A 72,089-nucleotide genomic window follows, 5' to 3' on the forward strand; every position below is an offset into this window, starting at 1 on the left:
GTAAGTATTATACATAAACTACATGACCAAAAGTATGTGGAAACCTGCTCTTTGAACATCTCATTTCAAAATCATGGGCATTAATATGGAGTTGGTCCCCCCTTTTTGCTACGATAACAGCCTCCACTCTTCTGGAAAGGCGTTCCACTAGATGTTGGAATAGAGAATTTGTCAGTAAGTCTAACCGGCCTCACACACCAATCACATGCCAATTGTACTTTTTGTGCATATGGAACATTTCTGGGATGTTTTATTTCAGCTCATGAAACATGGGACCAACACTTTACGTGTTGTGTTCATATTTTTGTCCAGTGTAAATACTGCATTGCACAAGTAATGTGAGGGTATGGAAACTCGTATCTGACAGAGCCTTGTAAACAGAGTCCTGATTGTCTTTGTGTTGCCTGCCTCTGCTTTCCGGTACTCTGTGTGAGGAATGTAGGCTGCAGCAGCACAGACAGGCGATCTGCCTTCCTTCCCCAGCTAGCAGCAGGATGAGTCATTGTTTACAGGCCCTTCCATTCTGCCATGCTATCAAACGACGGTGACGCCACTTTTCCATTGAATCACAACCTTTGCATGTCGCTACACGACACAAAGCTGGGCCTACGTTTCCTCTATAAAATGAGACACTCTCTCTCTCACCGGCCTCTTGACCATCCTGTTTGTCCGCTGAGAATCGGTCATTGGTATTTTTTACAAGCTGCTGTACAATACTGTAGAAATATGGCAATAGCATGGGAACATGCCAAGCACTTTAGAAGGTGAAGAAGAATATCAACAACAGGTCTTTCTAGACCAAACATTTGTACCACTTCAGAATGCACCAAGTAAATACAAACAAATACCTCACTGGAACGTTAAATGGAATCGCAGGCTGCAGGGTAATGTTCCCAGAGCATGTTGGCAACACCCCTGGAAAAAGTTGCTGTTGAATTAGCCTTCTGTGTCACTGCCGGCCGCAGAGAATACACTTCTACCTCGGAAAAATGCAATCCAACCAGGAACTGTATGGCTTGCTAATGTATATCAGGTTTTGATAAAACCACTACAACAGTGCAATATCAAGAACCTCAAGCACTGCATAGAACACGAAGCTTTTGTTATAAAAAAAAAAACAGCACAGGCATTTAAGAAAAGATGCCCAAGAATCACACCTAGGCAAGAACCAAGAGAGATAAGGCATGAACTGTACTTTGTTTCCCCCCTGCTACAGTAGGCCTCCCCTTCGGAGAGGCACCGGTAAGTATCCTTTCCGTCATACAGGTATTAAAAAGCTTAACCGGAGATAGTTTTCAAGTAAATTAGAGAAAACAAAATCTCCTGATTAGCAAATTAAGTGGCACATTAGCCAGGGAGTTAATTAAAAGATAGGGCCATAGTCTTTCAGGATACGTCGCTAAGGCAAGAGGAGTGTTTGAACAACTGGTGCTTATTAAAACACACATCTTGCACATAGAGCTACACAAACAGATTGTCACACGGTGCCAGTCCTTGGATTCCACTATGTAAATCTTTGGGATGGGAGAAAGCGAGGAGATGGAGAAGAGAAGTGCCATGCTTCACACCATGCTGGCACGTCAGCTTAGTTTGGCTGCCACAGCAACCGAGGAGGAAAAACACACAGTTCTTACTGTTCACTACGCCGTTAATTCTTCTAATTGCTGAAATTAACGGTTTTTTTTTACGTTAGACATAACACATCTCTGGACTGGCGACAAATCTCAGCCACAGATGCTTAACCCCAGAAGTGTCTTGTTTCGCATGAAGGTTTAGCTTGTGCATAAACAAGGCTGTGGGATGCTGTGTTTGTAAGCAGACGCAATCATTCAGAAGAACATTCAGCGAAAGGGGAGTGTTACACCTTCAGAATGAAACAAGAAAAAGAAAAACTCCTTGAGCAAAAGTCAGGAGTTGAGGCAGAGAGACCCCAAAGAGTTATCAGTAAGGTAAAACATCCCAATTCAGTGGGTGTGTGTGAGCGCGCGCATGTCTCTCAGACTGAGCCCTGAGAGTTAGGTACACTAAAACATCACAGTTCACTGCACTGTGTTGCCGCCTCAGCATCACGTTCAATCCGGAACAATGCGACAGCTGACAGCTCACGTCAAGGAGCATCACGCTAAAACTGAATTATTTCTGCCACGTGTTCATTTATTAACAACCTATGCATGCTCTAATGTAGGCACATTTGCATATACATTTTTAACCTGGAAGCTGAATCATGAATATTCTTGCCAGGCAGGCATGAGGAATATTTCTCTTTGTTGCGTGCATTTGAATTTTGAAGGATGGGGTGAGGGAAGAAATAGGAGAAAGACAAATGTGTGTGAATGTCTGCAGGCCACTTCTTTAAGGGCAGATATCAACACTTCATCGCCTAGAACATATGAGCTATGGCAATACGATCTGAATGCTCCTCCGCCCCACAATCCTCTCTCTGCAGCTGCAGCTGTTTGTCTAAAAGAAGCAGGCACATACAGAAACAGGTTTTAAACTAACTGGTTTGAAGTGTCAAGGTCTTTATATGGTTGAAGTCAGAAGTTTACATACACCTTAGCCAAATACATCTAAACTCGGTTTTTCACAATTCCTGACATTTAATCAGAGTAAATATTCCATGTTTTAGGTCAGTTCGGATCACCTCTTTATTTTAAGAATGTGACATATCAGAATAATAGTAATAATAATTTATTTCAGCTTTTATATCTTTCATCAAAATCCCAGTGGGTCAGAAGTTTACATGCACTCTATTAGTATTTGGTAGCATTGCCTTTAACTTGTTTAACTTGGGTCAAACGTTTTGGGTAGCTGTCCACAAGCTTCCCACAATAAGTTGGGTGAATTTTGGCCCATTCCTCCTGACAGAGCTGGTGTAACTGAGTCAGGTATGTTATCCTCCTTGCTCGCACACGTTTTTTCAGTTGTGCCCACACATTTTCTATAGGATTGAGGTCAGGGCTTTGTGAAGGCCACTCCAATACATTGACTTTGTTGTTCTTAAGCCATTTTGTCACAACTTTGGAAGTATGTTTGGGGTCATTGTCCATTTGGAAGACCCATTTGCCACCAAGTATTAACTTCCTGACTGATGTCTTGAGATATTTCTTCAATATATACACACAATTTGCCTTCCTCATTACGCCATCTATTTTGTGAAGTGCACCAGTCCATCCTGCAGCAAAGCACCCCCACAATATGATGCTGCCACCCCCGTGCTTCACGGTTGGGATGGTGTTCTTCGGCTTGCAAGGCACCCCCTTTCTCCTCCAAACATAAGAATTGTCATTATGGCCAAATAGTTATATTTTTGTTTCATCAGACCAGAGAATATTTGTCTGATCTTTGTCCCCATGTGCAGTTGCAAACCGTAGTCTGGCTTTTTTACGACGGTTTTGGGCAGTGGCTTCTTCCTTGCTGAGCGGCCTTTCAGGTTATATCGATATAGGACTTGTTTTACTGTGGATATAGATACTTTTGTACCGGTTTTCTCCAGCATCTTCACAGCGTCCTCTGCGGTTGTTCTGGGATTGATTTGCACTTTTCGCACCAAAATACGTTAATCTCTAGGAGACAGAGTGCATCTCCTTCCTGAGCGGTATGACGACTGCGTGGTCCCATGGTGTTTATACTAGCGTACTATTGTTTGTACAGATGAACGTGGTACCTTCAGGCGTTTGGAAATTGCTCGCAAGGATGAACCAGAGTTGTGGAAGTCTACTATTTTTTTCTGAGGTCTTGGCTGATTTTGGGGGATTTCCCATGATGTCAAGCAAAGAGGCACTGAGTTTGAAGGTAGGCTTTGAAATACATCCACAGGTACACCTCCAATTTCTCAAATGATGTCAATTAGCCTATCTGAAGCTTCTAAAGCATTGACATCATTTTCTGGAATTTTCCAAGCTGTTTTAAGGCACAGTCAACTTAGTGTGTGTAAACTTCTGACACACTGGAATTGTGATACAGTGAATTATAAGTGAAATAATCTGTCTGTAAACAATTGTTGGAAAAATTACTTGCACAAAGTCCTCACCGACTTAAGTGTACGTAAACGTCCGACTTCAACTGTAGCAAACATATAGAAGACTTATCCATGAAGTAAAGAATGAAAAAACACACCCTAAAGATGAGGTACTGATTAACGGATGATAAAATATATGATAAAATATACAATTGAAAAAGACGAGATAACAGTGTGAAAGACAACTAAATACATTAAGTATCTTACCGTAGAAACTAGTTAACACCTACAGAGCACTGACAAACAATCAAGTAAGAGGCTGGGTCACAGAGTTCACATGAACATAATTGTAACACAGTACTACTAATGGGGCCATAAAATACTTGATATTTTCATCGAGTACGTCGAGACAAAGAGGTCTGTCCCAAGTGTGAAGACAGGTGTTTCAATGCACATTCACCTGCAAAGTTTCTCACATATTATTATTCCCCTAGGTTACACATGTGCGAAACCTGCAGATTCCTTCTTTATGTTATGGTGCTGACATCACAATCACAAACAAAGCCCTTGTGTGTAACAGTGACAGGTTGTTAACGAACGGTTGGTAAACAAGGATGTAAACAGAGACGTATTTGTTGACTTTGGATGAGACGATTAAGGGGTTGACATGTGAACAAACACACCAAGGCGAAGCGTCTGAGTTGAGAGTCTCAGGTGTAGATGTGTGCCTACGGTGGGTGGTATCTCTGTTACAGTGAGATTGAAAGACTAGAAATGCATTGTTAAAAGTGCTATATGAAACGACTCAATAGGTATACGGCGATTGATCAATTATTACATTTCATCTAAAACCATAGTAGGCATTTATTCATCTCTGTACTGCCTTTCTGAATGTGCAGCCACATTGCTGTGTGTGTGTGTGTGTGTGTGTGTGTGTGTGTGTGTGTGTGTGTGTGTGTGTGTGTGTGTGTGTGTGTGTGTGTGTGTGTGTGTGTGTGTGTGTGTGTGTGTGTGTGTGTGTGTGTTTGCCTCTGTGTATATGAGACTTCACTTGTCAGTCATGTTAACGCAATGTGAAGAGGGCTGCTCCAAGCAGAAATTTGAGTCCTATAGCAGCACAGGGCTGGTAGTATTAAGACCTTCCATCCATCCGCCTATGTTTTTTTCTGCATGGGAGGAGGTAAACTACGCTCTCTTAACTACCAGCCTGTGTATAGTCACTCTGCTGGGCTTATTATTACACACCATTAGATATGATGTTCTATCTCCTGTCAGGATTCTAAAAGCCTGATAGCATTGTTGCATAGTGATAGTTTTAAAACGGAAGGCATTCTACAATGAAGAATCTACAGAGTAACATGAATGTTAATTATGCTAATTATTTATACATTCCGTCTATTTACTATTGAATAAAAATGGGAGCAAAGTAATGATTGATCTGAAAATAGGATACGTAATAAAGCGAAGAACAATTTTAAGAACAATCTTGAAAAATAAACCATTGTCTGTGTCTAGTTTATTAGGATCCCCATTAGCTACTGCACATGCAGCAGCTACTCTTCCTTGTGTCCACATAAAACATACAAATACATGACAAAGTACAGAACAGTTATAGACAAGAGAAAACCTCTTAAGGATCGGACCCTTTTATTCAACTTCCACCTAAAATGACATACCCAATCTAACTGCCTGTAGCTCAGGACTAGAAGCAAGGACATGCATATTCTTTATTTCATTTGAAAGGAAACACTTTGAAGTTTGTGGAAATGTGAAATTAATGTAGGAGAATAACACATTAGATCTGGTAAAAGATAATACAAACAAAAAAACATGTTGTTTTCTATTTTTTGTTGTTGTTCCATCATCTTTGAGATGCAAGAGACAGGCCATAATATAATATTGGCATTTAGGTACAATTTAGATTTTGTCCACTAGATGGCAGCAGTGTATTTGGAAAGTTCAGACTGATCCAGTGAAGTATTGCAATACTACACAACATGTTGTATCAAGTCTGCCCGAATTGGTCAAATGATACATTTTCAAGTACATAAAAAATGATATGGTAATAACAAAGTTTACACACTCTCAAAGAGGTCATATATGATTGAAAATTAGCTTCCCTACAGAAAAGACACTAATCTACACACATCTAGATGGCCGGTCGGGGTGGGTGTGGGGCCAGAAACAGCAGGGTTTCAAACTTTAGAACCCAGTTCCTATATTTGAATATAAAAATGGATTTTATCAAACAAAGCTATGCTACATTTTACCTCTGGGATCCTCAAGATGACAAATCAGAGCAAGATTACTGAATGTAAGTACATTGTTTACCTTCAGAGGTGAATGTATCAAACCAAGTTCTGTGATAAACGTTGTTGTTCTGCACTCTTCTCAAATAATTGCATGGTATTCTTTCACTGTAATAGCTACTGTAAATTGGACAATGCAGTTAGATTAACAACAATTTAAGCTTTCCACACATATGACATGTCTATGTCCTGGAAAGTCGGATGTTACTTACAACGTCATTATCGTCACATTAGCAACAACCTTCCCAGTGTAGGGACACTGATCCCGAAGAGGTTTAAATTCAAAATGAAAAATTTAATTTGAGCTATATTTTGTCAAAAATACTCTACACAATATGCATATACTACATGACCAAAGGTATGTTGACACCTGCTCTTCGAACATCTCATTTCATTTCAAAATCATGGGCATTAATATGGAGCTGGTGCCCCTTTGCTGCTATACCAGCCTCCACTCTTCTGGGAAGGCTTTCCACTAGATAAGGAACATTGCTGCGGGGACATGCTTCCGTTCAGCCACAAGAGCATTAGTGAGGACGGGCACTGATGTTGGGTGATTAGGCCTGGCTTGCTGTCCGCGTTTCAATTAATCCAAAAGGTGTTCGAAGTCAGGACTCTGTGTAGGCCAGTCAAGCTCTTCCACACCTCTCGACAAACCATTTTTGGATGGACCTCGCGTTGTGCACAGGGGCATTGTCATGCTGAAACAAGAAAAGGGCCTTCCCCAAACTGTTAAAACAAAGTTGGTAGCACAGAATTGTCTAGAATGTCATTGTATGCTGTAGCATTAAAATTTCGCTTCACAGGAACTAAGGAGCCTAGCCCAAAACAAGAAAAACAGCCCCAGACCATTATTCGTCCACAATTCCTTCACAATAACACTTCAAGTTGACCGGGGCAGCTCCAGCAGGGCAGAAATTTGATGAACTGACTTGTTGGAAAGGTGGTATACAGTGCCTTCGGAAAGTATTCAGACCCCTTGACTTTCTCCACATTGTTTTATGTTACAGCCTTATTCTTAGATTAAATAAATAAAAATCCACTGCAATCTACACACAATACCCCATAAGGACAAAGCGAAACCAGAAATACCTTATTGACATAAGTATTCAGACCCTTTGCTATGAGACTCGAAATTGAGCTCAGATGCATCCTGTTTACATTTATCATCCTTGAGATGTTTCTACAACTTGATTGGAATCCAACTGTGGTAAATTCAATTGATTGGACATGATTTGGAAAGGCACACACGTTTCTATATAAAATATCCCACAGTTGACAGTGCATGTGAGAGCAAAAACCAAGCCATGAGGAGGCACAGATCTGGGGAAGGGTACCCAAACATTTCTTCTGCATTGAAGCTCCCCAAGAACACAGTGGCCTCCATCATTCTTAAACGGAATAAGATTGGAACCTTCAAGACTATTCCTAGAGCTGGCCGCATGGCCAAACTGAGCAATCGGGGGAGAAGGGCCTTGGTCAGAGAGGTGACCAAGAACCCGATGGTCACTCTGACAGAGCTCACGAGTTCCTCTGTAGAGATGGGAGAACCATCCAGAAGGACAACCATCTCTGTAGCACTCCACAAATCAGGCCTTTATTGTAGTGGCCAGACGGAAGCCACTCCTCAGTAAAAAGGCACGACAGCCCGCTTGGAGTTTACCAAAAGGTTATTTATTTACAAGTTTGCAAAAAAGTTCAGAAGTTCAGCTTCTTCAACATGTTCAATGGTAACACTCTTTACGTACAACCCCAGTTGAGGTTTAGGTCTAAGAGAATGTTTTGAACCAAATACAACTCTTTATGTTTCAGAACAGTTTATTCTTAATTACCCATTCTGACACTGACTGTAACTCCTTGCTAAGATTCTCAATGACTTAACTGGCTGTAGTTGCTGATGTGTAGAGTGTGAAATCAGCACATTAATTAATAGCCCAGGTGTTTATTTCCTTAAATCACTGAACACAACAGGCACTTAGAGCCATGCTTCTATTTCCTTAATGCACATAATTTTGGCTCATTTGCATAGTTCATTGTTTAATTCCAACATTTACATTTGTTTTACCAGGTAAATTGGACTGAGAACACATTCGCATTTACAGCAACAACCTGGTGAATAGTTACAGCGGGGGGGGAGAGATTAGAGCCAATTGGAAGCCATGAGACACCCGCTTAACATTCCATCCGAAAGATTGCACCTTACACAGGACAATGTCCCTAATCACATTGTCCTGGGGTATTGGGATATTATTATTATTATTATTGACCAGAGGAAAGAGTGCCTCCTACTGGCCTGCCAACTCCACTTCCTGCAGCATCTGGTCTCCCATCCAGGAACCGACCAGGACCAACCCTGCTTAGCTTCAGAGGTAAGCCAGCAGTGGGATGCAGGGTGGTATGCTGCTCAACTGATGACTAACTGTGCATTTAACAGTTCTTACTTTCGCCACTAGAGGGTGATCAGACGATTTCTAGGGGTCTGTAAGTAGTTGAATTTTTATGCTTGCCAATTAGCTGGCAGTTCTCAGCTGTTAGCAGCCAATTACTAGCAGTTTCTCACTGGTGATAAAAACAGATTTTTGATGTCATTACTGAATTATTTAATGTAACAAATCTGACAAATCTCAATCAATTCATGGTAACATCTTAAACAATTCATTTAAACCCAGCATTTATTTGAAACAGGCATTTATTAGCTTAAATGTGGGCCAATACCGGCCTATTAGAAAGGGGGTGGCTATTTGAGACTGCATTTAATTTATGTTTTACATTAATAATTTGTAAAAATAGAAGAGTAACGGCCCAAGGCAACTGCCCTGAGGGATACCGCACTGTACATATCTGATATTAGTTTGCATTAGTTAGTTACATACCTTTGACAAGCATGGCAGCATTACCTGGTTGTAAATACCCTGAGTATAATGAAGCAAGCACTCAGCATTCCAAACAAACTGTCAATCCTAACGAGATGACTGGAGGCCACTTGGAGCCGTTCATTTAAGTGATGTTAAGATCAAACAATCAAACCAGCGACCCGGGGAGAAAATACAACACATCCACATCAGTAAATGACGGGTAACAATGGTGACATCTAATTTATAGTTCAAGGACCGTGCACAAGCAAACAAACAGGCATTTCTGTTCCACACGTCCTTCTCAATTTGCCTCTCCCACGGTCCATTGCCTTTGGAAGGAAAAAAAAGTTGAAAGTGCACAACTTTAGTCTGATGTCTCACTTGCAGTGCAGAGGCCTGAGCCTGCAGCGCACCAGTCTTAAACTACCCCCCCACCCAAACAAAGGAAACAAGCTGACAGGCCTTGACACAAATGGTCCATTTACATGCACGCTTACTTACAGATACAACCCAGAGGGTGGGGTGGGGGGCTAGAAGGCTGTAATGGGTGGGGGTGCACTTTGTGCAATCGAGCGGAAATGATTTGAAAACATCTCAATGTGTCTACCCTATTTCCTTCCATCCCTCCTTGCCTTCTTTCTTTCCTTCATTTCTTCCTTTCATTCTCTCAGGCAGGTGTTGTCAGTCCCCACTTCACAGAGTCAAGTGGCAGAAACTTTGAACCTCTGCGCCCCATTCATCTGGCAGGTTTTGGGCTCAGCTCGTGATCTTTATAAGCGCCTGGCTCTTGCTGTCTTTACATGTTGTCAGCAGCGCCTCCAGGTAACAGAGAGATTAAGCACAGTGAGATGCCCTCGTACATCAGCAAAGCTTTAGTGAAGGGGGTCTTTAAATATTTAGGGTATGAGTAGAATGACAAGTTGCTGCGCAAAATAAAAAAAATAATACAAATCTAACCATTTACATTTAATTCCTGGATGTCTGTTTTGTAGGTAACTATAGTTTAGAAAAACTGCAAAAAAAATATTTTTGTATAAGATAATACATTTGTTTGTATGACAGTGATATCCTATGTGAGGTGATGGCGGAATATTTCATGTTAAATATAAAAGCGTTCATACATCATTAAATGCACATACATCAAATCAGCATTTTAAAAATACATCTATAAAGGCTCAGATATCTAGACATTTCTATAAATAATCATCCATCAAAATGATTTTTTTAAAGATCAAACTTTCTCTCAAAAATCCCTTTTACGTGACTTCCACTATCTTTTCATCTTAATCCATCAATATCATTTTCATGTGTGCAGACTCTAGCCACATTCTCAAGCATTTTCAAAACAAGCAAATAAACATCACGTGATTTCACCGTTCTGGCCCTGTGTCAGACTCAATTAACTTCTCCAGGTAATGACCCTATTTGCATAGTAAACCGGGCCCGCGTGTGTGAACCCTAATGGGGCCACTACCTGAGGAGATTAATTGAGAGTGACATGAATTGAACTCAGTTCTTTTTTCCGCCCCTCTTTCTTGCTTACCCCCTCCGCAAAGATCTGTCTCATTTTATTTTCTACCGCGCTACAAGCCTAAATAGCAGGAGTCCTTCAAACTTTGACACGGGGCTCTGAGAAGAAAGGATGTTGCTTGCATTATGCATCATTACATGTGATGTTCGGAGCAGGTGCAACACCGGGCTTGCATGGTGTTCCTAGCCATGGCAGAGAATAAAATAAATACCCCAGCTTCATAAGTGAAACGGAACATGAGATGTGCCTTATTACCAAACATGCTGCGTCTCTGTTCTAATGACCAGGTAACGAGGTTTAAATTTGCACAGGCTGAAAAGGACAGCAGTACAAAAGCACACAAAAACAGCCAAATCCCACTGTAATGCTAAACATAAGAGTACTAGCTGGAGCCATTTGGAAGATAGACCTCTCCGGCAAATTGCCATGTAACGCACCCATCCTAGTTTCCTATCAAATGACTTGTAATCGATATAATTACCGGTGTGGTTAATCTTATCAACATGTGAATGAAGTCCACCTCTAATGTGAAACTGAGGCAACTAAAAACACCATTAAAACCCTGTCCCTTTAAACCCCCGTCCCTTTATGCAATAAAAAGTGACAGAATAAATTTGTTCTCATGGCTAAGGGCAGCAGACATTCATTTTCTAAGTGACAATTCCATCCCAACCAGAAAGGAGAGGAAGGAAGTGAGAGAGAAAGAGCGTGCGCGCGAGAGAGCGAGGAAGAGAAAGAGGGGTGGCAAGGCACTCTGACTTATTTAATATTGTAAGAGCGATGACCCCAGGTCCATGAAGCCCCAACTTTTAAGACTGAAAACAGAAACAATGGATTCGTCTTAATTGTGACATTACAGGCACTCGCACAGCCAGGAACAGAGGGGGACTGATTAAAAGGACGGGAAAGGTGGGGGACTTTGTGAAAAGGTCATCGCACACTTACACACCTGGGGTTTTCACGTATTTTCCTCTCAAAAAAAAGAGAAGGAGAAAAAAAAAGAACAAACTCCTATGTGATAAAAAGAGTAAGGAAAGGCGTTTCGGGTGCCGGGGATGATATTTTACAATGCATTAGTGAAATAAGATGGTAATTTCGTGGGCAGTGTGTATCCGGGCAGAAAATTACAAAAGGGAATGATCCTCCCTGTCTCTGTTAGCTTTCAGCGAGTTCGCCTGCCATCACCCAGGTGGGCTAGGAGTGGGGGTTAATTGAGAGGTTAACAGGAGGTTGTGTCAGTCAAAGGTCAGTGCTGTGCTCTACCCGGCAGGGGGCCCCGTGGTCTCCATGGTCCCTGCTAACCTCGCCGAGTGTTGGTGGCCGTGTTTCTGTGTTCCTCCACTGCGTCTATGCGAGAGGCTTTCTAATAGAGAGTAGAGCAGAGGGGAGCCACACTGAGCCGTACTACAGACTACCTATTGTCTCAGTGATGAATAGTGGGAAAGATGAAAAAGGACAGTAGCGCAACAGAGTATCATAGGGTCTCTGGTCAGTGCCGTAGTCATACTACTGACCTCCCACATGACACACCGGTGTCATTTGATGTTACAATATAGTTGGATAAAAAAAATATATACTATAATACTATAAATTGCATAATATTGTAACTAACTGCCAATGCATAAGTATTTTGGAAAGCAGACAGTATAATTACAGAACACCAGCTAATAGAGTTGGTCAAAGTAGAAAGCACACAGACCTGACTTGGAGACCACCACACATTGACTGCTGCCAACCAATTAAGGATGTACAGTACATATGACATTCAGTGCATTCGAAAGTATTCAGACCCCTTGACTTTTTCCACATTGTTACAATTTAATCCATTTTTTGAATAACGCTGTATTTTTTCCCACAATCTACACACAATAACAAAACAAACAAAAACACTTTTGCTTTAAGGACAAAATTTTACACCATATTTACATAACCCTTTACTCAGTACTTTGTTGATGCACATTTGGCAGCGATTACAGCCTCGAGTCTTCTTGGGTATGACGCTACAAGCTTGGTGCACCTGTATTTTGGGATTTTCCCATTCTTCTCTGCAGATCCTCTCAAGCTCGGTCAGGTTGGATGGGTAGCGTCTAACCAGCCCCATAGCATGATGATGCCACCACCATGCTTCACGGTAGGGATGGTGCCAGGTTCCCTCCAGATGTGATGCTTGGCATTCAGGCCAAAGAGTTCAATCTTAGTTTCATCAAACCAGAGAACATTGTTTCTCATGGTCCGAGAGTCCTTTAGGTGCCTTTTGGCAAACTCCATGTAGGCTGTCATGTGTCTTTTATTGAGGCTTCCTTCTGGCTACTATACCATGATTACCTAATTGGTGGAGTGTTGCAGATATGGTTGTTCTTCTGGGAGGTTCACCCATCTCCACAGAGGAACTCTGGAGCTCTGTCAGTGACCATCGGGATCTTGGTCACCTCCCTGACCAAGGGCCTTCTCTCCCGATTGCTCAGTTTGGCCAGGCGGTCAGCTCTAGAAAGAGTCTTGGTGGTTCCAAACTTCTTCTATTTAATAATGGAGGCCAACATAGTCTTGGAGACCTTCAATGCTGCAGACTTTTTTTGGTACGCTTCCCCAGATCTGTGCCTTGACACAATCCTGTCTCGGAGCTCTACGGACAATTCCTTCGACCTCGTGGCTTGGTTTTTGCTCTGATATGCACTGTCAACTGTGGGACCGTATATAGACCGGTGTGTGCCCTTCCAAATCATGTCCAACCAATTGAATTGACCATTGGTGATGTAGAAAAATCAAGGATGATAAATGAAAACAGGATGCACCTGAGCTCAATTGAGTCTTCGAGTAAATAACGTATCGTTTAAAAAAAAAAAAGGTTATACATTTGTAAAAATCTAAACAAATCTGTTTTTGCTTTGTCTTTGTGGTATTGTGTGTAGATTGATGAGGAAAAACATTATCCATTTTAGAATAAGGCTGTAATGTAAACAAAAAGTGAAAAAAATGTGAAGGTGTCTGAATACCTTCCAAATGCACTTCATGTGCTTTAGCCATGTGTTCATCCTGTTAATCTCATGCCAATGCTAGGTACGGCATGACAAGAGTGACAAAACAGTTGGCTAAAGTGCCAACAGATCTGCTTCCATGCCAGGAAAGTGTTACACAACGGCTCATAGCAACTCTGAAGACAAGTAATAAAAGTACATTTACAACATTCACACTTATTTTTAAATGTTTTATTTCAGACATGATTCTGAATTCATGTATAACAGCCTACAAAGTGTGTAGTATGCTAAATGCAGTGAAAAGAGGTCTTCTAGAAGATAGAAACGGTGAAGACGGTACAGTATATCACATACACATCAACTCATGGACAGAATATAAAAACATACGAGTTTGAAAAAAAAAGATAAATACATGTAAATACTATGTCTTCACATTATCTATGGTGTTGTTCCTGTTAATAGGCCTGCATATCCAGAGGAAGACTGTGGTTAGTTTGTCATACGAACGTTAAGAGGTCTGCGGCTTCGTTTCATACAGAGTGCGACGGAACGCTATCGGCTGCGGAGGTGTCCTCCCAACTCCTTTAAACATAATAACAATCCACCATTAGAGAAGCAAGCCTAAGATTTGACAGCACATTATCTTTTGATGGTGTGAAGAGGAGGAACATTACCATTTAGAATAGCTACACACTAATGAGTCCCCGTGTTAAGTATCACTAAAACAAGATCAAAGCAAATCTTTTCTTCGAGGCCGAGGGAAATGATTCACCACAAACTCAACTTGATACACAGAATTAAGACGAGAAAAAAAATCTGCTGGGGAAGAAAAAAATAATAATGTTGCGCATTAGTTTAGGATTCTCTTCTCCTCCGACTGACAGTCCAGAATATTTCCTTATTGTGTTGCGAGTCATTCACTTGTAATCCAAAAGCCGCTTATGGCAAACAGGGTCAGCCATGTCATAATTCCTTATCACTTTCGGTTTCTAAAGAGTGCAGTTGAAGTGGTAATACTGGAGGCAGTATCCCAAATACATGCTAAATAACATCACAGAAGTAACCGTCGTACCGTACAGTATGTAATCAAAGTGGAGTGTAAGACTGAGCAAATAATTGGTCGTGGTCAATGTAAAAACATTGTTTCCTACAATGTGAAAATGTTGTGCAATTCACCAGTCGGACAAATTTCTTAGCCCTTGTATATTCCAGGTAGCCAGTATTTCCAATGTATATCCAGTATATTCCCGTCTTGAAAGACTGACAGGTGAAAACCATGGTGAGAGTCTTCAGGATAGACTAAAACCACTATTTCCAACAATATGGCTTTAACATTGCGTAAGGGCACACGCTACAGCATAACTCAAATGTTAATTAAATCATTAGTTATATCAGGCCAACAATCAGGAACAATCTGACAAGACTAATACTACGCATATCTGGAGTGAACTGCTGACGGTAGGCCTAAATCAAAATCTCCTCTGATCTAATAACAGCAATGGCAGCATACTCCAAAGCCTGACAACCCAGATGTCCTTTAACTCAATGTTAACCCTGTAGTTAACCCTGCCTGTGATCCATCACTCCTTCTCGAAGAGATTTGTTGACACAGGAGGAAGATATTTTGCTATTAGAGACTACATAGCAAAAATGGTATCGTAACATCTGTCAAAAGACACTGGGATGGGACAACTAACAAGCGGTGGAGATTTTAGTTCTAGGTTTCCGAGATTAGCATTGGTTATACGTAATGGAGCTTAATTTGTAAGTAATTCAAGCACACTTGAACCCGAAAGACAACTAAAATGTGTCCATTTACATTTACATCATGTAAATGGCACAGAACAAAAAGTGATTAAATACATTATTAACAGAAAAGGTATACATTAATCTACCGGATTTAGTGCTGATCTTCAAACTTTCTTTACATGAAGCTTTTCAATACGTATAGGTTTTGCAAACTACAGTAGATATGGACTAGAACTACGGCTGTTCTGATCGGTTGACGCATATTGTTCATGAATGTGTGTCATGAAGGTGTATTAATATGAGTAGGAAAAACACATCCCAGAAACATCAACATTATTACAGTGTCATACAGTACTGACTAAACACTAGAGGTCGACCGATTAATCGGAATGGCCGATTAATTAGGGCCGATTCCAAGTTTTCATAACAATCGAAAATCTGTATTTTTGGACGAACGATTTTGCAGATTTATTATTATTTTTTACACCTTTATTTAACTAGGCAAGTCAGTTAAGAACACATTCTTATTTTCAATGACGGCCTAAGAACGGTGGGTTAACTGCCTTTGTTCAGGGGCAGAACGACAGATTTTGACCTTGTCAGCTCAGGGATTCAATCTTGCAACCTTACAGTTAACTAGTCCAACGCCTGCCTCATGAGGAGCCTGCCTGTTATGCGAATGCAGTAAGAAGCCAAGGTAAGTTGCTAGCTAGCATTAAACTTATCTTATAAGAAACAATCAATCAATCATAATCACTAGTTATAACTACACATGGTTGATGATATTACTAGTTTATCTAGCGTGCCCTGAGTTGCATATAATCGATGCGGTGCGCATTCGCGAAAAAGGACTGTCGTTGCTCCAACGTGTACCTAACCATAAACATCAATGCCTTTCTTAAAATCAATACACAGAAGAATATATTTTTACACCTGCATATTTAGCTAAAATGAATCCAGGTTAGCAGACAATATTAACCAGGTGAAATTGTGTCACTTCTCTTGCGTTCATTGCACGCAGAGTCAGGGTATATGCAACAGTTTGGGCCGCCTGGTTCATTGCAAACTAATTTGCCAGTTTTACGTAATTATGACATAACATTGAAGGTTGTGCAATGTAACAGCAATATTTAGACTTAGGGATGCCACCCGTTCGATAAAATACGGAATGGTTCCGTATTTCACTGAAAGAATAAACGTTTTGTTTTCAAAATGATAGTTTCCGGATTCGACCATATTAATGACCTAAGGCTCGTATTTCTGTGTGTTATTATGTTATAATTAAGTCTATGATTTGATAGAGCAGTCTGACTGAGCGATGGCAGGCACCAGCATGCTCGTAAGCATTCATTCAAACAGCACTTTCGTGCATTTTGCCAGCAGCCCTTTACTGTGCTTCAAGCATTGCGCTGTTTATGACTTCAAGCCTATCAACTCCCGAGATTAGGCTGGTGTAACCAATGTGAAATGGCTAGCTAGTTAGCGGGGTGCGTGCTAACAAGTAGCGTTTCAAACGTCACTCGCTCTGAGACTTGGAGTAGTTGTTCCCCTTGCCCTGCATGGGTAACGCTGCTTCGAGGAAGGCTGTTGTCGATGTGTTCCTGGTTCGAGCCCAGGTAGGAGCGAGGAGAGGGACGGAAGCTATACTGTTACATTGGCAATACTAAAGTGCCTATAAGAATATCCATTAGTCAAAGGTATATGAAATACAAATCGTATAGAGAGAAATAGTCCTATAATTCCTATAATAACTACAACCTAAAACTTCTTAACTGGTAATATTGAAGACTCATGTAAAAAGGAACCACTCATGTTCTCATGTTCTGAGCAAGGAACTTAAAAGTTAGCTTTCTTACATGGCACATATTGCACTTTTACTTTCTTTTCCAACACTTTGTTTTTGCATTATTTAAACCAAATTGAACATGTTTCATTATTTATTTGAGGCTAAATGGATTTTATTGATGTATTATATTAAGTTAAAATAAGTGTTCATTCAGTATTGTTGTAATTGTCATTATTACAAATAACTAAAAATTGGCCGATTAATCGGTATCGGCTTTTTTTGGTCCTCCAATAATCGTTATCAGTATTGGAAAATCATAAATCGGTCAACCTCTACTAAACACACTAAAGGGCTGATAAATATTAAAGTAAAATATGTATTCCTTTGATTTTGCGTCAGGAATTGACAGTTTGGTCGAGAAAAAGAAGAACACTTTTAAATGCAAATATGTCAGTCGGATAGGATTCCTGAAATGATAAGAGATCTTCCTATCCAATAAGGCATCTAAAGTAATACTGTTTAAAGAGCTGATTAACATATTTGTCAACAGTAAACACACTTTGGTTAATTAAAACATGTTTATACTTGTGGTATGTAACAAAAGCATTTCTAAACTATTTTTGGCCCCTGCTTGGCCATGTTGGCAGAGAGGCCCAGTGTAGATTAACAGATCTCTCTGTGTAGGCTTATATCGAAGGCACGCACTTGTACACACGCACATATGCTAACTCACCCCCCCCCATTAACCCACACACACTTTCCCCCTCTCCCTCCCTCTGCTGGAGTGTAAAGTACAGGTTACAGTAGCAATACGGCCATCATTCCCAATCCCATCATGGCCCTTCCTATGTGGGGAAGCAGATGCCGCAGCACTCCATGCAGATCTCCAGGCAGTCGGAGGACTCGCAGCAGGCGTCCATGATGCCACAGTCCATGTCGTCGCAGGGGCAGTTGCAGTCGTCTCCCATGTCCTCAGCGCAGCAGCAGCAGCAGACCTCCGACGTGCAGGTGCCACAGCTAGCCTGGGCCACCACCATGTTGCACAGGGTCAGGAACTCACAGAACAGACAGGCCAGGATGCAGTGGACACAGCAGTCTGGGTCCAACACACACCATGTCCATAGAGACGGGTGGAGGATGATGAAAAAGGATGAAGGATGCATGAAAAAAAAACACAAAACATGATCAAATACAAAGAAAACAAACAGAAAACAAGAACTAAAGCCTATTAAAAGCCAGTGGGAAAAATCTGATTAAAACCCCTGTCTGAAACAGAGCGAGTTAATCCCTGGGTCCTTCGTAATCAGAAGCCTTGAGCAGGGCTCAGGCAGTTATACAGTCACAAATCAGACTGGCCAATTACTCAGACACATACAGTATGATAATGTCCTAACAGTAAAATAGGGCAAGATAACAGACTATCACTATTAACTGACAAAATAATTTGCAAAACAGACAAAACCACAGATTGAAATGGAACAACAGTAGAATAGTCAATAGTAGAATATTGTCTCTATGGATGTCTTGTGTGGGCGTGAACCTGTGTGTGTGTGTGTGTGTGTGTGTGTGTGTGTGTGTGTGTGTGTGTGTGTGTGTGTGTGTGTGTGTGTGTGTGTGTGTGTGTGTGTGTGTGTGTGTGTGTGTGTGTGTGTGTGTGTGTGTGTGTGTGTGTGTGTGTGTGTGTGCATTCAGGTGCATAAGAGAGAGTGTAAACTGAGTAGAAGGTGCAGACTAAGCAGGGAGGAGGAAGGGGGGCCAAATGGAATCAGGGAAAATTCCAAAACGGACTGAATTCCACTTTTGAGTTTTGATTAGCAGCTTTCTAAATAATTGGGGCATTATCATGCAAATGCAGACATGATTACGTAAAGCTGATTAGCAAAGTCCGAACTCTTCTCCCTGGCAAATTGTTGTGCCAATGCTGCAGTTTTCCTCATCACTGATTAACATTCAACCTCTTCTTCGACCTTTTACGTGGCTGGGGAGCACGACGCCAAATCACTGTCCTCTTCCAATGAACGGATGGAAAGCCCTCTCTGCTTCACCAATGAGACAGCTGTCGTTTTATTTCATGGAATTTATTACCCCGGTTTTTGTTCAAAATGTAAGTGATGTCATGCACTAATGGCCGTTACATGAAAATCAGGTGGAACACAGTAAAAACATTTTTTTTTTTACGGACAACAGATTTAGACAAAACGATAAGCAAAGAACATGTAGATTTTAAAAAAAATCAAAGCACATGCAAGCATTTTAAACAATGTTAGCTGAAATGAATAAACAGCTTTGTACTAAGTCCTGTGTCCTACGTCACAGATCTCCTCTGCCGGGCTGTTTTCTGTACCATGCAAGGAGCTGAGAAGGCTCTCCCAGCAGAGCCAGCCCAGCAGAGGAGCTGAGAAGGCTCTCCCAGCAGAGCCAGCCCAGCAGAGCTTTGGAGCTGCAAGATATGGATATGGATATGGATGCAGAAAAATGCCAGTACAAACAGAGTGCACTTTCAGAACTTTCATCAGACCCTCCTCAACCTGTCAGAAAGACAGGGCTCCTTTCTGACTGGGTTTGAGGAAGAGAATGAAGGAGAAGGAAAAGAGGAGAGGATGGGACGGGCTGAGGAATGCTCATGTTTGAGCAATCAAAGTTGTTTTTTTCCCCCTGTTCCCTCACACAGGCAAAGCTTGACCAGTGGCGCTGTATCAGATACAAACCAGATAGAATGCCAACATGGAACGATACAATTGTGTTCCCAAAGATGTTTGAAAGCAGCTAAATCATAGGCAAACTACCACGGAGACACTTTCGAAGAAACGCTTCATTTGTCAGCATTTGAAACGATGGCATTAAGTTACTGAAAAATCATGAATTCATGATACTGTGCCTATACATATTGTGCGCCGTATTCTAGAACTGAAAGCGCCTGTGTACTACTGGAGAAAGTGGAATGAGCAGAACTTTGCCAATGTCAAATGATGAAACCTCAAAGCCTCTCAAACCTTGAAAGACGCCTGGCAATAATTAAGCTAGTACCAGAACAGTACACGGTTCTGATACAAAATGATCTAAATACTGGCCATAGCGTCAAGCAGTTAGGGCATCTTAGTTAGCTATTCACTTGGATGTATGATTCAACAGCAGCGATTAGTGAAAAACCTTACAGAAGGGGGCTGGGTCATGTACACAAGAACGCCAGACATCTCTCCTACCACAAAGAAAAATACGGCGGAAATTGACACCGCCTCAGCGAGAGATCGTTCATGTTTAATGTCAGGCCGCGGCGAAGATGCCCAGATTCTGGAGGGCCAAAAACAGCGGCGAGCGCATCAGAGGAAATTGTTTGAGACATCTGGAGAAAGAAAAAAACTCCAAAGGCTCACATCAAAAAGAGGAGCAGCATGACATAAAACAAGCTGGAATGGGTGCACACCATCGAGCCAAAACGAAAACATTCAAAATGAAGAGAGACTGTTGGATGGAGGGCCAGGATACTGCCTAGCTGCCTGCCAAAAGCACAGGGAGGGAGAGAGGGAGGGTGAGGGAGAGCGATTGAGAGGAGAGGCCCACCCCATGCAGTAGCCTTTACAGTGCAAGTCCATAACGCATGAGTGAGGGTCAAACTTGTGGCTTTGGGGAATATACAGACAAACCAAGGTGTGACGACAGAGCATGCAGACTACAGAGCAAAGAAAGCATTCCAAATTAGTCACAACAAAGCTCTTAAAAAGTACTGAATGGGACTTAAGGAGCTCAAATCATTTTTAAATTTTTTTTTTTAATTTAAACACAAAAAAAGGCCCCAACCGACCCCCAGCCTGACTAAAAGACGAGTGGTAAACAACTCTTCAGTCAGTAGGAACTTATCACAGCTTTATTTCAGTGCTAGAGATCATGTGCCAAGAATGCTCTGTTGTAGAATCCCCTGAGCTAGGTCCTCTTCCAGAGGAGCTGTTTGGTAGCTCATTTCACAGGCAAACAGATTATGGTAATCCATGTAAACATTAAAACACAACAGCTTGCTGTTTTCCTCCGGGAAATAAAGACTTGAGTGTGAACATATTGACTTTAGAAAACACAAGTCGGGAAAATAAGCAACACAAAAGCTGTAATGAGACAGACTTATTGAACTGTTGCTGCTATTTGAGTTTTGCCAATTAAGACGTGGAAGAAAACATGACACTGGTGGAATACATCATTGGAGAATATTTAACTTGTATCATACCTTATATTTATAGGGAACTCTATCACCTGTTAGTCTTAGCCCTACCGCCAATCTGCTGCATATTTCAAATAGCGTAACCTTGGTGAAGACAATCTCAAATTCCCCAATCCTTATAAAAAACACACAGTGAGCTCCAAAAGTACTTTGTTTTGGCTCTGTACTCCAGCACTTTGGATTTGAAATTATACAATGACTATGAGGTTAAAGTGCAGACTGTTAAGCTTTCATTTGAGGGTGTCATTCAGGACTACCCATAATCATGGTAGCATCCACATGAATGAAGGTGTGTTTAGTAACATATTCTACTCTTATTTGCAATCAAAGTGACTCCAGAAGGACAACACATTATGTACCATTCATTTCTCTTGGGCACAAAATCATCTGAAAACACAACCAAAACAAACAGCAAATGCATCCAACAAGTCTGTAAGAGTCCCAAGCTTGATGTAATCATTCTGAGCTATGAATATAGGACCAAATAATACACTTTTGACTACTTGCACACACATAAGTGAATTTTGTCCCAATACCTTCAGTCTACTAAAATGTGGGGACTATGTACAAGAAGTGCTGTAATTTCTAAACGGTTCACCCGATATGAACGAAAATACACAAAAATTAAAGCTGGTAGTGTGCACTTTAACCTCAGACATTGTGTCATTTCAAATCCAAAGTGCTGGAGTACAGAGCTAACATTTTAAAAATGTCACTGTCCCAATAATTTTGGAACTCACTGTATCACACTTCCTATCATCCAATCTTATTTTTACTCCCTCTTCCTCTATAAGACAAAGTAAAAGACAAAGTGAGAGGAGTCCGAGACGAGGCGATGATAAGCAGGGAGCAGCAGGCAGGTTAGATAATGGATAGCAGATAACAGATAGCAGACAGCTGTTACAAGATAAAAAAAGAGGATGTGTGTGTGTGTGACTCCCAGACAGACAGAGCCACTGTTAATGAGGAGCCACAGTGGGGCTGGAGACTGGAGGACAGACATGAGCCCATGCAGAGGGAGGAAGGTATGAAAGGACGGATGACACTTCGCAGGCAACCTGGGCGGCTCAGCCTCATTAGCGGGTCACACCTTACTGACCATTAGTCATTCAGAACACCAATCACCTTCATTACACTCACCTCCGCACAACACCAGAGAAAATGATGGTTCCTCCTGAATTCTAAAATCCATCCTTTCGGTTGTTGTTGAGTAAAATAAAGCCATAGGAAGCAGGCCTTGACCAAATGAAAGTGTACTTTCATCATTAAAATAAGACAACCGACAGAATCTGTCCATTTTTGACTGTCTATTCTGTCCCCTCCACAAATAGCATTTTAAATGGTGGAAGACCTGCCCTAAAGGTGTTGATGAAGTGCTAGGGGGAAGTCAAGCCAAGCAGATGAAGGATGTGTGTGTTCATTGTGTGATTATTAGTGTGTGAGTGACTCTAATGACCTTAAGTTGGAGCACAGTACTTACCTCCTAGTGAGAGAGTGTGTTCTATATAAGACAGAGTATGTGTGTGTACAGTCGGCGCCCAGTACTTATAACTCACCCTCTGGTAACGTCCCAGGCTTGTGAGATCCGGTGGAGCTTCCCTTACTCTGTCTGCTGCTGTCGCTGTTGACCGACAGGCTGGAACGAAGCTGGCTCTGCATCTTCTGGGAGACGCCGGGCGATGGGTGCTGCTCCACCCCACAGGTACATTGCCGGCGAATTCCATTGCCGTTACTCAGGCCGGTGGAGGATTGGTGGTCATTTTGAGTGCTGGCAGAAGCAGTTTCTTCTTCTCCCTGCGCAGAGGTGGTTGGCTGGGGCAGCGGCTGAGGTTGAGCTGGATGGGAAAAGTTTTTTTTTTTTAATGTCACACTCCTCTCTTTTCAGTTAGTGAGGACTTACTGTGCTTTCAGCATGTTTGACAGAGAACATGGCATTTATTCTCTACTCAGGTTATATAGAGAAGAATGTTTAGAAGGTTCAAGGTACTTTGCGTGTCTTTGTTATGTGCTCATGACAAGTACCACATAAGTCACTTAAGGTTACTTTTTTTTGTCACCCTCAAGATTTCTCGTTTTGATCTTTTCATACCATCAGAACAGATATGGGAATCCCGAGGCTAAACCTTCAACAACTATCCTTTTCTTGTACTGTCATCGTGGAGCCTTAACAAATAAAAGAGCACAGAAGAGGATGCAACCTTCACCACAGCCAAATGATCACACAGTACAGTATCCCTGTAGGTGAACAGTGATTGAACAAGCGTTTTCTTGGAGAAGCACCCAGGTGAGTTAAGACGGAGAGAGAGAGAGAGAGACTGATCATGCATTCCTGCCTCTGCTACAGTAGAGTAGTGATTTCCCTTCCCCATTCTCAAAGCTCTGGCTCTTCACACTCTCACAGTCGCTCCACGTGTGACAGGTAGCAGCCAGCCATGAAGAGTCAACCCCCGAACAAATGAACGTCGGGCCATCTGATAAAATAAAGGGAGCGGTGACATTTCCAGGGGAAGAGACTCCTGCACCTCCAGCTCTACAGGGAGCTAGCTAGCTCCTCTTTTTACGTCCCATCTGCATCACAAAGGAGAGACAAGTAGCAGCACGGTGACTTATTGATCTCCGTTGAATTATTCAGCTCTTTAGGGTTTCTCCCCCCTTTCTTTTTCACAACCTCTGCATTTTTAGGGTGCGAGTGCTGTACAAGAGGCAGCCCATACAGCAATACAACACTCACAGGGGAACTTTGTTGGCGACAGCCACACGATGTAGTGTTGATTTGCAGAGTGCTACTACTGTACCTGAACTTCTCCAAGTCCAAGTGGATGCACCAAACAGCGATCTGAAAATGGCCATTCTTTCGTTCCTTTCTGCTCACCAACTAGTACAAATTGTTAACAAGAGAAAAGAAAATTGAGCTCTAGCCAAACTTCTTTTTTTTTTTTACAACACTCAGCACCCGGGGGGGAGACTTCTCTGACGAGAATGTAGATGCAAAACAATGCAATTAAAGAGAGACACTGCTTTGTCTCCTCGTACAGTGGTCCGCATGCTGCCTCTATAAACAAATAAGACTTTTGGGACCAGGTTTCAATGCAAATTGAATTAGCACAAAGGAGAATTCGTTATGCTCTGGTTTAAACCCAGGTTGATGGATTTGACAGCTTTTTACGTGACATTGTTAGTAAACTACGGTGGCTAAAAAGGAGATTCAACAATTGCTTGTTGTTTTCTTTCACCATATCCACATGTAACTTGTGTGATATCAATTTTGTTCTTCTATAGTGAACATCAACAATCTATTCTGTGGTAAGGCACATATTGTAACAGTGGAATTCAGAATCGGCAACAAACACACCATAATATAAACGAGTACAAAAGTTATCTTAAGCTTGCCACCCAAGTGGCGCAGCGGTCTAAGGCCCTGCGATCGCGTCACTACAGCCTCGGGTTCGGTCCCAGGCTGTGTCACAGCAGGCCGTGACCGGGAGACCCATGAGGCGACGCACAATTGGCCCGTCGTTGTCCGGCTTAGGGGAGGGTTCGGCTGGCTGGGATTTCCTTGTCTCGCCATGCTCTGGCAACTCCTTGTGGCGGGCCGGGTGCCTGCAAGCTGACCTCGGTTGTCTTTCCGCCGACACATTGGTGCGGCTGGCTTCCGGGTTCAGCGAGCAGTGTGTCAAGAAGCAGTGCGGCGCATTGGCTCTCGACCTTCGCCTCTCCGGAGTCCGTAGAGGAGTTGCGGCAATGAAACAAGACTAACTACCAATTGGATAACAAACAATTGGGGAGAAAAGGGGGTAAATGTAAAAAGAGATATATAATAAACTCAATACCCTTTACTGAAATAGCCTACTGGGTGGGTACAAACACAGTATGTAGGCAGGTCTATGTGACACCACACTTTGGCCTAAAAGACAACATTTGCCTATGAAATAAATTACCCATAGCAGCTTGTGTAAATAAAGCAGTCTCTTTTCTCATACAGAGGTCATGGAGGCATCCACAAACGACCAACACACAGTCTGTCTATTCCCTGCCACAGCCAGCATAATTACCTTTCCCTTTGGAGAAAGTCAAGCTTTCAATTTACGAAGTATAAATAGTTATTAGGAAACCACCAGATAAAAAAGCAGCGGTTTGGGTTTCCGACACACTAGAAAGCCTAGAAAGTGGTTCAAGTGCGAGCCTAGGAAGACACATTTCCAGGGACAGGTTCCCAGAGTCTCTGGCAGACATTTTTATTTTTACCCAGAGAAGGCAATGGGAGACGAAGATGAATGAACAGGGTAACATTCAGAATCATTGATCACGTTAATGATGATCCTGCCAAAGATGACGGCATGATGAACCACGTAACCACACTGAACCAAGCCAGCTTGTAGAACATAGAATATACTGTAGAACTCCTTCTGGTCATAAGAGAGAAATAGAACTAGCAGCAATAGACAGTAACAGTCAAACATCAACTTGGATAACAACTGTATACTCTATAGATCAGGTATACAATATAAATGCCTATGTAATATAAATGCACTACAAAGTCAATATTCCTACCCAGACAAGGAAACATGTCCCCCATAAAAAAATATATATATTAAAAAATCCCCCCAGAAGTTTAAATAATCATAAGCGATTAAAATTGAACAGTTGAGTGGTTTACCACAAAAACTTGTTCGGAGCTGGTGGACGTACACAACCTGACAGAGCGCATTAAAAAAACATGTTTAGGAGAGGAAGAAAAAAAAGCACACTTCAAAATTGGACTTCTAACCACCCGATTTCTAACACAACAACTGTTGAGAGTGTACATCTGTAGTTGAATAATACATGGAGTATTCCTCTACACAGGCTGTCAAACATATCAGAGGGAACTGGGGGTGAGTGGTTCTTGACTGTCTAAGCAGCATCCCAATTTGGTCCCTTATATCTGACAGGCTCAAATATCTCGGGAGCATTTTTTATTTTATTAAAAGGCCAGTGTTTGATGGATTCATGAAGAACACACAAATATAATTGCCATTTGTCACCAAGTGTTCAGCAAGTAGTACCCCCACGCCATGGGGACAGCAGCAACGGTGCGCCTAGAGCGCGCTACGGTCTGTGTGCGGTATCGCTCTGTATGTAAAACTGTGTATAAACACCTACGTTTTGTTTTGTGTGCCAGAAAATAGGTCCTACAGGAAGAATTCAAAATTGCACCCAAAAGACACGAGTATAACACTGACCCACCAGGAAGACACAGGAATATGAACATCAACTCAAATGTGCTGTATAAACAATTATACGACTAAGAGGTCAAAACAGGGCAGCTTGGAATTCTCATTTGCACATTACTACACTGTAAGTCATAGGTAAGGCAGGAGCTGGATTGAAAAACATAGAACGCTGTGCTTCTATGGCTCAATCCTTTTTAATATTAAACGGGAGAGAGAGTTCTGTTTGCAGAGACCTATTAGGATGCCTATCATAAGGAACATACAGTTAGTTATTCAAATGTCACACGTCAGCAGGCTAAACAGATCCATCCAGCCCCATCTCCTAACAGCTAGCCAGATACAGCTTGTCAAATGCACTGTGGAATACTCACAGGGGGAAGGGGGGTGACGACGACAAATATGACAAACAAGATGTAAACTAATCCAACAGGAGAATCTCTTTCAAAAACCCTGAAAGGCACTTAAAATGGTAATTCTTCAAGTAACTTGTTTGTTTATCTTTGTACTCATTACATATGTACATATTATAAACATGTTTCCTACACATGTTCCGACCTTATACCTGGTTGATCGAAATGCTAATTTGTGAATGTGCCCATGACCTAGCAGCGGTCTCCTCGTCCCCTAAACAGCCTGGGGTGGCGTTTCCCCTCCTAACAAACACCCCTGTAATGTCTGGCTGGCTGGGTTGCTCAATCCAAAAAGGGATAGATTTCCTCATTAGAAATTATACGTCTCCCATTCCCATAGTTATAGACGCAAAACCAGGGGAATTATATGTGGAGAAGGAGGGGGAAATAAATAGCACCATAAATGTTATTACAAAGGCTCCGATTTTTAAAAAAATCCTTCGGCATATCAAAGCTCATTTACAGTTTGACCTTCCGACTCTGTGACAAGGACTTTCTTTATTGTGTCAGAGGACAGGTTGTTGGAAGCGACATGCAATGTCAGAGTCATCGTGAGTTGTCCTTTCAACTCCCCCAACTCAACACAACCCAGGCTGTGATCATTGCACATGTGAGCATCAGGCGTGAAAAAAAAAAAAAAAAAAGCATTTTAATTGCATTCAAATTGATTCAAATCTAGTGTGAAAATGACGATGAGTGTTAGGGTGCTGTAGCTTAGAATAGCCTGGATAAACTAGTCCAACAAGCCTAGTCGAACTAATTAATGGACACTAGCATTCACCTAAAAAAAATAATTGTATAGCAAGAAGGCATTCAACACATGCAGCGTAACAGGAAAATATCATGCTTCAACAGAATAAAAAAATGTGACAATCTCAGGATGACTCTGTGGTGGTTGTCGTGGTAATGTCAGATCACTCCTATTACTAAAGAAAAGTAACCGTCCAACTGATCACACACAGCTCTATTCATCTTAGCCTAGTGACCATCGGCCATCTGTGCCCGTTGAGGGAACTAAATGACCTTCTCTGATAGGATACTCTATCAGCAGGACGTGACAGAAGTGTTTTAACTTCATTAGCCCCCCCTACCCTCCATTCTGATGGTATTTTATAAGATAGCATCTAATTCCTGGAGAAACATCCATATCTACAGTAATGTCTTATTTTCTTGCCATTTTGAATGAGGAAAGTTACTACTACTCAGCTGGTTTTCACCGTGGCACACTTTCAAATGTAACCCGCTTTAGTGATCGGACACTTGAGTGTTTTAATATTCTGAGCCATCCTCGCTTTGCCTTGTTTGCAGTCTCTTCCCTATTTTAGACTGCCTCTCTCTCAACCTCTTGATAACAATGACAAGGAAAGCAGGGCGTCTGGGATTTACTCATTTCAAATTTGGTCATTTCGCCGCTGATTGAGGGAGGGGGGGGAAATAACCCTCTCGGACCTTGTTCTGCTTAGTTACATTTTACAGTGGAGAAGGCAACTTGAAAGACAAGAGCTTGATTCGACGACCTGAACCTTTCAGGCGCTCTTGGGGGAGGTGGAGGCTATCATCAATTACCCTTCGATTTCAAAACGGAACATTTGGCGAGATGAATATGTCTGACTGCTATCCAAATCATTAAAATCACCCAATGAGATGCCGTTTTCTCTTAAATGAATCACATTGAGAGGTAAAATCATTCACTTTGTGCAAACGCCAAAAGCTCACAGGCGTTGAAGTTCTTCTCGTTCCCCCTCTTGTGTTGTGTGGAATTTGGTGTGCTGCTAATTTGAGTGGTGCAAATGTAGCATAACAGAACAGATCAAAGACATCCACCACAGCCTGAAAATGACACTTTTCTCCCTCCTTTTCATCCAAGATAAAAAATAAATTAAAAGACCTGTGCTGTGACTGTCTTAAGCTTTATAAAATCAACATTTTTCCCCAATCTGTTTCCATCTGAGAACAAAGAGAGGAACGTAGTAAAATCAAATGTAAACATGTCTTCACAAGTTTAAGACAATTCACATATAGCACAGATTTATGCTTTACACAGGCATCTACCACATTTTCTAGAAAGATCAATTATGACGTGACTCAGAGCAGGCCTAGGGGAGCTGCCAGGCTCCATACTCGCAGAGTGCTCCACCCTCTCTGACGACTCAAAACCAAAATTAAGCAGCAGCGAAGTGGAGTGAGGAGATTATTTTCAGCTTCAGTTACATTGATGACTCACAGATTCCACAACTTTCTAAATCTCTATGCTGAAGTTTCGCTACAAATTCCACAGGAAACAGACTTGTTTGAAATTCAAAAAGGGTCACAATGCATCTGGAGGGAGGGCATTACTGTACTAACAGCACCTGAGAGGAGGAAAGATGCATTCCAAATCAACACACAGCAACAAAAAACTACAAAAGGAACTAGGCAAAACTGAGCTGTCCATAACGGCCAGCTAGTATAGGGTCTGTATGGGGCAGTCAGTCTATAAAAAATATCTATAGACATGGTTCCTTTATTTGCTCAGTATCAATCTGAGCATTAACCACAGCTAATGGGACAGGTGTGGGTCAATGGTCTTTGTCTTCAGAGGTGCCAATCAGGGCCTTAAGCTGTGTGATCAGACTAGGGGACAGAGGTGCTAGTCTGCCTCTGAGTGGGTTTTTAACGGAGACGGCCGTATTGATTTCAGCTCTAGCCAGGGAGCGGCGTCTGCACAGTGTCTGAATGGAGCCAGCCCAGCCGGGTCCCCAGTCACAGTCCAGTGATCAGAGCCCTGGCAGAATGACCTACCAGAGAGGTGGTGAACCTGCAAACATCGTGGGGCCAACATCACTAGAGATCTCTGTAATAGAAAAGGGTTTTAACCTTAATGTTGGAGCCAAAACCCTGTTAGAAGCCAAGTAATCCCCCCTGCACTGCTCTCATTTGAAGTGGGACCCTGTGTGTGTGTGTGTGTGTGTGTGTGTGTGTGTGTGTGTGTGTGTGTGTGTGTGTGTGTGTGTGTGTGTGTGTGTGTGTGTGTGTGTGTGTGTGTGTGTGTGTGTGTGTGTGTGTGTGTGTGTGTGTGAGCTTTTCTTCTCTCTTCTCCAAGGCACTCTCTCTGTGCTGTATTGTGGAGTTGGTTCGGGAACCAACAGAGTGGAGCTGCACCAGGGCATTACTGTTCAGGGAATGCAGCAGAGCCTTTGCAGTAGAGTTGATATAGCGGAGCTCTGTGCACACCTGCTCTGACTGCTCCAAGAAGATAGGTAAACTAGGGAATGAGATCTAGGCCTGTGTGTTTTACTCCGATTACAAAACTGACAATTTGAATGTGTTTGAGTATTCAAATCTTCCCTCCAACACGGCAAAACAATATTTCATTCTCCATAGCCAATAACCTTGTTTATTTGCATTATGGCGGTGATAAGATATCCACACATTAGAAATACTTGTGTATAAGATTTCAGTACACAGATGGGTGTGAATACAGTGCCTTCAGAAAGTATTCAAACCCCTTGACTTTTTTCACATGGTTAGAAAAAACAGCCTTATTCTAAAATGGATTAAATAAAAATCCTCAGCATTCTACACACAATAGCCCATAATGCCATAGGGAAAACAAATTGGGAGGAATTTTTGCAAATGTTTTACCAATAAAAAACTGAAATACCTTATTTACATAAGTATTCAGACCCTTTGCTATTCAGACTCGAAAATGAGCTTCGGTGCATCTTGTTTACATTTAAGTGTCTACAACTTGTTTGGAGTTCACCTGTGGTGAATTCAATTGATTGGACATGATTTGGAAAGGCACACACCTGCCTATATAACACAGTTGACAATGCACATCAGAGCAAAAACAAAGCCATGAGGTCGAAGGAATTGTCCGTAAAACTCAGAGACAGGATTGTGTCAAGGCACAGATCTGGGGAAGGGTACGAAAAAAAGTCTGCAGCATTGAAGGTCCCCAAGAACACAGTGGCCTCCATCATTCTTAAATGGAAGAAGTTTGGAATCACCAAGACTCTTCCTAGAGCTGACAGCCTGGCCAAACTGAGAAATCAGGGGAGAAGTGCCTTGGTCAGGGAGGTAACTAAGAACCCGATGGTCACTCTGACAGAGCTCCACAGTTCCTCTGTGGCGATTGGAGAACCTTCCAGTAGAACAACCATATCTGCAGCACTCCACCAATCAGACCTTTATGGTAGAGTGGCCAAATGGAAGCCACTCCTCAGTAAGACACATGACAACGGCTTGGAGTTTGCCAAAAGGCACCTAAATACTCTCAGACCATGAGAAACAAGATTCTCTGGACTGATGAAACCAAGATTGAACTCTTTGGCCTGAATGCCAAACGTCACATCTGAAGGAAACCTGGCCCAATCCCTATGGGGAAGCATGGTGGTGGCAGCATCATGCTGGGTGGATGTTTTGTCAGCGGTAAAGACTGGGAGACTAGTCAGGATCGAGGCAAAGATGAACGGAGCAAAGTACAGAGAGATCCTTGATGAAAACCTGCTCCTGAGCACTCAGGACCTCAAGATGTTCACCTTCCAACACGACAACAACCCTAACCACACAGCCAAGACAACACCGGAGTTTCTGAATGTCCTTGAGTGGCCCAGTCAGAGCCCGGACTTGAACCCGTTCGAAGATCTCTGGAGACAACAGAAAATAGCTGTGCAGAAACACTCCCCATCCAAACTGACAGAGCTGGAGAGGATCTGCAGATAATGGGAGAAACTCCCCCAAATACAGGTGTGCCAAGCTTGTAGCGTCATACCAAAGAAGACTCAAGGCTGTAATCGCTGCCAAAGTGTGTCAAAGTACTGAGTAAAGGTTCTGAATACGTATGTAAATGTGATGTTTTAATAAATTAGCAACAATTTCTAAAAACTTGTTTTTGCTGTCATTAATGGGGTATTTTATATAGATTGATAAGAGGGAAAAACTATTTAATCAATTTTAGAACAAGGCTGTAACCTAACAAAATGTGGAAGTCAAGGTGTCTGAATACCTTCCGAAGACACTGTATCTAATCATTTCACTTTATTATTTTCAAATCTCTTTTTTGTTTTGTTTAAAACATCCGCAATGAAAATGCTTCGACACTTCTGGAAATGCTCATTTGAATGCTTAAAATGTCCCATATGAAATCCATCTCCAGCAAGACAATGAGGAAATAATTACAATGGCCATTTTAATCAACCCCTGTTCTACCTTTTCACCCTATTTATACTGTTTTTGATTCCATGACCCACGGGTAAGTAATCACTTGAAAATGATGCCTCTGTTTTCAATGCACTCTTGCTTTAGACACATTTTGTTCAGTAGAGACTGGGGGTCTACTGGATTACAAGAAAGATTTAGCTCATGGATAACAACAACCATGCTGTTCTTTTTGGCAGAAAGAATAGCACAACAAAATTGATGAGAAACATTTTTTTGAATATTGATGATATAGGAACGTTTCTGAAATTCACAGGATCTTACCCTGTTTACTCGGGTGCTACATTTTGTATGTGGGTCTAACTCGTCTTTACACAACACTATTCAAAACAATGACGATTCCTGGATATCTCACTATTCTGCGTTAATTTCATAGATGCTATATTGAGGCATCAATAAGCAAGCTCTTCTGCAACAATTCATTAACACATCTACCATTGGAAGTGTCAAATATGAACTACCTAAAAGGTCATTTCTACACCCGGGTAATAACCTTGAAGCTTCCAGAGTAAAAGCACAATCAGGGATTCACACAAAAGGCCACACTAATGTCTTTCTTTTCAAGGCGACAGCCATGTTATTTGACCTCACGACTTCACTTCAGAATTTCCCTCAAGATAAAAAAAAAAAAGGAGAAAAAAAAAGAAGAATCATTTGAGCAGCCAGGGTTCTTCTTTATCCACGGCGAGAGCACTTCAACTATTTGACAATCACAGTGAATAATGTGGCAATTAAACACCTAAAACTGGCGTTAGGTCATGGCAATTTATTTAAGGCCCGGGCCTGCAGAGCCAAAGCCCAGTCTGGAGGAGATATCACCTGAGTGTATTCCCCTAGGGGCCGAGCCTCACAAGACCCTGCTAGCTGCCACATACTGGGGCCTTATAGGTGGAGGGCTCTAACAAAAAAACAGTGACCTGAACATACATGCCCTTCACGCTTTGCATAATTAAGGTCAGAAATAAACTTGCGTTATTTAGCTCAAGTTAACTGTTAAGAGTAACTTAATTTAAATCTGAAACCAGTTGTTTTAGGCTAAGTTGTAGTGAAACACTTCAATTCTGGTCTTCATTTTAACAGTTTGTTGCAAGTGATATGTTGGTCTTTTAGTAGTAAATCTAGCTCTTTTTACCCCTAGCGGATCAACTCTACTCGAGCTTGAGAAGGTTCCTCTATGTTATCTCAAAGGTGGGGTTCAGTATGAAATCCACTCCCTTCTAGATGTGCTGGGTGGTACCACCTCAATGCTTACTATAAAAGCAGGTGACAGCGCGCCTTATTTGGCAATGGTCTTGGTATGTGGAGTGTGCCGATACATTTAGCTAAATGCTTCCTTGACCACTGACGTTACACGAAATTCATAAGGCAGTAAGGCACGTCTCCACATATGATCAAATTCAACATTTTTGCTTACCGTTTCACACACCTATGTGCTTTTATGAAGAAAAAACAAACATGTGCACTACAGTTCAAAAGTTTGGGGTCACTTAGAAATGTCCTTGTTTTTGAAAGAAACACAACTTTTTGTCCATTTAAAAAACATCAAATTGATCAGAAATACAGTGTGGACAATGTTAATGTTGTAAATGACTATAGTAGCTGGAAACGGCTGATTTTTAATTGAATCGAACCCAAAAATGCTGATGGTTTTATTGCTTCTTTAAAATCAGGACAACAGTTTTCAGCTGTCCTAACATAATTGCAAAATGTTTTCTAATGATCAATTAGCCTTTTAAAATGATAAACTTGGATTAGCTAACACAACGTGCCAATGGAACACAGGAGTGATGGTTGTTGATAATGGGCCTCCGTACGTACACCTATGTAGATACTCCATAAATATATTATTATTATATAAATAATATATATAAATTAGCCATTGCCAGATACATTAGTCATTTAAAACATTAGCAATGTCTACACTATGACAACATTAGCAATGTCTACACTATTTCTGATCAATTTGATGTCATTTTAAAATGGACAACAATTTTTTTTTTGCCTTTCATTCAAAAACAAGGACATTTCTAAATGACTCCAAACTTTTGAACGGTAGTTTAGGCTATGAGGATTATAAGTTTATATTCATTGCTACATCCATCATCAAAAGACAGATGACCACCATTGTCATTGCAATGCGGGTTGGATTGAATTGATTCCCTGATTTTCATTTTGAAGGTGCTGATTGCACTTTTCTTCCCAAAGCAAGAACGGAATAAATGTGAGTCCACATATCAATTATTTTTGTGCCCCATTGGGGACTCGAACTTACACCACAGGTGGCAATACATAAAGAACTCAGCGCCTTACCACTGTGCGTCAACTGTCCAGAGCCTAATATACTCGCAATGCACAGAATTGTATTATCAGAGTGCCAATGGACTTCTGGTAAGTATGCTTTAGTGAGAAAGTGTTAGGATCAGGAAAAACAAAGTTTACCCACCAGCAAAATTAATATTTATGAGCATCTCCCCACCCACAACGTCTCACCTGAATGCATAATTTGGGGTGGGGGGGGGGGGGTTGGACAAAGGCTGAAATTGGGGCTGAAGTTACCCTTTAAAACAGAAATAGACAACATGTTCAGATATCAAAACAGAGAAGCTGGCGCTTGTTTCAGGCTAATAAAAAAACAACAGCCCCAGACAGATCCCATGTAGCCTAGGTCACCCAACAAGTTGGAAGTCGGACAGCGGGAGGAAAGGAAAAGCAGTAAAGTGGCACTATGTGGTCGGTAAGATGATTTCCTGTTTCAGTAAGCGAGGGCTTCATTAGAGTCAAGCAGGACCTCTATACACAGGTTGTTGTTTTAAAAAAATCATTATTTGAAGTGACTAACACATGTTCCTGTGGGGTGACTACAATTGCTACATTAAAACTGTTGGCACAGACTTCTTTATTTTGTAGATGAAAGTGATGCATTTCACATGCAAGTAATGCAGAACACCATGGAGTACACTACATAGCCTACACTTAGGGCTGGCACAATAACCTTGTAACCGAAAGTTACGGATGAAGAACTATATGAAAATAAAATAACAGTCATAGCCCTTTAAAAATATATATATATTTTTTTTTAATTTGGGTGTGGAACAAACAGCTGCCTGAAGACAGGAAGGCCTACATTAGTGTGGCAATTTGACTCACATACACTCGCAATGGCTGCCTGGTATTGTGATGCAATAATTGTAATGGCAATGTAGAAAGTCCATTAAAATTATGCATTGGAATGTATTTTTGTCAGGAAGGAAGAGGAGAAAATTTACCTCAACGTTTTTTTTTTAAACTTTTTTTTTTTGCCATTCCGTTATTACGGTGACCGTGGTCATTTGGGTGGCCAATTCCCATCATCCAAAATTCCATGACCATCAGAACACCTACTTACACCTGCTAGCTACAGTAGAGACCTTAGTTTGACAAGTTCTTGCTTCAAAATCCCCATTCGAAGCTGCGCCGGTAAACAAACCAATGGCAAGTCAATTAGCGTGAGAGCGAAAAGGCGCCCTGGAAACGTTTAACAGCCTAGAAACAAAGAGCTGCTGCATCAGAATGTAAACAATCCTCTTACAGCTACATGGATGGAAGCAATCAGGTTGTTGTTGCTATTAGTGTTGCCTGACAACACACTCTCCTTATGGAGAGGCAAACACAACAGGGTTTGAGAGGAGTTCGAGTTGCTGCTTTTTCTGATTCTACTGCTTGTACTGACCTGGAATGTGGATTATCGAGTTTGTTTCAAACAGTCAATCTTGAGGTAATGAGATTGCTTTAGCCTCTTTTGCAAAAGACAGTGCGATTTAAGTGTAAAATATTGCTTTGGCAAACTTGGCAGGTTAAATGACGAGCAGTAAGAGGCATTGTGAGTGGGTTAATAGTGACACCTCAAGACAAGAGATTTGGTTGGTAATGAACTGGCAGAACATTCTGGAAAGAACTTTGATAATAGAAAAAACCTGTTCCGTTCGAACTCAGAGTTGGAAATAGGTTGACATTCACTTTCCATTCAAAAACGGTGAGAACTTTCCAATCGATGTATTTGTTTCCCCTATTATTTCTGCTGAACAAAAGGGCACAACGACGCATGAGGAAGTGTTTACATTGCTTATTAACCCTTTACACTCGTTGGGAATTGAAATGTTTTACAGAAGAAATATGAAAAGCATATGCATAACCATGATAGCAGTTGGGCGATAATGGGACAATTATTACACTAGAAAAAAGGTGAGGACACAACAGTTCACCTGACAAGACTGAATCCAAACCATAACACTTGTTGATTTTATCTGCAGTTCACATTTACTGTACATTTTGCCGCATTTGTTGATAACGAAATCTGAAAATTCTCCGGAGACATTCAGTAACATGATAAGACTATTCCTGGGAAATGTGAGGTAGGTGCATCATAAGACCCCCCCCCCCCAAAAAAAAATGACAGGAGTTTGGTTGAGTGTCTCCAAGTGGCCACACACATCGCCAAAGTGTGCAAAGCTCCTAAGCAATTTCAATGCACTTTTAGAATGCAAAGAACAGTCTTTAACTCTTGTCGCGTGCGGTGCTCAACCTCAGAATGCCTGCCAGTCAAAACCCATACAGCGCTGTGAAGCACAGAGCCAGAGCTCTGACGTCATGTATAGCATGTCACTGTACAGCCACAACGTTCCAATTTAGACGCTTATTATTTTCAACTTGTATACCGGTATGAGTGTAAAGGGTTAAGAAACAACCAAGTGTGTCTCACCCTGACTGCTAAAATAACCACAGATTCCTTTGTTGCTATGGCCCCTTCTTTCGCTAGTAACTGGATGTTTCAGGAGTGTAGCATATTTACATTTGAGTCACTTAGCACACGGTTTCCCAAACTCAGTCCTGGGGGACCTCCCCCCCCCCCCCCCCCCCCCGGGTGCACATTTTGGTTTTTCCCTAGCACTACATAGCTGATTCAAATAACCAACTCACCATCAAGCTGTGATTATTTGAATCAGATGTGTAGTGCTACGGCATAAACCAAAACGTGCACCTAGGGGGCCCCCACCGGAGAGTTTGGGATCTAGCAGACGCTCCCTCTCCAGAGCGACTTACAGTTCGTGCCTTCATCTTAAGATAGCTAGGTGGGACAACCACATATCACAGTATATTTCTCCTCAAAGTAGCTATCAGCAACGTCAGCACTAGTAAGGGAGATTTTTTTAAATCTCACAAATAAAGAACCCCCTTGGGTTGTGCCGTGGTGGAGATCTTTGTGGTCTATACTCGGCCTTGTCTCAGGATGGTAAGTTGGTGGTTGAAGATATCCCTCTAGTGGTGTGGGGGCTGTGCTTTGGCAAAGTGGGTGGGGTTATATCCTTCCTGTTTGGCCCTGTAAGTGGGTATCATCGGATGGCGCCACATTGTCTCCTGTCTCTGCCTCCAGTATTTATGCTGCAGTAGTTTGTGTCTCGGGGGGCTAGGGTCAGTTTGTTATATCTGGAGTACTTGTCCTGTCCTATCCGGTGTCCTGTGTGAATTTAAGTATGCTCTCTCTAATTCTCTCTTTCTCTCTCAGAGGACCTGAGCCCTAGGACCATGCCTCAGGACTACCTGGCATGATGACTCCACCTCGCCGTGCTGCTGCTCCAGCTTCGACTGTTCTGCTTGTGATTATTATTATTTGACCATGCTGGTCATTTATAAACATCTTGGCCAGGTTCTGTTATAATCTCCACCCGGCACAGCCAGAAGAGGACTGGCCACCCCACATAGCCTGGTTCCTCTCTAGGTTTATTCCTAGGTTTTGGCCTTTCTAGGGAGTTTTTCCTAGCCACCGTGCTTCTACACCTGCATTGCTTGCTGTTTGGGGTTTTAGGCTGGGTTTCTGTACAGCACTGAGATATCAGCTGATGTACGAAGGGCTATATAAATAAATTTGATTTGAGTTTGATGTTATCCGCTTCACTCTAACATGGCTGCAGTGCAAACACTCCATGTAAAACGCTATGCTTGCCTTCTAAAAAGATTCAAGTGCACTGAAAGCTGAAACAAGTGGGCCTAGACAGTCAAAGTCAAACCACAACAGGATTTCCTCACTCACACTACAGAAAGCCGAAGGGTTAGAAGAGCAACCATGCCAACTATTGGTCATTATAGCAGAATGAGAGAACACGCATGCTACTTCATCCCATGTGATTGTTATTTAATCCCACAAGACCATTGTATTGGACTTCAAAACCATCTTGCCATTTCTCTCTGAAACTGGGAGGGTAACTTTTCAGAGGGACCATGTCAACGGGCATATGTCACTCTGTCACAGGGCCTAGTGACAACAAGTGTTGATTGATGATGCCAGCTTATGACAAGTCCGAAGGTCCTGACAGAACATGTTCATGACAAAAATATTACTCAGGTATGATAGCTGGGCTTGGCTACTACACAAGGCTATACATGTTTAGAGTGTTTCTGTCGCAATGTCATTATTTCTGTCAATGCGTACAATACAATTGTTAGGTATTGTGTTTTGTGTGGATCCCAGTAAAGTAACAGATGAGGATCTGAGCAAACACGTAAGAGCAGGATTTCCCCGAAGTGCCCCTCATCGTAACACTTACTTCGAACAGGGTCACAATAGGCCGTGTTTCCCTCCGTCACGTGACTTTGTACTTCGGTGGACGTGCCTCTGGGACACGATGTTCCGGATGGGTTTGTAGTTTCAGATGGTTCGTTACGGTCACAAGCATCTAGGATCAAAGCCACAGAACATAAGAAAATGAACAACTGTTTAGCAGAAGAAGAAGGTGGGAGAGAGAGACAGAGAGATTGTTTGCATGCACTCCCACTGAACAACTCAACTGGTCACAATAAAGTTGCACCATGTAATTCTACTCAGAAACAGATGTAAACGGTGATGAGAAGGTCAACTTCGGTGGACGTAATACTACTATCAGGGACAGAAGGACAAGCCAAGTCAGGGCTGCCTTATTTTTTGCCAGAGAAAACATTGTCCTTTGTCGTAAGGTTACACAACAGAGTCGGGAGCAAGGCGGTTTCAGGTAAAAGCCAAAGCCAGATTTCTGGATCTCATTTTCTCTACTCTCGGGTGTGCACTACCTGCCAAGGTTGTTATAACCATAAAGACAGCCTTCATCTACATTGAAAAAAAGTATGTAGGCAAAAACCTGCTCCGATAACTATTCAAAAAGGTCAGATCCATCTCTCTGAGTGACGTTATTAGTACTATGTGATCCCTCATCAAATACTGTACATTAAATGATCAATGCAAAAATGCCATCTCCATTCCTGTTATGTTTAGCTAATTGGCTACAACATCAAAAACATCTACAATGTCTTTATGACATTAAAAAAAGAGGACCAAGGCACTCTTCATGCAATTAAAATGCCTTTATTTGTATGGCATGTTCAACGGAAACAAAGTTTTAAAATTCCCACGCGTTTCGGCTGCATGACCTTTGTCAGGGAGTCTTTATGACATAGTTGAAAAAACAAATTCCGTTTGCTTCAGACAATTCCTGTATGTTTTTTTTTTGTTGTTTTTTTGGGGGAGGGGGGTTATGTTTTGGTTGTATCCATAGTCCTTTCATGTTGTTTGGTTCTGGAAAAGAAGGTGACGAATGGCTCAGCGCAACATGGCAAATGTTATTTTCCTTAGACGGATGATGTATTTGTTGCAGGCCTGTAATGCTGCCGCTCTGTTTGGTAAGCAATGGCAGATAGACGAACGAGCAACAGTGGCTCTAGATAGATATGGCCCAATCTTAGCCAGAGGCAGGGGCTGATAGATGGCAAGTCTTTAGTCTTGGTGTGACTCCCTCCCTCTCAGATCGATGCACACTTACAGTAGCAGTGTGTGATGCATCGCTGTATTTAGTGACTACAGTTAGAAATAAATTAGCCTATTCTCAGAACATCTACAGCCTCCTGAGAGAGGGGAAATCCAGTCTTAACTGAGAAAGGCTTAGAAGGTCCAGCGAAAATCCATTGGCTACCCGTCCCTGTGATTGCTTACTCTGTCCTACTTTGCTATTTTTGACAGTGCTGTAATGATGCTTGGTATAAATAAGATGGGGTAACGGTTCACTGGCTGTTTGAAAGAAGATTTTTTTTATTTTTTTTAAAACAGGGCCAAGCTTATTTTACATGTGATAATCTTACGGCAACTAGAAAGTTAATTAAAAACTATAATTGGCTGTGGTTCCTGCTAATAGTCGCCAAGGCGTTCCTTCAATCTTTATTGCGAAATAATGAAAACATTAACATGCCTAATGCTGGTGAATAGATACTGATGTCTGGTAAAACGGCAGGAATATAATTTAGCGTTAATGGGTTCATGTTGGTTGTTATATTATTGTTCTGAGTGAACTGGTGGATTTTAACATGCAAGATCATGACTTCAATGATGACTAATCTCGACCAAGTTATTATTGATGGAATATCCCAGCAATGGTAAATTGACACCAGTGTTCATTGAAAGTGAAAGCGATATAGAGCACAAGTACAACACCGTCACCAAACCAGTAAACAACAATTTCATAAGAGTCGTGTTGTCAGCTCTTATAAGCAGTATATTGTCATACCGTGAGAGTTTGGGAGAAGAGGACTTGTCTCCTGTTGAAGGTTCTCCCCTGGCCCAGGAGGCCCTTCCGGAGGTAAGACGGTATCCGTGGACATGAGACAGTCCTCTTGGAGAGATACACGACAGATAACGAAGGTTCTCCTTTTCCTCCTTAGCCCTTAACCCTGGGGATTTGAATGTAGACGTGAGTAACAAACTACCACTCAAGTGAACGACAATGCTGGTTCTCTCTCAAAGAGAGCAGAGTATGAGTGACGTCAACCCACAATATATGTCGTTAAAAGTTAATGGAATTTTCTCCCTTTACCGCCTTACAGAAACTATACAAACGGCAAGGAAACCTGCAACTAAGTAGTTTACATTTCTACATATATGGTTATTTATTATAGGCCTGCACTGTAAACACATGCATAATAAGTTTGTTGATAAGTACCTTACAAACATGACAACTCCCTGCCTCAAGTTTGAATCATTCCCATCCCTCCTCCATAGTGAAACGCCGCACTAGTTGTAAATTCAAATATCTCCAAAGTTATCCATACGTTTCCAATGATTCGCTTGATTCCGATTATCGCGCGGGACGAGTTGTAATATTACTCCTAATTGTCGTCGACGTTCTGCTGGTTCGCTTGATAAAAGTTTGGTCTAAAACATTTTCATCATATCCGGATTCTGAAAGCCACTCGCACACGCTCGGCCAGCTGCAGAAATTACAGTAGAGAGAAGTGTCGGAAAAGTCAACTTTGACGTGTAAACAAACTATTGCCACTTGACCGTATCCTAAACAAAGTGTCCTCAAGGTATAGCTGCTGCTTATTTGCTCTGAAGATTATTGTCTGCTTGTCACCTATCATTATATTGATATGCATCGATGCACCTTGTCCAAGAATGATGCAGATCGTCCTCCCAAGTCATCACACGACTCAAATCGTTTTTTAAAATCTAACTATTAAACTGATCACTACTGAAGTTTAAAACGTATTGAAGAGTACGTTTACAACATAATACGTTGCATGGACTCGCACTGTGTTCAATAATAGTGTTTAAGATGATTTTTGAATTACGACCTCATCTCTGTAACCCGCACATACAATAATCTGTAAAGTCCCTCAATCAAGCAGTGCAATTCCAATACAGATTCAACCAGGACAATTGTCCAATGCCCTGTACAGAATGGCACCTATTGGTAGATATATATACAGTACCAGTCAAAAGTTTGGAGACACCTACTCATTCCAGGGTGTTTATTTTATTTTTACTATTTTCTACGTTGTACAATAACAGTGAATATAACTATAAAATAACACATATGGAATCATGTAGTAACCAAAAAAGTGTTAAACAAATCAAAATATATTTTCTATTTGAGATTCTTCAAAGTAGCCATCCTTTGCCCTGATGACAGCTTTGCACACTTGCCATTCTCTCAACCAGCTTCATGATGTAGTCACCTGAAATGCATTTCAATTGACAGGTGTAAAAGTTAAATAGTGGAATGTTATACAGAAGATAGCCCTATTTGGTAAAAGACCAAGTCCATATTATGGCAAGAACAAATCAAATCAAATCAAATCAAATTTTATTTGTCACATACACATGGTTAGCAGATGTTAATGCGAGTGTAGCGAAATGCTTGTGCTTCTAGTTCCGACAATGCAGTGATAACCAACAAGTAATCTAACTAACAATTCCAAAACTACAGTCTTATACACAGTGTAAGGGGATAAGGAATATGTACATAAGGATATATGAATGAGTGATGGTACAGAGCAGCATACAGTAGATGGTATCGAACATACATATGAGATGAGTGTGTAGATAAAGTAAACAAAGTGGCATAGTTAAAGTGGCTAGTGATACATTGTTACATAAGGATGCAGTCGATGTTGTAGAGTACAGTATATACATATGTATATGAGATGAATAATGTAGGGTAAGTAACATTATATAAGGAAAGTGGCTAAATATTTACATCATTTCCCATCAATTCCCATTATTAAAATGGCTGGAAAGTGTGTTGGCAGCAGCCACTCAATGTTAGTGGTGGCTATTTAACAGTCTGATGGCCTTGAGATAGAAGCTGTTTTTCAGTCTCTCGGTCCCAGCTTTGATGCACCTGTACTGACCTCGCCTTCTGGATGATAGCGGGGTGAACAGGCAGTGGTTCGGGTGGTTGATGTCCTTGATGATCTTTATGGCCTTCCTGTAACAACGGGTGGTGTAGGTGTCTCAAAAACAGATCAAATAACCAAAGAGAAACAACACTCCATCATTACTTTAAGACATGAAGGTCAGTCAATGTGGAAAATGTCAAGAACTTTGAAAGTTTCTTCAAGTGCAGTCTCAAAAATGGTCAAGTGCTATGATCAAACTGGCTCTCATGAGGACCGCCACAGGAAAGGAAGACCCAGAGTTACCTCTGCTGCAGAGGATAGCATCATTACAGTTACCAGCCTCAGCAACTGTAGCCCAAATAAATGTTTCACAGAGTTCAAGTAACAGACACATCTCAACATCAACTGTTCAGAGGAGACTGCATGAATCAGGCCTTCATGATTGAATTGCTGCAAAGAAACCACTACTAAAGGACACTAATAAGAAGAAGAGACTTGCTTGGTCCAAGAAACACGTGCAATGGACATTAGACCAGTGGAAATCTGTCCTTTGGTCTGATGAGTCCAAATTAGACATTTTTGGTTCCAACCACTGTCTTTGTGAAATGCAGAGTAGGTGAATGGATGATCACCGCATGTGTGTTTCCCACCGTGAAGCATGAAAGAGGAGGTGTGATGGTGTGGGGGTGCTTTGCTGGTGACACTCTCAGTGATTTATTTAAAATACAAGAAACATATATGTTAAACTATTGTCCTGACTCTCTGTGGTCACAAAAGATCCCATGGTACTTGTTGTAAGAGTAGGGCATAGGAGGCTGCTGAGGAGAGAACGGCTCATAATAATGGCCGGAACGGAGCAAATGGAATTGTCAATCACCTGGAAACCATGTGTTTAATGTATTTGATGCCATTCCACCAATTCCGCTCCAGTCATTACCACAAGCCCGTTCAACCCAATGAAGGTGGCACCAAACTTCACAATCTGGCCCTCGTACCATGATGGCCACCTAATCATCCCCAGCTTTCAATTTTCTCATTCATCCCTCTGCTCTTCCCTGTTACTATTCCCCATGTCGTTCCTGTAAATGATAATGTATTCTCAGTCAACTTACCTGTTAAAATAAGGATTTGAATTTGAACCATTTCACCTTGAGGCCAATCGTGACGTTAAAACAGTTACTGAGTTTAATGGCTGTGATAGGAGGAATCTGAGGATGGATCAACAGCATTGTACTTACTCCACAATACTAACCTAAATGTCTGAATGAAAAGAAGGAAGCTTGTACTGAATAAAAATATTACAAAACATGCATCCTGTTTGCAACAAAGCACTACAGTAATACTGCCAAAAAGAATGTGGCCAATAAATACACTTTTTGTCCTGAATACAAAGCGTTATGTTTAGGACAAATCCAACACAACACATCACTGAGTAAAACCATTGATATTTTCAAGCATGGTGGTGGTTGCATCATGTTATGGGTATGCTTGTCATCGGCAAGGACTAGGGAGTTTTTTTTGATAAAAAGAAACATAATAGATCTAGAGGAATGCCTGGTTCAGTCTGCTTTCCAACAGACTATGGAAGACAAATTCACTTTTTAGCAGGACAATAACCTAAAACACAAGGCCAAATATACACTGGAGTTGCTTACCAAAAAGTCATTGAATGTCCCTGAGTAGCCTCGTTACAATTTCGACTTAAATTGGCTTGAACTGGCTGTCTATCAATGATCAACAACCAACTTGAAAGAGCTTGAAGAATTAAAAAAATAATAATGTGCAAATATTGTTCAATCCAGGTGTGCAAAGCTCTTAGAGACTTTTTTTATTTATTTTAATTTTACCTTTATTTAACCAGGCAAGTCAGTTAAGAACATATTCTTATTTTCAATGACGGCCTGGGAACAGTGGGTTAACTGCCTGTTCAGGGGCAGAGCGACAGATTTGTACCTTGTCAGCTCGGGGGTTTGAACTCGGAAACTTACCCAGAAAGACACAGCTGTAATCGCTGCCAAAGGTGATTCTAACATGTATTGAATACGTATCTAATCAAGATATATTAATTAAATGTACATTTTTTTTACAGAGTATTTTGTGTAGATCGTTGACAAGAAAAATACAATAACATCCCACCTGGTAACACAACAAAATGTGGAAAAAGTCAAGGGGTGTGAATATTTCCTGAAGGCACTGTATCCTCCTACTTTGAAAGGGTAAGAGGGGTAGGCTCTAGTCGAGATGATCCTATCCGCAAATGAAATATTTTAATATATATCAACAAGGCCACACAAAGGGCCTCCCGAGTGTGTCAGCAGTCTAAGTCACTTGAGGTGTCACAACATTACATTTACATTTACATTTAAGTCATTTAGCAGACGCTCTTATCCAGAGCGACTTACAAATTGGTGCATTCACCTTATGACATCCAGTGGGACAGTCACTTAACAATAGTGCATCTAAAACTTAGGGGGGGTGGGGTGAGAGGGATTACTTAACCTATCCTAGGTATTCCTTAAAGAGGTGGGGTTTCAGGTGTCTCCGGAAGGTGGTGATTGACTCCGCTGTCCTGGCGTCGTGAGGGAGTTTGTTCCACCATTGGGGGGCCAGGGCAGCGAACAGTTTTGACTGGGCTGAGCGGGAGCTGTACTTCCTCAGTGGTAGGGAGGCGAGCAGGCCAGAGGTGGATGAACGCAGTGCCCTTGTTTGGGTGTAGGGCCTGATCAGAGCCTGGAGGTACTGAGGTGCCGTTCCCCTCACAGCTCCGTAGGCAAGCACCATGGTCTTGTAGCGGATGCGAGCTTCAACTGGAAGCCAGTGGAGAGAACGGAGGAGCGGGGTGACGTGAGAGAACTTGGGAAGGTTGAACACCAGACGGGCTGCGGCGTTCTGGATGAGTTGAAGGGGTTTAATGGCACAGGCAGGGAGCCCAGCCAACAGCGAGTTGCAGTAATCCAGACGGGAGATGACAAGTGCCTGGATTAGGACCTGCGCCGCTTCCTGTGTGAGGCAGGGTCGTACTCTGCGGATGTTGTAGAGCATGAACCTACAGGAACGGGCCACCGCCTTGATGTTAGTTGAGAACGACAGGGTGTTGTCCAGGATCACGCCAAGGTTCTTGGCGCTCTGGGAGGAGGACACAATGGAGTTGTCAACCGTGATGGCGAGATCATGGAACGGGCAGTCCTTCCCGGGAGGAAGAGCAGCTCCGTCTTGCCGAGGTTCAGCTTGAGGTGGTGATCCGTCATCCACACTGATATGTCTGCCAGACATGCAGAGATGCGATTCGCCACCTGGTCATCAGAAGGGGAAAGGAGAAGATTAATTGTGTGTCGTCTGCATAGCAATGATAAGAGAGACCATGTGAGGTTATGACAGAGCCAAGTGACTTGGTGTATAGCGAGAATAGGAGAGGGCCAAGAACAGAGCCCTGGGGGACACCAGTGGTGAGAGCGCGTGGTGAGGAGACAGATTCTCGCCACGCCACCTGGTAGGAGCGACCTGTCAGGTAGGACGCAATCCAAGCGTGGGCCGCGCCGGAGATGCCCAACTCGGAGAGGGTGGAGAGGAGGATCTGATGGTTCACAGTATCGAAGGCAGCCGATAGATCTAGAAGGATGAGAGCAGAGGAGAGAGAGTTAGCTTTAGCAGTGCGGAGCGCCTCCGTGATACAGAGGAGAGCAGTCTCAGTTGAATGACTAGTCTTGAAACCTGACTGATTTGGATCAAGAAGGTCATTCAGAGAGAGATAGCGGGAGAGCTGGCCAAGGACGGCACGTTCAAGAGTTTTGGAGAGAAAAGAAAGAAGGGATACTGGTCTGTAATTGTTGACATCGGAGGGATCGAGTGTAGGTTTTTTCAGAAGGGGTGCAACTCTCGCTCTCTTGAAGACGGAAGGGACGTAGCCAACGGTCAGGGATGAGTTGATGAGCGAGGTGAGGTAAGGGAGAAGGTCTCCGGAAATGGTCTGGAGAAGAGAGGAGGGGATAGGGTCAAGCGGGCAGGTTGTTGGGCGGCCGGCCGTCACAAGACGCGAGATTTCATCTGGAGAGAGAGGGGAGAAAGAGGTCAGAGCACAGGGTAGGGCAGTGTGAGCAGAACCAGCGGTGTCGTTTGACTTAGCAAACGAGGATCGGATGTCGTCGACCTTCTTTTCAAAATGGTTGACGAAGTCATCTGCAGAGAGGGAGGAGGGGGGAGGGGGCGGAGGATTCAGGAGGGAGGAGAAGGTGGCAAAGAGCTTCCTAGGGTTAGAGGCAGATGCTTGGAATTTAGCGTGGTAGAAAGTGGCTTTAGCAGCAGAGACAGAGGAGGAAAATGTAGAGAGGAGGGAGTGAAAGGATGCCAGGTCCGCAGGGAGGCGAGTTTTCCTCCATTTCCGCTCGGCTGCCCGGAGCCCTGTTCTGTGAGCTCGCAATGAGTCATCGAGCCACGGAGCGGGAGGGGAGGACCGAGCCGGCCTGGAGGATAGGGGACATAGAGAGTCAAGGGATGCAGAGAGGGAGGAGAGGAGGGTTGAGGAGGCAGAATCAGGAGATAGGTGGGAGAAGGTTTGAGCGGAGGGAAGAGATGATAGGATGGAAGAGGAGAGAGTAGCGGGGGAGAGAGAGCGAAGGTTGGGACGGCGCGATACCATCCGAGTAGGGGCAGTGTGATCCCAGACTGTGTCCCATTTGGCTGCGATGGGGAGACCCATTAGGCGATGCACAATTGGCCAAGCGTTGTCCGGATTAGGGGAAGATTTGACTGGTCGGGATGTCCAAGTCCCATCGCACTCTAGCGACTCCTTGTGGCGGGCCGGGTGCACGCAGGCTGAATTCAGGGTGTTTCCTCCAACACATTGGTGCGGCTGGCTTCCGGGTTAAGCGAGCAGCGTCAAGAAGCAGTGCGGCTTGGCAGGGTTGTGTTTGGAGCACGCAAGGCTCTCGACCTTCACCTTTCCCAAGTCTGTACAGGAATTGCAGCGATGAGACAAGACTGTATCTACAAATTGGGGAGAAAAAGGTGTAAAAAGTACTTATAAAATTATAAAAAACAAGCTCATACAATCAGACTGAGCAATGGCAGAAGGAAGTTCAGAAAATAAATTATAAAAAATAAGTTGCATTATTGTCATGAAATAAACACACACTGTGATTTATTAGACATACAGTGATGATTTTAAAAGGCTACACAGGGGCTTTAAAACAGGTACCAATAATGTTTAAAATAGTTTAACCTGAGACTAAACCAGCAGACAGACCACTTCAACTACAATAACTTTCTCAGTAATGGTTACAGAAAAAAACTAATCTTGCTATGACTTCGATATGTTGTTGTTTATCTACCCTGAATGCACTATAAGTTACTCTGGATAAGGTTGTCTGTTGAATGACCAAATGTAAATTTAAAAACAAACAATTGCAAAGCATGTTGGGTATTATTCTAATAAGCTCCACCCCCAAACAAGTACACATTTTGATGTTCCTGACCTGACCAAATCTGAACGAATCATAGACCTCTAGGCTATGTTTCAAAAGTTTGAGCAGCACAGTAAAGTATGACACAGTTCAGTATAGCACAGTAGAGTATGGTATGGTACGGTACAGGATAGTACAGTTTTATCACTGGGGCATATCTCTCTGCCATCCAGGACCTCTCTGCCAGGCGGTGTCAAAGACTCCAGTCACCCATGCAATAGACTGTTCTCTCTGCTACCGCACGGCAAGCTGTACCAGTGCACCAAGTCGGGAACCAACAGGAACCTGAACAACTTCTACAGCCAAGCCATAAGACTGCTAAATAGCTAATCAAATGGCTACCCGGAGTACCTGCACTAACTCTCTTACACTGACTCTATGCACACACATTGGACTCTACCCACAAACTCAAACATACAGTGGAGCAAAAAAGTATTTAGTCAGCCACCAATTGTGCAAGTTCTCCCACTTAAGAAGATGAGAGGCCTGTAAATTTTCATCATAGGTACACTTCAACTATGACAGACAAAATTAGAAAAAAAATCCAGAAAATCACATTGTAGGATTTTTTAAGAATTTATTTGCAAATTATGGTGGAAAATAAATATTTGTTCAATAACAAAAGTTTATCTCAAAACTTTGTTATATACCCTTTGTTGGCAATGACAGAGGTCAAACATTTTCTGTAAGTCTTCACAAGGTTTTCACACACTGTTGCTGGTATTTTGGCCCATTCCTCCACGCAGATCTCCTCTAGAGCAGTGATGTTTTGGGGCTGTTTCTGGGCAACACGGACTTTCAACTCACTCCAAAGATTTTCTATGGGGTTGAGATCTGGAGACTGGCTAGGCCACTCCAGGACCTTGAAATGCTACTTACGAAGCCACTCCTTCATTGCCCAGGTGGTGTGTTTGGGATCATTGTCATGCTGAAAGACCCAGCCACGTTTCATCTTCAATGCCCTTGCTGATGGAAGGAGGTTGTCACTCAAAATATCACGATACATGGCCCCATTCATTCTTTCCTTTACACGGATCAGTCGTCCTGGTTCCTTTGCAGAAAAACAGCCCCAAAGCATGATGTTTTACTTTTTTTCTACCTGAAATATCACGTTTACATAAGTATTCAGACCCTTTACTCAGCACTTTGTTGAAGCACCTTTGGCAGTGATATTATCATCCTCCCAAGATGGCGTAGCAGTCGGACGTGTGTTTTGTCTTGTCCCGTCCTGTCTGGTGTAAATATAGTTTTCCTCGTTTTTTTTCTGTATACACTTCGTACATATTTTAATCTCACTTTCCAACTATTGGCTGAATATACTCTCCTGCAACCCGCATCACCCAAAATGTGGTACGGATCTGCTTTTTCTATACTTTAGAACCGGAACCCCCATCAGAAGCTAGCCAGCTAACTAGCTACTAGCTAGTACTCAGTTAGCCACTGCTAGCGGTCTTCAAAGCTAACTAGGACACCAGCGCGACATCAACCCAGAGCATATCAGACTGCTTTTTCTCTACCACATCTCCGGATTCCTACCGCAAGCTCTGAACCTTTACACCGGATCATCGCAACTAGCTAGCTGCAATCCGTGTGGCTACTCCTGGCTAACGTATCTGCCCCAAAGTAAGCACCAGTTAGCCTTGAGCTAGCCTCGAGCTAAGCCCATCTCCCGACTAGCCGAAGAGGTCCAACATTACCTCTCTTGCCAATTGGCCTGGACCCTTTACTGCCGACACGGATCCCCGCCGATCCATCACGACTGGTCCGCCGACATAATCGTCCGAGGTGGTTTCAACAGGCTTTTCCGTTGCGACATCGCCAAAGATCCATCTGCTGGCCAAGGCCCGCGAGCTTTCTGAAACGCTGTGTCTCCAGCTCACCTAGCGTACTAGAGCACCTGTAGCATACTCCTGGGCTACAATACCCGGGCCCACGACCGGTCTGTCGATGTCACCGCATGAAGAGGAATAAACAGACTCACCCCATCGCGACGTCCCTCAAAGGTTAACTCTCTAGCCCTCGCTATCTCCCTGCTTGCTAATCCGGCCTGCTAACGGCTAGCTTGTCTAGCCCGGGCCTACGAACTGTTAACTTGATAGCACAGGCCTGCTAACCGTCTGAAACATCATGTCCCAAACACTCTCTGAACCCATTTACTTTCTATCTCTTTTTGATTTTTATTTTGTTTATACCTTCCGGAAACCTGCCTCACCCACTGTGATACGGAATCGCTATTACTTTTAAGTTTAATTTTATTTTTATGACTCACTCAAGAACCTCCAGACGCTAACCAGCTAACTAGCTACAAGCTATTTAGTCATTGTTAGTTTATTTTTAAACCTGGATAACACTCGCCAGTCCAGCTTCCCTGCCCATCCACCACTTCCCCCTGGACACTGATCTCTTGGCTACATAGCTGACGCACACTGGACTGTCCATTATTCACGGTACTCCATTCTGCTTGTTTGTTTTATCTGTTTGCCCAGTTGCCTAGTCAACGCCATTTTACCTGCTGTTTGTTATGCTAGCTGATTAGCCTCGCCTACTATTTTTAGCTAGCTTTCCCAATTCAACACCTGTGATTACTGTGTGCCTCGCTGTATGTCTCTCTCAAATGTCAATATGCCTTGTATACTGTTGTTCAGGTTAGTTATCATTGTTTTAGTTCACAATGGAGCTCCTAGATCCACTCTGCATACCCCTGTTACCTCCTTTGTCCCACCTCCCACACATGCGGTGACCTCACCCATTACAACCAGCATGTCCAGAGATACAACCTCTCTCATCATCACCCAGTGCCTGGGCTTACCTCCGCTGTACCCGCACCCCACCATACCCCTGTCTGCGCATTATGCCCTGAATATATTCTACCATGCCCAGAAACCTGCTCCTCTTATCCTCTGCCCCCAACGCTCTAGGCGACCAGTTTTGATAGCCTTTAGCCGCACCCTCATACTACTCCTTCTCTGTTCCGCGGGTGATGTGGAGGTAAACCCAGGCCCTGCATGTCCCCAGGTACCCTCATTTGTTGACTTCTGTGATCGAAAAAGCCTTGGTTTTATGCATGTCAACATCAGAAGCCTCCTCCCTAAGTTTGTTTTACTCACTGCTTTAGCACACTCTGCTAACCCTGATGTCCTTGCCGTGTCTGAATCCTGGCTCAGGAAGGCCACCAAAATTCAGAGATTTCCATACCCAACTATAACATCTTCCGTCAAGATAGAACTGCCAAAGGGGGCGGAGTCGCAGTCTACTGCAGAGATAGCCTGCAAAGTAATGTCATACTTTCCAGGTCCATACCCAAACAGTTTGAACTACTAATTTTGAAAATTACTCTCTCCAGAAATAAGTCTCTCACTGTTGCCGCCTGCTACCGACCACCCTCAGCTCCCAGCTGTGCCCTGGACACCATTTGTGAATTGATCGCCCCCCATCTAGCTTCAGAGTTTGTTCTGTTAGGTGACCTAAACTGGGATATGCTTAACACCCCGGCAGTCCTACAATCTAAGCTAGATGCCCTCAATCTCACTCAAATCATCAAGGAACCCACCAGGTACAACCCTAACTCTGTAAACAAGGGCACCCTCATAGACGTCATCCTGACCAACTGGCCCTCCAAATACGCCTCCGCTGTCTTCAACCAGGATCTCAGCGACCACTGCCTCATTGCCTGTATCCGCCACGGAGCCGCAGTCAAACGACCACCCCTCATCACTGTCAAACGCTGCCTAAAACACTTCTGTGAGCAGGCCTTTCTAATCGACCTGGCCCGGGTATCCTGGAAGGACATTGACCTCATCCCGTCAGTTGAGGATGCCTGGTCATTCTTTAAAAGTAACTTCCTCACCATTTTAGATAAGCATGCTCCGTTCAAAAAATGCAGAACCAAGAACAGATACAGCCCTTGGTTCACTCCAGACCTAACTGCCCTCGACCAGCACAAAAACATCCTGTGGCGGACTGCAATAGCATCGAATAGCCCCCGTGATATGCAACTGTTCAGGGAAGTCCGGAACCAATACACGCAGTCAGTCAGGAAAGCTAAGGCCAGCTTCTTCAGGCAGAAGTTTGCATCCTGTAGCTCCAACTCCAAAATGTTCTGGGACACTGTGAAGTCCATGGAGAACAAGAGCACCTCCTCCCAGCTGCCCACTGCACCGAGGCTAGGTAACACGGTCTCCACCGATAAATCCATTATTATCGAAAACTTCAATAAGCACTTCTCAACGGCTGGCCATGCCTTCCGCCTGGCTACTCCAACCTCGGCCAACAGCTCTGCCCCCCCCCCCGCAGCTCCTCGCCCAAGCCTCTGAAAGAGCTGCAAAACCTGGATCCGTACAAATCAGCTGGGCTTGACAATCTGGACCCTCTATTTCTGAAACTATCTGCCGCCATTGTCGCAACCCCTATTACCAGCCTGTTCAACCTCTCTTTCATATCGTCTGAGATCCCCAAGGATTGGAAAGCTGCCGCAGTCATCCCCCTCTTCAAAGGGGGAGACACCCTGGACCCAAACTGTTATAGACCTATATCCATCCTGCCCTGCCTATCTAAGGTCTTCGAAAGCCAAGTCAACAAACAGGTCACTGACCATCTCGAATCCCACCGTACCTTCTCCGCTGTGCAATCTGGTTTCCGAGCCGGTCACGGGTGCACCTCAGCTACACTCAAGGTACTAACCGCCATTGATAAAAGACAGTACTGTGCAGCCGTCTTCATCGACCTCGCCAAGGCTTTCGACTCTGTCAATCACCATATTCTTATCGGCAGACTCAATAGCCTCGGTTTTTCGGATGACTTCCTTGCCTGGTTCAATTACTTTGCAGACAGAGTTCAGTGTGTCAAATCGGAGGGCATGCTGTCCGGTCCTCTGGCAGTCTCTATGGGGGTGCCACAGGGTTCAATTCTCGGGCCGACTCTTTTCTCTGTATATATCAATGATGTTGCTCTTGCTGCGGGCGATTCCCTGATCCACCTCTACGCAGACGACACCATTCTATATACTTTTGGCCCGTCATTGGACACTGTGCTATCTAACCTCCAAACGAGCTTCAATGCCATACAGCACTCCTTCCGTGGCCTCCAACTGCTCTTAAACGTGAGTAAAACCAAATGCATGCTTTTCAACCGATCGCTGCCTGCACCCGCATGCCCGACTAGCATCACCACCCTGGATGGTTCCGACCTTGAATATGTGGACACCTATAAGTACCTAGGTGTCTGGCTAGACTGCAAACTCTCCTTCCAGACTCACATCAAACATCTCCAATCGAAAATCAAATCAAGAGTCGGCTTTCTATTCCACAACAAAGCCTCCTTCACTCACGCCGCCAAGCTTACCCTAGTAAAACTGACTATCCTACCGATCCTCGACTTCGGCGATGTCATCTACAAAATGGCTTCCAACACTCTACTCAGCAAACTGGATGCAGTCTATCACAGTGCCATCCGTTTTGTCACTAAAGCACCTTATACCACCCACCACTGCGACTTGTATGCTCTAGTCGGCTGGCCCTCACTACATATTCGTCGCCAGACCCACTGGCTCCAGGTCATCTACAAGTCCATGCTAGGTAAAGCTCCGCCTTATCTCAGTTCACTGGTCACGATGGCAACACCCATCTGTAGCACGCGCTCCAGCAGGTGTATCTCACTGATCATCCCTAAAGCCAACACCTCATTTGGCCGCCTTTCGTTCCAGTACTCTGCTGCCTGTGACTGGAACGAACTGCAAAAATCGCTGAAGTTGGAGACTTTTATCTCCCTCACCAACTTCAAACATCAGCTAACCGATCGCTGCAGCTGTACATAGTCTATTGGTAAATAGCCCACCCATTTTCACCTACCTCATCCCCATACTGTTTTTATACTGTTTTTTATTTATTTACTTTTCTGCTCTTTTGCACACCAATATCTCTACCTGTACATGACCATCTGATCATTTATCACTCCAGTGTTAATCTGCAAAATTGTATTATTCGCCTACCTCCTCATGCCTTTTGCACACATTGTATATAGACTGCCCATTTTTTTTCTACTGTGTTATTGACTTGTTAATTGTTTACTCCATGTGTTACTCTGTGTTGTCTGTTCACACTGCTATGCTTTATTTTGGCCAGGTCGCAGTTGCAAATGAGAACTTGTTCTCAACTAGCTTACCTGGTTAAATAAAGGTGAAATAAAAAAAAAAATAAACAGTCTTGAGTCTGCTGGGGTATGATGCTACAATCTTGGCACACCTATATTTGGGGAGTTTCTCCCATTCCTCTCTGCAGATCCTCTCAAACTCTGTCAGGTTGGATGGGGAGCGTCGCTTCACAGATATTTTCAGGTCTTTCTAGAGATGTTCAAGTCCGGGCTCTGACTGGGCAACTCACAGACATTCAGAGACTTGTCCTGAAAATTTCCCAGGACATAGACATATCAGATATGGGCAGAAAGCTATAATTCTTGTTCATCTAACTGCACTGTCCAATTTACAGTAGCTATTACAGTGAAATACTACCATGCTACTTTTTGAGTAGAGTGCACAATTATGAACTTGTGAAGTTATTAATAAACCAATTATGCACATTTCGGGCAGTCTTGAATCAACATTTTGAACCGAAATGCAATGGTTCATTGGATCAGTCTAAAACTTTGCACAGTGCTGATGCCATCTAGTGGCCATAATCTAAATTGCACCTGGGCTGGAATAATACGTTATGGCCTTTCTCTTGCATTTCAAAGATGATGGTACAAAAAATGTAAAACGCATTGTTTTTCTTTGTATTGTCTTTTACCAGATCTAATGTGTTATATTCTCCTACATTCATTTCACATTTCCACAAACTCCACAGTGTTTCCTTTTAAATGGTGTCAAGAATATGCACATCCTTGCTTCAGGTCCTGAGCTACAGACTGTTAGATTTGGGTATGTAATTTCAGGTGAAAATTGAAACGGGACATTAAAAAAATGTAATATCTTATGTTTCACCGAGTCATGGCTAAATGATGACATGGATAAAATACAGCTGGTGGGGTTTACGCTGCATTGGCAAGATAGAACAGCTGCCTCCGGTAAGACAAAGGGTGGCGGTCTGTGTATATTTGTAAACAACAGCTGATGCACGAAATCTAATATTAAGGAAGTCTCAAGGTTTTGCTCGCCTGACGTAGAGTATCTCATGAAAAGCTGTAGACCACACTATTTACCAAGAGAGTTTTCAAGTCCGCACTCAATGAGCTGCATAAGGCCACAAGCAAACAGGAAAACGCTCATCCAGAGGCGGTGTTACTTGTGGCCGTGGACTTTAATGCAGGGAAATTTAAATCCATTTGACCTCATTTCTACCAGCATGTTAAATGTGCAACCAGAAAAGCCCTTTACACAGAGATGCGAACAAAGCTCTCCCTCGCCCTCCATTTGGCAAATCTGTCCATAATTCCATCCTCCCAATTCCTGCTTACAGGCAAAAACTAAAGCACGAAGCACCAGTGACTTGGTCAATAAAGAAGTGGTCAGATTACACATGTGCTAAGCTACAGGACTGTTTTGCTAGCACAGACTGGAATATGTTCCAGGATTCTTCAAATGTCATTGAGGAGTACATCACATCAGTTACTGGCTTCAAGTACATCGGTGACGTCGTCCCCACAGTGACTGTATGCACATACCCTAACCAGAAGCCATGGAGTATAGGCAACATCCTCACTGAGCTAAAGGGTAGAGTTGCTGCTTTCAAGGAGCAGGACTCTAACCCAGACCCTAATAAGAAATCCCACTATGCCCTGAGACGAACCATCAATGAGGCAAAGCGTCAATACATGACTAAGATTGAATCGCACTACGCCGGCTCCGACGCTCATCGGGTGTGGCATGGCTTGCAAACTATTAGAGACTATAAAGGGAACCACAGCACCGAGCTGCCCAGTGACACGAGCCAACCAGACAAGCTAAATTACTTATATGCTCGCTTCAAGGCAAGCAACACTGAAGTATGCATGAGACCATCAGCTGTTCCAGATGACTGTGTGATCACGCTCTCCGTAGCCGATGTGAGTAAGACCTTGAAACAGGTCTACATTCATAAGGGCACGGGGCCAGATGAATTACCAGGACGTATACTTTGAATATGCACTGTCCAATTGCCAAGTGTCTTCACTGACATTTTCAACCTGTCCCTGTCTGAGTCTGTAATACCAACATGTTTCAAGCAGACCACCATAGTCCTTGTGCTCAAGAACACTAAGGGAACCTGCCTAAATGACTACCGAACCGTAGCACTCACGCCTATAGCCATGAAGAGCTTTGAAAAGCTGTCCATGGCTCACATCAACTCCATTATCCCAGAAACCTTAGACCCACTCCAATTTGCATACCACACCAACAGATCCACAGATGATGCAATCTCTACTGCACTCCACACTGCCCTTTCCCACATGGACAAAAGGAACACCTATGTGGGAATGCCATTCATTGACTACAGCTCAGCGTTCCACACCATAGTGCCCTCAAAGCTCATCACTAAGCTAAGGACTCTGGGACTAAACACCTCCCTCTGCAACTGGATCCTGGGCTTCCTGACGGGCCGCCCCCAGGTGGTGAGGGTAGGTAACAACACATCTGCCACGCTGATCCTCAACACGGGAGCTGTCATTCCAAATATTGTCCCCCGGCCAAATAGTGTCCCCTTCTACGTCACGATGGGGTTCGATAAACTATTAGTGTCTGTATATCAACGGTGTGATGACCTAATGATTTGAATTTTGGAGATAATTACAGCCTAAACGGCGCTCTTTTCATCATCGCTATCCAAACAAGGCTGAATTCCTCGACAGTTTCCTGTTTAAACCAGTTTTGTTTAGCTAATAAAATGAAAACATGAATTCAAACTACTTTTGGTATCTTGTTAACGTTACAACATGAAATCCCTGTCTTAAACATTGCTGTTTCGGAAATGGCAAAGAAAGCGTGTTATCGGCATGGAACATTAATAAACAGCTGCACCATCGAGAGCATCCTGACGGGTTGCATCACTGCCTGGTTTGGCAACTGCTCAGCACTACAGAGGGTAGTGCGTATGGCCCAGTACATCATTGGGGCCAAGCTTCCTGCCATCCAGGACCTCCATACCGGGCGAAGTCAGACGAAAGACCTAAAAATTGTTGAAGACTCCAGTCATCTTAGTCATAGACTGTTCTCTCTGCTACCGCACGGAAGCGGTACCGGAGCTCCAAGTCTAGGTCCAAAAGGTCTCTTAACAGCTTCTACCCCAAGCCATAAGACTCATGAGCAGCTAATAAAATGGCTACCCAGACTATTTGCATAGTTGGCTCCCCCCTCACCCCACCTTTTACACTGCTGCTACTCACTGGTTATTATCTATGCATAGTCACTTTAATTCTACCTGCAGTACCTACATATTACCTCAATTACCTTGACTAACCTGTGCCCCCGTACACTGACTCTGTACCAGTACCCCCTGTACTGTATATAGCCTCGCTACTGTTATTTTACTGCTGTTCTTTAATTATATATATATTTTTTTTAAATATTTGTAACTTATTTTGTTACAGCTGCATTGTTGGTTAAGGGCTTGTAAGTAAGCATTTCACTGTAATTTGATTTGATTTTTGCCGCTGAAAAACATCCCCACTGTATGATGCTGCCACCACCATGCTTCACCGTCGGGATGGTGCCAGGTCTTCTCCAGATGTGACGCTTGGCATTCATGCCAAATAGTTCAATCTTGGTTTCATCAGACTGTACTATAATGTACTGTAATGTGCTCTACTGTACTGTGCTGTCCAAACTTGTGAAGCATAAATGTCTATGATTGGTTCAGATTTGGTCCAGACCAAATCTGAAAAAATTATAGACTACTATGTTTGGGCCAAATATAGGCTGGTCCGGACGAGACCAGACGTCTGTGGATGTTGAAATCAAGGCCGGTCTGGACCAAATCTGAACCAAACAGAAACGTCTAAGATCGGTTTGGATTTGTTCTGGGCCGAACCAAAAAGCACCATCTGTGGACATTGAAATCAAGGTCTGTCCGGACCGCACCAAAAAATTACCCCCCAAAAAAGACGTCCTCTCATAGCTCTGTGCCAAATGCCTTAAAAAGACAATACGCTATAGTCTAAACCATCTATTAAAGATTTTACATTAGACATGCCTTTATTTAGTTGAACATTAGTTTTGAACTTTGTCTTTGCTTTAAAAGAAAGCTAGCACCCCATGCAGTGACCCCTGTGCAGGAGCCGTATAGGGCCTATTGTTAGCGCGGTATCATGCTGATTGCTATTATATACCATGAACCCTTTTGGTAACGGAAGTGAAATGTAACATGAAAGTAGGGTGACTGATGTGAAATATGCCCTCCTCATTGACTGGGTGAACTCCATTCTCTGCTCCTAATGCAAAAATCACTCCGGGTCTCCGGCATAATGATTTACGATGAATCTGTGTCAATGTTGAACTCACAAACCCCACATAATCCATCTTGCAGATACCTACCCACCTTGCAGTCGGACTGGAGGAATGCAGCATTCCCCGTTTCTAAGTGTCGAATCTATTACTGGGCTCATCTGTAATCACAGTGCCCCACAGATGGTAATTACCTGTATACAGACACACCCTAACTCCCTGCTAAAGGTAAAAACTCGACAACCCACGGCTGCTGTGCTTCCAAGCTATTTCACCTGTCTGTTTGGGGTGTTTCAATGGATGGTAACTGGGAACGGATATGGCTAAAATCGCATTAAAGTAATAGGCCACTGACCTTGGTGGAATGGATATTGTACAAGTCAAAGATTGAATGATGTGCACTGCAAATATCTCAAATACTGTATCTCAGATGTATAGCTTCTTGCGCAAGTCAAGCTTCCTCTTTGAGACAGTGATTTTTCACACATTCAGACTACATTTCAAAATCTATTTTCCCCTTTTTTTACAGAGCGACACACGCTGACAAACATTAGCTTGTGTGTGATCATGTGTGGTGTCAGCGCCTAAATAAGGCGAGGTGGAATCCTCTGTGTACACACTACATCACAGCAGGTTGTCACATTGTGTCAGTGTCGTGTCAGCGCCGTGTCAGCATTGTGCATCTGTTGCAGTCACATCTCAGAAGACACAGGAAATGTCTCTATTGACTTCATCTGTTTGTTTGGCAGCCTGCCTGATTGCTGGAGTAGAAAAGAGCCAGACAAAGCCAGTCAGTGAACCCACTGTCCAAAACACATTACTTCACAGTGCAAAAAAATGCAGCCAAAATATCTGTTAACACCGCCACTACTCTAGTCATAAAAGGCCATCTGGTGTTGTAATGTTGTAAACATCGCAACATACATACTGTGCAGCCCAGGCTTACTGTTTAGAGACAGTTATAGAGTCCTGATAAAGAAATACAGTACCAGTCAAAAGTTTGGACACACCTACTCATTCCAGGGTTTTTTTCTTTATTTTTGCTATTTTCTACATTGTAGAGTAGTAGTAAAGAGATCAAAACTATGATATAACACATATGGAATCAAGTAGTAACCAAAAAAGTGGTAAGCTAATCAAAATATATTTTCTATTTGAGATTCTTCAAAGTAGCCACCCTTTGCCTTGATGACAGCTTTACACACTCTTGGCATTCTCAAAAACAGCTTCACCTGGAATGCTTTGCCAACAGTCTTGGAAGGAGTTCCCACATATGCTGAGCACTTGTTGAAAATAGTAAAAATTAAGAATAAACCCTGGAATGAGTACGTGCCAAAACTTTTTACTGCTACTGTATGAGTAGAATGGCGCAGGAGAGGATGACAGACGTTCTAAGTGCTCCTAACCAACTGAGTTATTTATGTATTTATTTATTTGCGTTGTTTGTAACTTTTTATTTTTTTTATTTTGTACATAATGTTGCTGCTACCGTCTCTTATGACCGAAAATAACTTCTGGACATCAGAACAGCGATTAGTCACCACAATCTGGTAGAAGCTTTTTCCTTTAACGAGTCTGACGTGAAGGATATACTGCTTTCCCGGGAACAGGCCCAAATCCCCATCATTTGCGTGAAGAGAAGACTGAGAAAAAGGAGGCGGAGGCCTTCTGAGAATTCTTAGGCAAGCGAGTAAACCTCCACCGCCATCCGTTTTATTGGCAAACATGTAATCATTGGAAAATAAAATCGATGACCTACGAGCAAGATTAAACTACCAACGGGACATTAAAAACTGTAATATCTTATGTTGCACCGAGTCGTGGCTGAACAACGACATGAACAACATACAGCTCGCAGGTTTTACACAGTATCGGCATGATAGAACAGCAGCCTATTGTAAGACAAGGGGCGATGGTCTATGTATATTTGTAAACAACAGCTGGTGCACAATATCTAAGGAAGTCTGTAGGTTTTGCTCGCCTGAAGTAGAGTATCTCATGATAAGCTGTAGACCACACTATCTACCTACAGAGTTCTCATCTGTATTTTTCGTAGCTGTCTACATACCACCACAGACCGATGCTGGAACAAAGATCGCACTCAATGAGCTGTATACCGCCATAAGAAAACAGGAAAATGCTCATCAAGAGGTGCTCCTAGTGGCCCGGGACTTTAAAGCAGGGAAACTTAAATCCGTTTTACCAAATTTCCACCAGCATGTTAAATGTGCAACCAGAGGGAAAAAACTCTAGACCACCTTCACACACAGAGATGCATACAAAGCTCTCCCTCGCTCTCCATTTGGCAAATCTGACCATAAATCTATCCTCCTGATTCCTGCTTACAAGCAACAATTAAGCAGGAAGCACCAGTGACATGGTCAATAAAAAAGTGGTCAGATGAAGCAGCTGCTAAGCTACAGGACTGTTTTACTAGCACAGACTGAAATATGTTCAGGGATTCTTCTGATGGCATTGAGGAGTACACCACATCAGTCACTGGCTTCATAAATAAGTGCATTGATGACGTCGTCCCCACAGTGATTGTACGTACATACCGCAACCAGATGCTATGGATTACAGGCAACAACCACACTGATCTAAAGGGTAGAGCTACCACTTTCAAGGAGTGGGACTCTAACCCGGAAGCTGACAAGAAATCCCACTATGCCCTTCGACGAACTATCAAACGGGCAAAGCGTTAATACAGAACTAAGATCGAATTGAGGAGGCTCGTTGGAAGTGACAGGGCTTGCAAACTAATACAGACGACAAAGGGAAGCCCAACCGAGAGCTGCCCAATGACACGAGCCTACCAGACAAGCTAAATTACTTCAAGGCAAGCAAAACTGAAACATGCATGAGAACATCAGCTGTTGTGGACGACTGTATGATTACGCCCTCCGCAGTCGATGTGAGTAAGACCTTTAAATAGGTCAACATTCACAAGGCCGCAGGGCCAGATGGATTACCAGGATGTGTACTCCGAATATGCGCTGACCAACTGGCAAGTGTCTTCACTGACATTTCCAACCTCTCCCTGTCTGAGTCTGTAGTGCCAACATTTTTCAAGCAGGCCACCATAGTCCCTGTGCCCAAGAACACTAAGGTAACCTTCCTAAATGACTCCCGACCCGTAGCACTCACATCTGTAGCCATGAAGTGCTTTGAAAGGCTGGTCATGGCTCACATCAACACCCATAAACCCTAGACCCACTCCAATTTGCATACCACCCCAACAGATCCACAACATGATGCAAATGCTGTTCATTGACTACAGCGCAGCGTTCAACATTATAGTGCCCTCAAAGGTCATCACTAAGATAAGGACCCTGATTTTTTTATTTTTTTATTTTACCTTTATTTAACCAGGCAAGTCAGTTAAGAACATATTCTTATTTTCAATGACGGCCTGGGAACAGTGGGTTAACTGTCTGTTCAGGGGCAGAACGACAGATTTGTACCTTGTAAGCTCGGGGGTTTGAACTCGCAACCTTCCGGTTACTAGTCCAACACTCTAACCACTAGGCTACGCTGCCGCCCCTAAACACCTTCCTCTGCAACTAGATCCTGGACTTTTGAAGGGCCACCCCCAGGTGGTATTGGTAGGTAACAACACATCTGCCACGCTGATCCTCAACACGGGAGCCCCTCAGGGATGTGTGCTCCTTCCCCTCCTGTACTCCCTGTTCACTCGTGACTGCACGGCCAGGTACGACTCCAACACCATCATTAAGTTTGCTGATGACACAATAATTGTAGGCCTGATTACCGACAACGACGAGACAGCCTATAGGGAGGAGGTCAGGGACCTGACCTTGTGGTGCCAGGACAACAACCTCTCCCTCAACGTGATCAAGACAAAGGAGATGATTGTGGACTACAGGAAAAGGAGGACCGAGCACTCCCACATTCTCCGCGATGGGGCTGTAGTGGAGCAGGTTGAGAGCTTCAAGTTCATTGGTGTCCACATCACCAACAAACTAACATGGTCCAAACACACCTAGACAGTCGTGAAGAGGGCACGACAAAACCTATTCCCCCTCAGGAGACTGAAAATATTTGGCATGGGTCCTCAGATCCTCAAAATGTTATACAGCTGCACCATCGAGAGCATCCTGACGGGTTGCATCACTGCCTGGTTTAGCAACTGCTCGGCCTCTGACCGCAAAGCACTACAGAGGGTAGAGCGTATGTCCCAGTACGTCATTGGGGCCAAACTTCCTGCCATCCAGGACCTACAGTATATACCAGTGGGTGTCAGAGGAAGGCCCTAAAAATTGTCAAAGACTCCAGCTACCCTACTCATAGACTGTTCTCTCTGCTACCGCATGGCACGCGGTACCGGAGCTCCCAGTCTAGGTCCAAGAGGCTTCTAAACAGCTTCTACGCCCAAACCATAAGGCTCCTGAACATCTAGTCAAATGGCTTCTCAGACTATTTGCATTGCCCCCCCTTTTTTATTATTTATGGATAGTCACTTTAGTAACTCTACCTAAATGTACATATTACCTTAAATACCTTGAATATCCGGTGCCCACACACATTGACTCTGTACTGGTACCCCCTGTATATAGCCTCACTATTGTTTATTTGACTGTTGCTCTATTTTAATTGTTCTAACTGCATTGTTGATTAGGGCTTGTAAGGAAGCATTTCACTGTAAGGTCTACACCTGTAGACCTTGTTTTTGGCGCTTGTGACAAATACATTTACATTACATTTAAGTCATTTAGCAGACGCTCTTAAATACAATTTGATTTGATTTACATTGTATTTGCCACTATTTCCGAGAGTCAAGGCACGTGCTTTGCAACGTGTTCCTAACTGATAATCAATGACAATACAAGCCAAATGAGAAAAGCGTCACTTAATTACAGTAGGCTATGTTGGTGCTCCTAGGTATGAACAAACTGTTCAAAGCTAGGGGATGGAAATAGGTCCGTGGTATTCAGATTTGGGCCTCACGCTGGGTTTTTTTCTCTTCTTGGCAGTTCATGATTGGTTGAGTAATGGATTAATGTAATTGATTGGCCAGAAAGTCCACTCATTCCCAGCTCTAAATCAGTCCCTGATTAGAGGGAAAGAAAGGAAACCTAAGCAGTATTGAGGAGAACTTCAAGGCCCAGAGTTGAATAGCTCTAAACTAGGACCTGCTTATGTACTTGTAGTTAACTAAGAGGTACACCATGGTCCTTATGCATCGCTCTCACCAGCGGCCTGTGGTGGACGCATTTGGTTTTTGTTATGGAATTAAAGTTTCACACCAAACGGTGTAAAAGAAAAGCAGTGGAACTGGAAACCTGTAATTATGCCTAATGAGCTTATTCTTCGGCGCTGTGATTGGAATAGAAATGTGAAACTTACCGACGGACCCGGGTCCTCGTCTTGACTTTAGTGGCCAAGCGAAATGAGAAGGTGACACGTCGAACCGGAACACCAGGGCACAGCCACAATACACACCCGTAACTGATCAAACCTTCAAAGAGACTCACAAGGAAGTCGATGGCTAGAATGAGAGGAACTTAATAATAAGTCAAGCTTTGAAGCAGAGGAAAAAACACCAGCCATCCACAGACCAAGATGACCGTGGCAATGGGTGACCCTTGACGCCCTGTGTGATTAACGGCGTTATGGTCATTTCGGACGGCGTTTGAAATACTCTCTGATCAACACTCTGCACCCTTTTATTGGTCGCACTGTCAGACACTGAGACAGACTTTGTTTTCACAGCGCAAGCCTAGTCTGGAGCTGTCTGCTTGAAACGAATATGACATGAATAGATATGCGACTCATTAAAAAACAAGTTTCCTGCTGATCAGCACTGTTGGGCAATTACTATAATTGATTGGTGATTCAGCTCCCTCAAGGGAAGGAAGAGGAGAAGAAGAAGAAGTAATATTCCTCTCCGCTTGCCTTGTACACATCTGGACTCAAACTTTGGAATAGATGAAGAAGGCACGTAATCAATAGCAAATGTTCCCGCCGGGTCAGACTAGTCATGAGTTCATGAATATTTATCCCTCTATCCAATAACAAAATGGCCCTTGGTCTGAGCAAAAAGAGAAGGTGATGGAAAACCAATGTTTAAAAAAAGAAAAAAAAGAACGCTCAGCAGGTTTTCATGATGATAACTAAGGCCAGATGACTCATAGTCCACATGTCCAGCTGCAGGACAAAGTGACAGTTAGACTTTAACAATATGGCTGACAGCTCCTGATGATGGGATCCAAAGATCAAAGTTGAGGCCCATCTGCTGCTAAATTAACCCTGTTGACATTCTACCCCAAGCCACAGACGCATGTGTCAAATCGTCCAATCCATCACGGTCCTGCACTCATTTTCTGCTGTTGATACAGATGAACAGAGAGTGAGAGTGAAAAAGGAGCCCGCCTGAGTCAGTATTAGTTAGCTCTAAATGTGGAACTGGACCCCCTGACTGTGGGAATCATTGCAACACTCATCAGCAGGCCCAAACCCATGTACACACACACACACACACTCAACCTAACCTCTACCACCAACAACCCATACGTAGAATGTATGCACACATGACTGTAAGTCGCTTTGGATAAAAGCGTCTGCTAAATGGCATATATTATTATTATTATTATTAACATGCCAAAGGACATCACAGTAAGGGAGAGTTTGACGTGTGAGGGGTTGTGTTGCTAATTTCCTTAATGTTAACATTCTTTGATAAACTACAGACTGCATGTTGATGTGGACAGTGTGCCACAGCTGATGTGGTACATGATGAAGGTACATGCAGTCTATATTCAGTATGACTCTGTTACGATACTAACCAAAGATATGTAAAACTCTTCTCTGCTTTGTTAATATAAAAAGAATACAATTAGTTAACTTTAAGGGGTAATCTGCAGTTCTAACAATAACAAAGCAAACTCTCCCACCACTGTTTTGGTAAAGGGATGAGGGACGGGGCTGAGGAGATCTAACCACTTTCAAATTAATTGACAGAGCTATGAATGCAAGGATTGACTCTCCATGATATCAAAATTATAGTTTTAACCGTGTTTTGAGGCTATACGTTTACAATTACCACATATTATTCACAAACAATGGTAATTAAAATGGTAAGTAAAACAAGCTTATATTTTGGGTTCTGATGGGGTATGACAGTTGAACTAAGCTCATTAGGCATTCACAAGTTATATTTGTCAAGAATCAATGGGTTTATATATGTTTTTAAGTCAAAAAATGGATATAGCAATCCCAGATTTCCCCTTTAAAGTTTTGAGCAGTTTTTTTTCAGCATTTCTTGTCCTTGGCTGGATCTGATTGACTTTGTTTTCAAAGCTGAACACCACCGCAATATTTGGATCTTTCTGATTCATCAGAGAAGTATCATTAGCATAAACCTAAGCCAAAGCTATACAGTGGAGACACTGGCTAAAAAAAATCACAGTAGGTTACTTACTTGTGAAGGCGTGACGCCACATAGCCTGTGTGTCCAGCTTTGAGCCGTCTCACACGGTGCCAAACACATACCCCAGAGTCCTGTTAGTGTACCCCCCTGAGTGCAGCAGGGCAAGACTAGAGGCATATCATCCACACACACACACAATGCTGTGAAGCCACCATAATATTGCACAAAACTACAATTTGGTCTATTTATGATTAATTGAATGGCCCTGCCTTCGCCTCAGATTAGACTTTGAAATATATTGGAATTAAATAAGGCAAGTCTGGAAGTGAAGGAATATCACATTTTTAACAAATGTGGGTTTTAATTTACCTCATGTGGAGATGGACTGTGGTCACCTGCAAAGAAGCCAATCCACTGTGTCTAGGTTTGGCTGGCTGTGCAGATATAAAATAAACCCAATGCAATTTGTATGGAACAGCAGTCAAATATTTATCCAATTGATGAGGTCTGGCTCTGTGGGCTGCTCTGACAATAATTAAAGACAAAACCAAGCTAAAGGTGAGACGCAATGACCTCAATGTGGAAATGGTGTAACATCCAGATGGCTTGGTACGAATAGCTGGCACAATAGTGGACAGTACAACAGTATTAGCTCGGTGATACTGTGGGAGCATTGAGGTTGAATTTTAGTTAGATAGTTCCTGTTAAGAATGTTTGATGTGTTCTGACGAGACATTCTAAGTATCCGGGTGGCTGTGTACCTTGATTGTAGAATCAGGTCAAGCACTTCCACACGCTGAGTGAGATGTTTAAACTAGAGTCCTAATATCCCCAAATAAACCTTTTTAAGCGCCTAGGTTCATCCAAATTCCCCAACCATGTCTTCCTTCTCAACTCAATTATCTGCCCATTACTACGTACGCCAGTCAATTACACCTCGCTGTAAGTTTTGTCAATGACAAAGATCCATTGACTTTGACGCACAGTGCTGTATGTTATTGACAAACAGGTAGAATGGGTATTGTTAGTATAGTAAGGGGTGGCCTGTGGAGAAGGCTTTGGTCTCACTGACCAATGGGATCACAGTCTGAGGTAGGTGTCCGATGTGCACCACTCAGCACCCTCTGGGAAGAATAAGAGGACTGCACCTAAAAAATAAAATAAAAACACTGGAGCTCTCTGTGGTCTCCTTCGTAGTGTAGAATGTGTGTTTTATGTCTGCGCGTGTGTATGCGTTCTCTCTCTCTCTATGGATCGTAGAATGCCCAGCTCACAACACAGACTGATAACTCAGTTAGAGGGGAAGTAAGTCCACGGACATCTTTACACTATTCAAATCAGTCAGGCCCAATGTTGTGATTATATGTGTATTTGTGAGTGTGTATTTTTTTACGTGTGCTTGTGTGTGTGTTTGCGTGTTCATGTGTGTGTGTGCGCGCTTGAGTGCGTGCCTGTGCCAGCTCACGTAAACACAAGCCTGAGTTGGCCTGTATCCATTCAGAATGTGATGATGCTATTTTTCTCTTTTCATACAGTCCAACATGCCTTTTCAAATGCCAAATCTAAGCCAAGGACTCACAGTATTAATGTGAAGGTTGGGAGATGTGGGAGGAAACAAGGCAGGATGGGAGAAAGAGGGGATTTCACAAATCTCAGATCAAAGATGTCTAATTATGTAAATTATGAATTCTCCAAATGTCAGCATTACTAAAAAGGATTAGGATTTCAGAAGGTAAACGATAAAGCGCCAATCAGCTTGCCTAATCAATACAATACATTTCATATTAACCATCATTTAAAAAAAATATACTAACTTTGAGGTTTAATCATACATACGTATTGACCGCGACCTGAAAAAATGTGTTAATATTAAAGGAACAACTCAATAGATTAAACATGGTCTTTGTTAATTACAGGAGCTTTGTTCATGTGTTCCTAGAAATGGAAGGATTGTTAAAACTGAACTGAAAAACGCTCTGGAGAAATCTCATCAGACATCAGAAGGAAGAGGGGACTCTTTGGAAAACATCCTCAATGACCACATTGACAACAACAAAAAGACAACCCTGCTGCTGGCTGATGCTATCTGCAGCACTGCAGCCACTCACACAGATCAGAGAGCAGAGTGTTCCTGGTTGAGTCTGAAATGGCATTCTTCTTCATAGATCAGGGAGGGGCAACTCCAGTCCTTGGTGTCACACTTTTCCCCCTTCACTAGCAAACACAGCTGATTTCATCTAATTGCATTCTAAACTGAACATCACGATTAGTTGATTATTGGAGTCAGGCGTGTTAGCTGGGGCTGGGGTAAAAGTGTGACACCAATTAGGCCCCCGAAGACTGGAGTTGCCAGTCCCTGCCCTATATAGTGCACACATTTTCAAAAGTTGTGTACTATTGTAGGGAATAATGTGCCGTTTTGGACAGAACCACAGAGAACAGAGTCTGTTCAAGCTCTGTTCCCGTTTTGCGTGTATCTCCTGCCAGCGTCATGGCGACAGAGGAATATAGGCGTGGCTAACCTATGCTCCAGTAAAATAGTCTGGTCCCAGATCTGTTTGTGCTGTCTTGTCAACTCTTATGGCCATTTCTTGGTAAGACAGCACAGACAGATCTGGAGCCAGGATAGGGAGCCAACATGGTGACCTGTTTTCACCTTGTCACATACTGTAGCTACTGTACTGTACACCGACACTACAACAGCTCAGCCTCAACACACAGAACACACAGGTAGACACACAGAACACACAGGTAGACACACAGAACACACAGGTAGACACACAGAACACACAGGTAGACTCACAGAACACACAGGTAGACTCACAGAACACACAGGTAGACACACAGAACACACAGGTAGACACACAGAACACACAGGTAGACACACAGAACACACAGGTAGACTCACAGAACACACAGGTAGACTCACAGAACACACAGGTAGACACACAGAACAAACAGGTAGACACACAGAACACACAGGTAGACACACAGAACACACAGGTAGACACACAGAACACACAGGTAGACACACAGAACACACAGGTAGACACACAGAACACACAGGTAGACTCACAGAACACACAGGTAGACACACAGAACACACAGGTAGACACACAGAACACACAGGTAGACACACAGAACACACAGGTAGACTCACCGAGAGGACATTCATCACTGGTAGCAGATTGATCACACTCTAAAACGGAACAGAGGAAGATGATACTGTGTCCCACAATCTAATACCTCTTCAATGTTTATAGTTTTAAACCCTTTGATATTTTGATGTCTCACTTTGGGGTCAATAGCTTTTAAAAAAAAAGTATTATAATAATAACTGTGAGGACTGACGTTGGAGACAAGAATCAAGTACAAAGAGTGAACATTTAATGGAAAACGGACATATAACAAAAACAAGAACAGCGTCTGGACAGGGGGAACAAAATTACATTACGACAATAATGCTGACACAGGGAACACAACTAAGGAACAGACATGTATAGAGAGGACAATCAACAACGTGAAGGAGTCCAGGTGAGTCCAATGAGCACAGATGCGTGTAATGATGGTGACAGGTGTGCGTAATGAAGGGCAGCTTGGTGTCCTCGAGCGCCAGAGAGGGGAAGCGGGAGTAGGCGTGACAAATAACCCCCTATGAAATTTGGATTTGAGAACCTTGCATTTTAAAACGAACAACAACATCCTTAATTCACCAGGCGATGAATGCAGCATTACCTGTCTGAGATCCCCTGTGGTTTCCAGTTAAATGAAGATTACATCCGATTAATTATATCTCCCTATGTGGCTAACCTGGGAGGGTTCGGTTCAGCATCCTGATGAGGCTGTGTGTGTGTGTGTGTGTGTGTGTGTGTGTGTGTGTGTGTGTGTGTGTGTGTGTGTGTGTGTGTGTGTGTGTGTGTGTGTGTGTGTGTGTGTGTGTGTGTGTGTGTGTGTGTGTGTGTGTGTGTGTGTGTGTGTGTGTGTGTGTGTGCGTGTGTTATGACGCTGTATTATATTACAGGAGGGGATAAGACTACCCATCGATAAGAGATCTAATTACAGGCAATATAAAACACATTTAACTCACAAAATATTATTCAATATCTTCCTTACTATGGTTTTGCATTAGAAATGGCTGTTTTGCTATTTGCTTTGGTGAAACTCCTTTGTGATTCCTAACTGCCCATTGCATCACGTTTCCGTGCCGTTATCGGATTGGCCAATCATCTAGTCATCTTCTATCTGCTGTCGGCTGTGTCACTCACAACCCCATTGAACACACTAGGATGAGCTTGAGACAGAACAAAACATTAGGTATTACATCCATTTGCATATCATTAGGAAGATGGGAGGCCACCACCCCCTATGGGTTACTCCCTTATAAATATATTTAAATATATAAATATCATGAATACATTCATTGATATTGCCCTCACATCATCTTGTCTATAGTGCAACGCCGCCTTGTTTCTCTGGGGAGAGGACTCATATGACACATAGACAGACGCACACAAATAACACACACAGACACGGAAATAAACAGACGCAGGCATTGAACAGACACAGACACACACACATGCACACTTCTGTGCCTATCTCCCTTTTCATTTTTCACAGTTCAATGAAAAGAGCAATCATCAGCGTCGGCAAGCCTGAAGACGCGAGCGTCGCTGTGGGCCAACACCTGGCCGCGTTTAGTGGAGCAGGAGCCGCGCTGCAGCCAGATGTAAGCTGCAGGTCTGGGGCACACGGAGGGAGCCCCAACAATGACCCCTGGGTCCGGGCGGTGAGAGGAACCAGTGAAACCCTAAGAACACTTCCATCACAACCAGTTAATATTATTATCCTTCACGGACGTGGAGTCCAACCCTCAATGTTTAAGACTTCAACCATCCACCAGCTATCCATTTAGTATGTGTCCGTATTTACCTATTGAGTCAGTGAGATTAGCATTACAAAGAGACACATATCATCACTGATATTGCAAAGAGAGAGAGAGAGGGGGGTGGGGAGAGAGAAAAAGAGAGAGTGGGAGAGAGAGCGAGAGTGAAAGAGAGAGTGGGAGAGAGAGCGAGAGCGAAAGAGGGAGAGAGGGGGGAGAGAGAGAGAGAAAGAGAGAGTGGGAGAGCGAGCGAGCGAGAGCAAAAGAGAGAGAGGGGGAAGAGAGAGTGAGAGCGAAAGAGAGAGAGAGAGGGGGGAGAGAAAGAGAGAGTGGGAGAGCGAGCGAGAGCGAAAGAGAGAGAGACGGGGGGGGAAAGAGAGAGTGGGAGAGAGAGACCGAAAGAGAGAGAGAGGGAGGGAGAGAGAGAGAAAGAGAGAGTGGGAGAGAGCGAGAGCGAAAGAGAGAGTGGGAGAGAGAGCGAGAGCGAAAGAGAGAGAGAGAGGGGGGAGAGAGAGAAAGAGAGAGTGGGAGAGCGAGCGAGCGAGAGCGAAAGAGAGAGAGGGGGGGGGTGGGAGAGAGAGCGAGAGCGATAGAGAGAGAGGGGGGGAGAGAGAAAGAGAGAGTGGGAGAGAGAGCGAGAGCGAAAGAGAGAGAGAGATGTTTTGATGTTAACCTGTCCATTGTACTGAAATGCTGTACCACTATACTGCGTTGGCAACATCTCCAAATTGTACTTCATGCCAATAAAGCAATCTGAATTTGATAGAGAAAAAGAGAGAGACAGAAGAGAGTGAAGAAAGAGAGAGAGCCGGTATGGCATTTGACCCCTGTGTGACCTACATGCCAACCCCTCACATGTGGTTCACATCTGTCCTCCACTGCAATGCCCCTTCATGCTCTGGCTTCTGGCTCTGAGCCACTTGTTGCATCAGCAGGCACAGAACATGGAGCCCCAGTCAGCCTCCATACGCCTGCTAGCCAATTAACAGCAAAATAAACCCAAACAGACTTCAATTGATAAATCTTTAATGATACGAGGGATTTTACAGAAAGGCACACTTGACAGTGT

At 43.0% G+C, this 72,089-nt stretch overlaps 1 protein-coding gene across 1 annotated transcript; it reads right to left on the reverse strand.

The window, feature by feature from the left end:
* Positions 1-17,940: 17,940 nt before the first annotated feature.
* On the reverse strand, positions 17,941-41,583 carry LOC123995803 (myoD family inhibitor domain-containing protein-like). The gene is made up of 5 exons (XM_046299482.1): positions 41,198-41,583; positions 40,766-40,928; positions 38,783-38,911; positions 22,933-23,211; positions 17,941-18,262 (listed from the first exon to the last, which is right to left on the reverse strand). Exons 2-5 carry the CDS (start codon positions 40,857-40,859, stop codon positions 18,012-18,014), a joined length of 753 nt encoding a protein of 250 aa, XP_046155438.1. The 5' UTR covers positions 40,860-40,928; positions 41,198-41,583; the 3' UTR covers positions 17,941-18,011.
* Positions 41,584-72,089: the final 30,506 nt, after the last annotated feature.

Source organism: Oncorhynchus gorbuscha, linkage group LG14, assembly GCF_021184085.1.
Source record: "Oncorhynchus gorbuscha isolate QuinsamMale2020 ecotype Even-year linkage group LG14, OgorEven_v1.0, whole genome shotgun sequence".
In the NCBI taxonomy this organism is placed as follows: domain Eukaryota; kingdom Metazoa; phylum Chordata; class Actinopteri; order Salmoniformes; family Salmonidae; genus Oncorhynchus; species Oncorhynchus gorbuscha.

Bases quoted from the DNA above. Each gene is read 5' to 3' on its own strand.
- LOC123995803 (XM_046299482.1), bottom strand. From the start codon at position 40,859: ATGTCCACGGATACCGTCTTACCTCCGGAAGGGCCTCCTGGGCCAGGG. The intron at 38,912-40,765 runs GTATGACAATAT...CTTTGATCCTAG, and splicing joins TCTTCTCCCAAACTCTCACG to ATGCTTGTGACCGTAACGAA. The intron at 18,263-22,932 runs GTGAGTTATAAG...TGTTGGACCCAG, and splicing joins GCCTGGGACGTTACCAGAGG to ACTGCTGTGTCCACTGCATC.